At 31.7% G+C, this 72089-nt stretch overlaps 6 protein-coding genes across 13 annotated transcripts in view; 1 reads left to right on the top strand and 5 right to left on the bottom strand.

Moving 5' to 3' along the window:
• The window catches only part of LOC106771990, a 4559-nt gene extending 3136 nt beyond the window's left edge, over positions 1-1423 (bottom strand). Inside the window, exons 1-2 of the mRNA XM_014658088.2 lie at positions 1391-1423; positions 1082-1288 (exon numbers count right to left, since the gene is read on the bottom strand). Of these exons, the coding sequence (XP_014513574.1) occupies positions 1082-1288; positions 1391-1400 (217 nt within the window). The 5' untranslated portion in view covers positions 1401-1423. The remainder of the gene's footprint in view (positions 1-1081; positions 1289-1390) is intronic.
• Positions 1424-4854: 3431 nt separating this feature from the next.
• Positions 4855-10064, bottom strand: LOC106769596. Of its 2 annotated transcripts, XM_014655278.2 has the most exons (9): positions 9893-10058; positions 9631-9804; positions 8362-8579; positions 7001-7062; positions 6653-6862; positions 6186-6315; positions 5636-5949; positions 5408-5552; positions 4855-5297 (listed from the first exon to the last, which is right to left on the bottom strand). In XM_014655278.2, the coding sequence occupies exons 1-9, from the start codon at positions 9903-9905 to the stop codon at positions 5055-5057; spliced, it is 1509 nt and encodes a 502-aa protein (XP_014510764.1). In that variant the 5' UTR covers positions 9906-10058; the 3' UTR covers positions 4855-5054. The 2 variants fall into 2 exon arrangements, with proteins under 2 accessions (XP_014510764.1, XP_022641023.1); XM_022785302.1 differs by lacking the exon at positions 6653-6862 and having other exon boundaries at positions 9893-10064.
• A 9739-nt stretch (positions 10065-19803) lies between these two features.
• LOC106772072 lies at positions 19804-24747 on the bottom strand. Of its 5 annotated transcripts, none has more exons than XM_014658226.2 (4): positions 24587-24747; positions 22621-23171; positions 22309-22497; positions 19804-21778 (listed from the first exon to the last, which is right to left on the bottom strand). In XM_014658226.2, the coding sequence occupies exons 2-4, from the start codon at positions 23150-23152 to the stop codon at positions 20163-20165; spliced, it is 2337 nt and encodes a 778-aa protein (XP_014513712.1). In that variant the 5' UTR covers positions 23153-23171; positions 24587-24747; the 3' UTR covers positions 19804-20162. The 5 variants fall into 5 exon arrangements, with proteins under 5 accessions (XP_014513712.1, XP_014513714.1, XP_014513715.1 ...); XM_014658228.2 differs by having other exon boundaries at positions 22309-22476; XM_014658229.2 differs by having other exon boundaries at positions 22681-23171.
• Positions 24748-40348: 15601 nt separating this feature from the next.
• LOC106769673 (protein WVD2-like 3) lies at positions 40349-44992 on the bottom strand. 3 transcript variants are annotated; one of them, XM_014655391.2, is made up of 7 exons: positions 44862-44992; positions 42121-42688; positions 41662-41741; positions 41447-41540; positions 41295-41366; positions 41064-41174; positions 40349-40857 (listed from the first exon to the last, which is right to left on the bottom strand). In XM_014655391.2, the coding sequence occupies exons 2-7, from the start codon at positions 42682-42684 to the stop codon at positions 40618-40620; spliced, it is 1161 nt and encodes a 386-aa protein (XP_014510877.1). In that variant the 5' UTR covers positions 42685-42688; positions 44862-44992; the 3' UTR covers positions 40349-40617. The 3 variants fall into 3 exon arrangements, with proteins under 3 accessions (XP_014510877.1, XP_022641022.1, XP_014510879.1); XM_022785301.1 differs by having other exon boundaries at positions 44820-44932; XM_014655393.2 differs by having other exon boundaries at positions 40748-40879.
• Positions 44993-50679: 5687 nt separating this feature from the next.
• Positions 50680-55510, bottom strand: LOC106772682 (ureidoglycolate hydrolase). The gene is made up of 12 exons (XM_014659224.2): positions 55328-55510; positions 55149-55234; positions 54802-54876; positions 54522-54650; positions 53835-53921; positions 53464-53666; positions 53284-53386; positions 52904-52995; positions 52771-52833; positions 52328-52568; positions 51492-51532; positions 50680-50979 (listed from the first exon to the last, which is right to left on the bottom strand). Exons 1-12 carry the CDS (start codon positions 55508-55510, stop codon positions 50867-50869), a joined length of 1416 nt encoding a protein of 471 aa, XP_014514710.1. The 3' UTR covers positions 50680-50866.
• A 7334-nt stretch (positions 55511-62844) lies between these two features.
• LOC106771189 (DNA repair protein XRCC4) lies at positions 62845-68148 on the top strand. Its single transcript, XM_014657114.2, has 5 exons — positions 62845-63070; positions 63174-63316; positions 63424-63552; positions 65277-65399; positions 67645-68148. The coding sequence occupies exons 1-5, from the start codon at positions 62917-62919 to the stop codon at positions 67879-67881; spliced, it is 786 nt and encodes a 261-aa protein (XP_014512600.1). The 5' UTR covers positions 62845-62916; the 3' UTR covers positions 67882-68148.
• Positions 68149-72089: the final 3941 nt, after the last annotated feature.

Here is a 72089-nt window from a genome sequence, read left to right as displayed (position 1 = left end):
AGTTTGTTTTTTAATTTGAAATCGTCCAACCATATTTTGACACGTGTGCAATGTCAAAATGGTGTCAAAAAATGGTTTTAAAATTTTATTTTCCTATTTTATAATTATTGAAATTTAATTAATAAAAAGACGATTAAGAAAATTAGATATATGTCTACAAATGAAATAAACTATCTTTTATTATAACTAAGAAAAAATATTTTAGAAGCTATAAATGTCTTGTTTGGATATCATTGTTGCTTAATCATCATCGTCACATATATTATATTCATTTCGCACACATGTTGGAATATATAAATATATATATTTGTGTACAATATTATTTGGTGGAGTTAGCATCTAAGACTAATAACGATATATAATGAACTTTAATAGTTATTGATTTAGACGTGATTAGAACTGACTCATCGTTTGAAATCTTTTCGTATCACAGACGAAACTGAGATGGTCTAATTTTCTTTTTTTAATTCTAAATAATTATCTATTTTAATTTTAAATAAATAAAAACTCAATTTTCCAATATATTTTATTTTTTAAAAATGAAAATAAGAGCAAATCAAAAATAGATTTCAATTTTTTTTTAAAAATGATTTTTTATTCAAATGTCCGAGGAAAAATGTGTTACTCATTGATTGACTTTCTCAACATAAATAGCATAATGTGTTATTTTAAGTCAAAAAATGGTTATTGTAGTAATTATTATTTTAAAATTATTAAAAGAAGTTTCATTAAAAGGTGGCTTACTTTTCTTTTGGACTCAGTTTTGAAAACTATTTTATTAAATAATTAAACATTTCGGAAGTTTCTAAAATATTTACAGAAGAGGTTTTTAAAAAAAGAAAAAAAAATAGAAAGAGGTCTTGTCCGATTTTTTCTTCCATGTTAAATGCGTGGACTATCTGCTGTGAACTTGGTTTCTCATTATACTAATTTGAGAGGATTTATTTTAAAAAATTTAAAAAATAAAAATCAACCACAATCGAAAAATTCTAGCTTGGGAAAAAGTGTGGATTTGAACTTACTGCATAAGAGTGGTAGAGAGAGTAGAGAGGAATCGAAACCCCCAAAGCAAACATCTTACCAAAATAGTGGGAGAATTTTTCGATCTCTCCTAGACGACCAGATTCGGTCCTTCGGAGTAGTGGAATCACCTTTTTGTTCTTCTTGTTCTTCCGTTCTCCTATCACCGTCGACCTGTGGCTGAAGGCCGCGGCAGTGACGGCGGCAATTAAACCGGCCGAAACAACAAGAACATGAGACAACTTCACTACTTTTCCAATAGAACTGTCTGAAAAATTTAGTTCTAATATTAATGTCATAAAAAAATGATATAGATGTGCATGAATGAAATGAAAAAATCGAAAAGGAGAACAGCAGAGAGACCACTGACCTTGCTCCATCTTTCCTGGGAAATCAGAATCAGAAATGACTGCTTCTTGGTCATCACATGCTTAAATACTGACTTAAATGGATAAAACAGTAAAAAAAATAAAAATAAAACTGTCAAGAAAAGAAACGTGGATCATATCCAAACCTAATTTTTTTAACATCCTGTTTGTGTGATTGGATTTAGAAAATGATAAAAATAAAATATTAAAGAAGTTAACAAATCTAAATATTTAAATTTAGCGTAGTACTAAAATGTTGGATTAAGTATTTCTTTCATCTTTCTAAAACATATAGGGTTGACTTTAAAATTAGAGAAACTAAGAACAACATTTTAAAAAAATATTTTCTAATGTACAATTAAAAAAATAAAATTGAATTTAAATACTTTAAAGTAAGAGAATATACTGGTCAACACTCATCATTTTTTAAAATAATCTACTATCACCATAAAAGTTTAACATTCTCAGTTTCTTTTTTAAATGTTCAGCACTTTCTAAGAGAATGTGCTGTTTAATATTTTATTACATCATAAAATATTGAGTTTGTAATATCTTAAATATTTTATTTTCTACTAAAGACTTTCTTTATTTTTCATTTAGTTAAAGCAGTGAAGAAAACAATTTTATTTAATAATTTATATACACAATAAGAACTTAAGAAAAGAGGTATAATTTATTTTAATTTAATCAAATGGACATTGGACACGTTTTTTTTTTTTTTTTAAATTTCAAATTTTAACCATTGGTAACTTTAGTAGGTTTAGGTTTACCAAATGCTGGAGCGGATGGAGACAAAACCGACAGAATGCAGCTTTAATAGTTATAGCTTGTGGCAGTTAAATCCAACGGCAGGTGTTTTTCTTGATTTTCTTTTTTATAATATTCTAAATTTTAACAACCAACGATTTCCAGATTTCAATTCTTCACTTTCAAGCCACAATATATAATAAAATCATAAAAGAGGTGTAGGTGTATTTTTAAATATTATTTTGTTTGATTTCAAAAAGTACTTTAATAATTTATTTATTTTTATAATAAACAGTAACACCAATGAAAATCATGATTGATTTTAATATGCCATGTGGAGTTTTTTAAACAAAAACGTGAAGCATGACAACAATGATGAGTTGGAATTTATAATAGAATTAATAATTTAATAGTTTTCGTTCACACATACGACGACGCTCATTTTCTACCCAGTGCAACTTCACCTTTAATTTCTTATCAAAATGTGAAAATTTTAAAACCTTTATAAAAAATCCGTAAACTATGTTTAGAACCACGGTTTCAAATTGATCAATAAATTTTTATTTTAAACATGACTTTCAAATTATTATATTGAAGCCGTGTTCTAAAGTGCGGTTTCTACAATGTACTTATTTTTATGAGAGTCGTGTTTAGATGTATGAGTTTAATTTCTTTATTTTTGTCAAAGTTGTACATATTAGTATGAATTTGGTTTGTGATTTTTATTTTTTCAAAATTGTGGGTATGATGGGAAGACATTATGAACCTACAATAATATGTTCGTAATTAATAATGATGATGTCGAAGATAACGTTCAAACTTAAATTAATATACAACTTGATCAACAGTAACAAAAATTTAGAGCATAAATTAGAAAACCACCTCTTAGAATTAAACACTTATCATATAATTGTCTGGTATGGTCAATTATAGTTTGGATAGTCAATTAGTGAGTTCAGTCAATCGTATGTCAATTAGGAATTTAAATTAGTGAATTCGATTGAAATATCAAACAGATTGACTGATCATACACCAGCTTCGATGAGAGTACCAAAGTTCGAAGTCCACATGGGCAGTTCAGAACACACTCTGCCAAGACTGACCGGTCACCAAATAGGATGGTCGACCATGTATCAACTTGAATAGTTAATCACCAGCTCGATGAGCATGACATTGAATCTGACCGACCACCAAAGAGTTTGGTCAGTTATGGATTGAAATGATGACCGACCACCAAAGAGTTTGGTCAGTTATGGATTGAATTGATCGGGATGAATTATTCTAGAGTATATTAGTCTTAAAACTTATCAACTTAAGAGTAAAATATAATTATTCACAATTGGACTCTAATTAAGCTAACATTAACTAAAATCCCACCAGGAAACCTATAAATAAATGTTTGATGTAAGAAAGTAGGTTACGTGTATTTACTATTGCATTAATTGCATTAATTGTTATCCGTTAAACTTTGACATCAAAATATCTTTTACAATTATCATTTGAACAGTTTGGAATATGAGAGCTTACTTTCTGGATAACATTTAGACTTTAGATGACACAACACAATTTGAACAGTTGACTTTGATTTGACACCTGAATCACTTATCATTCTTAATTTCACAAAATACAAAATATTAATTTAAAATTAAAACAATATATTTATTTTAAAATAAAAAATAATAAAACATTTAAGGTAAAAAAACAAACATTAAATAAAAAAATATAAAAAAGGTCTAAAACAATTGCTAAAAAGTTAAAATTTAAAATGTGCTTCACAATTCCTCTAGCTTGGCTATTAAAGAAGATTGAAGTTTCGATTGCATCTATTATTCTCTATTATCATTCTATAATTTGTGAATTGGTGTTTGTACTAAGTTCAATCATTTTGAAAGTATCTAAAAGAGTCATCTAACTTCATCTTTAGACTTCATCAAATATTGCAAATTTGAGTCAAATTATTTGAGTAAAATGAGACCTACATATGTAGCTATCAGAAAATACACGTTAGAAAATTCTCATAGCTAAAGGATGTACAAGAGTTTTGTCTTTTTGTTATCATCAAAAACTTTTTTGAAGAATATTAATTTACTAAAGTTATACCATATGAAAATACTTTATAAAGATTATTACACCATAGGATTTCAACACTTCTATCCGTCATTACTCATTTTTGTATACATATTTGGTTACTCTTTTTAATTTGTTTAATTTGTTGTTCATTCAAGACCCTTTTGAATCTAACAAATTTGAACTTTTGTCCTCTTTTCTTTTTGAAATAAATACTTTGCATATGTATATTTTTTTACTTTTTAACTTAAAAGAATAATATCACAATTTTAAAATAAGTTATAAAGTGTTTTTTTTTTCTGTAGCCTATTAAATTCGAGGTGCAAGTTAATGTTCGAGTGAGATCATAATATTTTACCAACATACCTTCATATTACAAATGTAACAATGTTTTGTAACTCCTCTCTGTTTTAGTTCCATTTTGTGATGCAACAAGTTATTTATATACAAATGATAGAGTCTTCGACATGTCCTTGAACCCTCGATTGAACCTTCTTCTAGTGGCTCCTGCACGCAGGCAACCTCTGGATTCATGAACATATTTCTTAAGAACATCGTGCTTTGTTCAATTTTGTTTAGGTTACAACGCCAAACTTTGATTTAATCAGAGAGTATTATATACAACTAAAAAGGCTCCAATGAAGCCAGCATGTTTCAAAAGTTTACACACACACACCACATATGTACATTAAGAAACTTTAATGATCACATTGATGCCGAGAAAACGATTTCTGTGCAGAACTCATTTTTCTCACTCATTTTCTTTGCTCGCTAAACCATAGGAATGACAATTAAAGATAACTTGATACCTCAAACTTAGTTAGATACTCCAAAATTATGCAACAATATTAGTTATTGTTTTCTGATGGATTTTTCTATTTTCTGAATGGATTTCCTTAATTTCTTTTGATCATTAGACCTTGAAGGCGAAAGAACAATGTCTTTCCAAACAGAACCTGGTTTCATTATAAGACTTGGTTCCTTGTAAAGTTCGTAGATGGAATCAGCTTCAACATTGACTCTGTCCATCATTTTCAAGCAATCTATTTCTTTGAGATCTGGCATATTATGATCAATCTCCTTCCACCATATGAGCTGTAATGTGTTACTAGGTTGTTAGCCTTTTGACATTACATTAATTGGACTGAAGTATATAATTAATCATTTATTTCATCACAAGAGTTTTCAAAAATGTTTGAATTTACCTTTGGTGGACCACCAATAGCATTTGTGCAATAAAGCCTGCCATCATCAACAAGTTTGCAATAGTTAGGAAATGCATTGGCAAATCTTTGGTGAGATTGCAACTGTGAATTGACCCTCACCGCTCTCCTTGTCATAATAGCTCTCCTGTCAAAATAATAGCAAATGTTGTTAATGGTCATATCCAGACAACTAATTCCAAATTATTAATATGTTAGAAACATATATACCTAATCCCTCTAACAACAGCAAGATATCCATCACACACCACACCAACTAGCTCAATTCTATAAGGCTTTCGTGTCTGTGGTTGATGTCCCTCGTTTACTTGCTCCCAGTAATTTTCAGTAACTATTGTGCTATCTTCTGATACTTTATACCCTACTCCCATTCTATATTTATATTTGTGAACATTTCTTGCCATAGCAATAGTTTGTTGCACAAATGGTTCCCATGATAAAGTACCATCCATAATAACATCTCGACCCTCATTTAAAGCTGTCACTAGCAGAGACGAGGCAGCATCAGTGGACGATTGATGCACCTATTCAAATTTCAAAACAAAAATGTTAGTTAAAAGTAGCTTGTAAGGGTCTAGGATATGTAATCTTTTGTCATAACTAAATTAGGAAAGAAACTTTGGATGAATCCACCATTTTTCTAGTCTATTTTGGATTTGTATATATGTAGTTTCAACATGCGTACTTCATATAAAATTGTGAAATTTGAAGAAAAAATTAGAGTAATATAGTAGAAGGAGGTTTTCAAACAAAAGCATACAAGTTCGGCAGTTTGCAGCATGTCATCATGGTGACCTCTAGAGCTAAGGGCTTTAAATATGACATCACGCTCCTTAAACGCATCTGCCTCGACAACCACAGGATTTGAAGCTGTTCCCGACCAAAATGATCTGCGAAACCAGTTGATACATATAAATTAAATGAATGTAAATTTGCAAAGTTAGGCCAATTCAATCATGTTTGTAACCTTGAATTATCTTATCTAGAGACATTCATACATTTAGGACATTGTTATCGACATATACATCTTTCTGTAGATCTTATCGTACTTGAACTTATATAGGCAACGATATTAGCTTTGTATTTGTATAACTTACAAAACCATAAATTTGATGAGAAATATCCTTCAATTATTCATTTTTGATATTGTGAGTATTTTTTCCTAAGACATGTTATAAATTTGAATAATGATAATACTGGCATAGTGGAGTTAAAGATGTTCATTACTCTTTAAGAATGTTTTTAAGAACTGTGCTTTTTCCAGCTCCCATGCCACCTCCCATGAATAAAAGCACCGGACTTCTCTCATTTTGAACACCGGAGGTCGTCTCGTTCGTCTTTTGTGAATCACCATTTATTGCTTTCATTTCTTCCACTAAAGTAGCAAACACTCTTGTCACTTTCAGATTTTTGCTCACTCTCTCAAACCTCTGTTCTCTGTACACGAACAGCCACCACACTATTATTTTTAGTCTATATAATTCATTAATATTCCAATTTATACATTTCAGTGTTATTATTATTAACAACTTTTTCTGTCGCTAAATAGGTTATATATAAGTCTTCTAAATTTACCTTGTTGCTGCCAATAGAAACTTTTTTAGCTCTTTTTTCTCCGGTGACTCGGCACTCAATACCTGCAATTGAGACCAGGAAATTAAACGTAAGTACTTTTCACAAAAGAATGTTATAATATTGCATTATATACCTATGGCTATACACTCTATAACTCTGTCACTGAGTTCCGACCACTGCCTCCTCAGTCAGGGGACGCAACACCACGCTCACGTTTCACCCTTCTCCCTCTCATTTTCATGATGTAGATTTCAATTAGATGAGTGATACTTTGACACTCCATTAAATTAATACTCCCTCGTCACAACTCTTCACAGTAATTTTTTATTCAACAATTTAATTTATATTTTACTATTTAATACAATTATGAAATGCGTATATTTTCAAACGCGGGTGTTAAATAACATTTTCATTTCAATAATGTCTTACATGTTGAGATTTGTATATAATATTTCTTTTACTTAAATAGAATACACAGTATAAAAGTTGAAACTCTAATGAGTATGAAAACTAAAGTACTATTGACATCATAAAATGTATGAATTGGGGTACTTTTCTGCCCCAATATGTAAATACAAGTAAGGCCAACTTAGTAAACTATTGCCTTATGCCCAAAAACAACATTTTTATTTGCTCAATATACTTTGAAAATTCAATAAAAAATTTAAAATAAAGAATTTAATTTCCTAAAAATAATATTAAATTATTGGGAGTTAAATGTTTTCCCTTAGAAGCTCAATAACAATAACTTGTTAATCCCTTTATAACTACTCCCTCAATTTTGTTATTTAAGATTATTTTGGAGAAGTAAAAAAAAACAATAATTTTCTTATAGAGTAGCTAAAATTGTTGAACTTTTGAAAATAATAATCCTTTACAAACCTGACGGTTAAAAAGAAACAAGTATTATTTTAGTTTAGTCTTTTACCGTATTAATTCTCCACTTGTAACACTTTTCTTCTATTTCCTTTATTATTTGTGCTCCAATATAAGACGTGTAAGAATTAAGAAACTATTTACTGATAATGAGAGTCAAAATTTCCTCAATATATAGTCTATTAAGAAAACTGATGAGACGTTTTGAAAATTAAAATTAACAAAATATTACCTAAGATCAGTATATAATATCTCAGTAAAAAAAGTTTAAATAAACAAAAATTATTTTTAACTAAAATTTTAAACAAGTACAGTCATAAAAAAAAAAATCAAGAGTTTGCATTTGAGAAATCATTTATCTTTATATTTAATTAGATATATTGAATATATGGATTGTAATAAATACCTTTAAATCCTATTCGATAGATCTTACATTACATATAGTAAATAATGAGATAAGAAAAGTAGAGATAATGAAAATATACCTGACTAATGACATAAGAAGCGTGATTCCAATGAAATGCAAAATAACTGAGGATGCATCGCTCAAACTCATCAATCAATTTTCCTGATAAGGTAGGGTCCTTTTGGTCGGAAAAATATTCAACGACACTTTCCTCGCATTCCTTCCATTTTATCAAATATTCATCTGCCAATCTGCACAGTGCTGGAACCTCGCCCTCTTCCAATCCCATTTGCCTAGCTGAAAAATACAAATTCAACCTTCAACAAACTCATCATCTATGTTTTCTGTTTTTTTATTATTATTATATTATTATTATACTTGTTTTTCTTTCCTTTTCTTAATTATAATCAACAAAATCACATGGTTTGAATTCTATTAAGAATAATTCTTCACAGAAAGAAAATGTCAAAACATGATATAGAATTTCAAACGGGGTGTGCATACACGACAAATTCAGCTGCACTTCCTTCTTTTAATATTGTAAAAATTATGACCGCATGGAACATCAATGTCCCGTTGAAAACAATATATACTGTAGTAATAAATAGTTCGTGACCGCCCTAAGCTTACGTCTCATTCTTTTCTCTCTTTTTTCCGGAAAAGAAGGAAAATTAAAACTTATTTTAGTGGTTATGTATGTGTATAAATTAGATTACTCCAACCAGTTTGATGCTAATTTTCCTTTTTAGTAAAAGAAAAAAAAAATGGACCAAATAAATTTAAAGAAAAAAGTCTTTTTAATTTGTACTCTTCCTTTCTTTTTAATTATCTTTTAAGTTTAAGCTCTAAAACTGTAGCGTGAATCGCTTTATTTGTGCAATAAAGTTGATGTAATCTTTGCCGATAAAGTTTATGTAATAATGAGAAACAGACAAGAGCAGTCTGCTGCTAACCCCTGAAAAACAATCAATGAATGTCAGCGAGAGTGGGTGTAAATTTCTTCGTAACGTGAGTTTGATTAACGTCCTTGACTCGCTTAATTTGGAACTTTTCCATATCCAACCAATTCAAAAATATTAAAAGTATGTATAGTAGCTTTCAATTGAACGTGGGTGTAATGTTTTAGAGAATGAAATCAAAACGCGCTTGGTTATTATTTCTGGGTTGGAAAACGATATTTTCACACACACTATTTCTGGATAATACATATAATCCTATCAAAATTAATCTTAAAGAAAAGCTAAAAACTTAGGAAACACGAGTTATTGTAAAAACCTTTATTTTGGAAGAGATTACTGGCTAAATGAAACGACGCATGCTGCCGAGAAATTGAAGGAGTAGTAATTACCGACATAGTGAGAGAACTTCTCAATCTTGATGAGACGGCCAGAGCCTGATGTGCGTAGGTGGGGAATGATGTTGTGATCTACGACCTCCCTTGACTGCTCAGAAATTATTCCGGCGAAGGAGGCAGTGACAACATGTGAGGCTATGAAGTTAATCATTTTACCGACAGAAGCATCTGAAACAGAGACAAAGCGAGGTTTATTAATTTGTATGTCTTTAACGATTGAAGCATAGGTAGGTTTACTATGATAAGACATACATACCTTGGAGCTGCATGTGGAAGATTGATTTTGGATGGTTGAAGCAGAGTGAATGGAAGTGGAGCGAAGGGACCAATGATGGCGAGGCTGCCCAACCTTATTTTATTCTTTCTATCAATCTCTCCTTATACTGAATTTAAATGAAATGCCAAAGGATAAACAAAAGTCATTGCACTCATAACGTGCTTATTGCGAGCGTGTTTTTGGTCTTTGCCATAACTTTTCAAAAGTAAACCAAACACGTACTTCCGACTTTTTCTATTATTTTAGCGGGGTGCGACTGTGTTAATGTTAAGAATTTATATTTCCTTAAAAAAAAAATTTAGATGACGTAAACAAGTTTTTGTCGTATTAATATGGTCTAGAAACAGGTCTTCAAAATTATACTAAATTTGACGGATTAAGATGAGTTGATAACTTATACGATTTTAATGAGTTTATATTTGATGGATTTTTAAGTTTCAATGTTAAACTAGTTGGAGAATTTAAAGTATTCATTTAAATTACCACTTGTTATTTTTTTATAAAACATTTTGGATCAATTATATCTTGACATTTTAATCTTGTTAGAACATGCTGAGTACAAAATATTTAAAATTGAATGTTTTTGATCTTGAGATTGTATGTTGAGATACATAATAGTGCTTTTGAGGGAATATTTAGGTTAAAATACTATAAATTTCATTTTCAACCTTTTAATAAATGTCAAATTTAATTCTTCCTTTCTCTTAATATTTGATATTTTTTAAAAATATTACAAACATACATAAATATTTAATTTTATTAAAAGTCAATAGATTTTGTATCCACAAAGTCTTGTTTTATTATAAAATTTGATTAAGATTCATAATGTTTATAAAAATCAATTAAGTGTTGAGTCATTTTTCATGTTTGGTAGTCTAGAAAAGAACATTATGAGTGCGAGATTCTCGCTCAACAGAAACAAACCCAAAAATGGTTAAAAAAAAGAGAGAGTAACATAGTCATAAAACAAATAACACTCAATCATGTGCAAAATGTTCCATGGTTTGGTTTTCTTCAAAATGAAGAATTTTTCCTTTTATATGAGAATGTAAAAGGAAAGTATTCCAAAAATAATGATCAGAGCATGAAAATAACTGGAAAAAAAATAATAAGAAAATAAGAAGAAAGATATTTTTAAATAGAATGATCAAATGATATTTTTTAAAAGATTACAACTAATTATTTATTTTTAAAGATGCGTTAGATATAGACGGATATGTCTCTTATTTATTTCATCTCAAAGAATTCATTCTAATACTCATATATTTTTCTTTTGTATTTAGAATTCATACCCTAGATATTTTTTAAATTTTATTTTTTTAAATTTTAAATAAAATATTTTAAAAAAAGTCTTAATAAATATAAATTTAGATAAAAAAGATTAATTTTTAAGTATCATTCAAATCAAATTACTGAATAAAATATTGATGTAAATAAATTAATCTTTTTTAAACATAAATTTAAATGAGTTCCATTAAAATAAAAATTTAATTTTTTTCATCGAAAACTTCAATTTCATGAATTTAAATAAAAAAAATAAAAAAACATGAAATCAAATTTATAAAAATTATTTCATTATTAATATTTTTTTTACCACTAGTGTTATTATAATGAATTTAATTAAAAAGTATTAAATAAAATTCACTTATGATGATTTAGATAATAAATAAATATTTATAAGTCGGATACTATAACATCCATCATTATTTCATTAACAAATAATTAAATATACATATCTCACGAATTTTATTTACAAATATTCACCATTTTTTTTCTTCATCGGTATTTTTTTTGTTCGTATTCCATTTGTAGACTAAAATTATGTGTAACTAGTATGTTACTGGGTATTGTTTTGAGATCACAATCACTTTATACCTATAGAGAAATTTATGATATTTTATTTCTCTCAAAAATTATAAAAAAAGCATTTGCAGATTAGGTGCGAGATGATGTGATTGGTGACGATATAAGATGATGTTGGTGGGGATTGAGGGTAAGTGGGTGTCTACATTCTCCTTTATAAGTTGCAATGCACAGAGGCATAAATTTGGTAATGGTATCACTTTCTTTATTAACTTTTATTTTTTTTAGAGCTAAACACTACAATAGATGCAACATAATTTCCATAAATTCTTGGGAAGATTAAACAAACAAAAGGAGAAGTTTCAAACTTTCAAAGTGTTTCTTTATTTATAAATTTCAAACCAAAAGTAATATTACTTTTATAAAATTTAATCGATAACTCACTTTATATTACTTATTTTTATTCTAAGATAATATATTAATTAAATGAGAGAAAAATTATACTAGAAACAATTAGAAAATATAAGAAACTGTAATGACACAAATAATTAAAAAAATTAGGATAAAATTATTTTCACTAACTAAACTAATTGATTTTTAATATTGTATTTTTCAGACGGCATGATCAAGGTCAATGTCTAATGTTTAAAAAGTAATCCAACGAATCTTAAAAATGTATTTTAGGTCTTTTATAGTCTTTTGGCTAACCTACTATAAACATTACAGAATATTTCAATGTTAAAGTTTCTTTAAGATATCACAGTTTAAATATTAATAGTGTAATAAATGTGATAGTATATTTTTTTACTTCAAATCTATATTTATAGATTTTAGAGTGAGCTTCTGATTAACAATTGTCTGATTATAACTCAATTGGTGGTAATCACATTTTTAACATAAGTTGTTCAATATTAGAACTAATTGTTCTGAGAGTTGAAGTTGATCAATTGATAAGATTCTACAATCATTCTCATTCTACCGTTAAGTTATACCCTTTCCTTGTCTCTATTGAGAAATAAAATTGACTAATTCTAAGACAAAGAGTCAAGAAACTCAATGTCATTATTTTTAAACAACTTTTTGGAATTAGGCTTTCTTTTCATACTATTAGAAACACAAAAATTTAAAAAAAAAATTGTATTCAGTTGCTCATAAAAAAAATAAGATTATTAGTCAATAGCACATAATTTCATAAAATTATATAATTTTTTCAATCTAAATAAAACATGTTTTCTATGAAAAATATTTGTCTAAAAATATTCTATATATTCGATAGGATAGGAGAAAAATCAGATTCGATTTTCTTAAAAAATAGAAAAATCATAACTAAATCAAAATGATACAGATTAATCCTTTCTCTTACGTTTTTCACCAAAAATCTTATCATCCGAAATAACTACAGCTCTATATATTTTTCTATTTCAATTCAAAAGTTATATCTATTCTACTATGTGACTGATAGACCATTATATGATACATTGTGTATTAATTAATTGGATCTCATAAATATAAACGGTGAAGTATAAACATTAAAACAGAAAAGATGAGACAGAAAGATCCCGAGATTAAATAATATATGATCATGGAATACTGACACTTTTTTTACAATGAAAATTGACTTCTTAATTGTTACTTATAAAATATTTAACAGAAAAATAATTTCATTATAATACTTTTATATTGTTATCATCAGCGTACATTTACTGATATTTTAAATTTTAATAAATTATAGAAATATTAATTTTAGATTTTATCAATTTTTATTTTCATTGTTAAAGGGAGCTGAATTAATTATTTTAGTCTCTAGCATCATAAAGCACTCGTTAATTGCTCATGGAAGGTTGTTATAATCCTAAAATACTTTCTGTATTAATTTTTAGGTGTCTACAACAAATATGATTTATAAAAAATAAAAAATAGTTAGAATCAAATTTCAATGGGATGAAAATTAGTTTTTTTTTTTATAAGAATCGAAACTAATATTTCTTCATTTTATAGGAAAATGATTATAACACTTTATTAATATTTCAGAGTTTATAACAACCAAGTACTTCTATGGAAGTTCCCTATGAAAAAAACCATTGGATGCAAGTCACTTTAAGAAAAAAAAAACACTTTAGGAATTAGAGGAGTCAAACTAATAAATAATTTAAAAGGACTTCACTATAGTTTCAGAGAAGTTGCCTCCAAGTATAGAAGCAACAACTCATAGCAAAAAGAATTTACGAAGCAAGTTTGAGTTTATATTTTATGAGTCCATGACAAGATAGAAGAAAGCACGTGAAAGTGTCTTATTCAGAAGCAACGTAGAAAGTTGTAAATTTGAGCTGAAAGTAAGGTACATTTGCACTGCTACCAATTTCTTGTTTCATTATGCATGTTGGGTGGTGGGGTTAAACGCCTTTAACTTTAAGCGTCTTCCTTTCACATTCAACTAATTATAACAAAAACTCCACCTTTTAACTTTAATGCTATATAATTCTCCTTCAAATCGGATATCTATCATTTCCTTTTTTCTTACTGGATCTTCTTCAGTCGGAATCTCAGCAAAGTAAGCTGAATTAACTGTTCATGTAATTCATGATATGATTGACTAACTTTTATAATCAAATAGTGGAAAACAAAGGAACGCAAGAAGCTCCTCGTAATTGATTCTCAATAAAAGCAACAGCACTAGGTGGTAAACTTTCTGAGACACGACCATTGACAGAATGTGCCCAGAAAAAAAGCAAAAGTTAACTTTACTGTTGTTCTCATCCACTCATACCCACACATGATACTGTTGGAGAACAAAAAGTTTCACATTAAACATTAAGGTTTTCTTACGAATTCTTAGGCATCACCAGCTCTTAAAATATTATTAAATTATTATTGACTTGACCAAGGAATTGTTTTAATGTATCTGCTCGTTATTTTTTTTACTTCGATTATTTTGCTCACGTGACACAATATTTCAATTGAAGAAATTGAGTTTACCAAGGATACGTTGCTTAAAAAGTTCCTTTGCCATATCTAGAATCCACAGAGACAAAAAAATTATTCCCTTGCACATGATCAAATACAGTCACTGTGATTATTCTTCCAATGCTTTATAACTTAACTATTTTATAAATTATTTATTATTAAAAAATTAGTTCATAACGATTTAAAGTTAAAATCTAATACTTTAATTATTTTGTTATCTTATCTTCAATATATTACTAGTATTACACGGGTCGGTTTTTCTTCTTCTTTCCTGTGTTAAGAGAAATAATTATATATATTTATAAAGATAATAATAAATTTAGTTTTTGATATTATGGAACATATGAAATTATTAACACTATATCAGTAATCTAAGATAGATGATTGTGCAGCTAAAAGCATGAAAGAATTGTGTATATTTATACAATTAATGCTCCCTTGGTTACTACCATTAACACCACTTGACACTTCTCTTCAGGTTAGATAATGAATAGTGAGTGAAAATGTTAAACCCATTTTTTCTTTGGATCAACCAATGCCAGTATCATATTGCTCAGAAAACTAATGAAAAAGCATTGTTTGAATTGTTCATCAGACTATCTGATTTCACAAATCTTTTCTTTATGGGTACAAACTTAACTGACTCTATTAACAGAGCATGAAAAGGACTATTTTACCAATTGGAATTTCTCAAATATCACTGATTTGAAGACTATCACCTCCCTGGCAAGCAATGGTCACTCTTGATTCTTACTTGGCCTATTCTATCATGCTTCCCTTGATTCAGCTGCAGAGAATCACTACAATGAATTTTTTTGTTAAGTGTTTTTTATTCAATGTAATGATTATGCACCATTTCTTAGTTTTATTAACTTCAATGTTTGATTGAAATAGATTCAAACTGTGCAGAATCCACAACATACTTACTGTAAATGGGCAATTTCCTGGCCCAACTGTGGAGGCAAGAGATGAAGATTCTCTTGCAATCAAAGTAGTAATGTTGGACCATATAACATCTCCATCCATTGGTAAATAGCATCATCATTTTTTCCCACATAAAAGACTTTTTTTTTTTTTGTTTTACTCTTCAGACAGAACAATTTCTCTGTTGGAAGTAACCACTTAATTCATTATGCTAATGATACAATCATGAATATTGAAATGCATCATGCTGACAATGTTATGTGTACTTTACATCAGGCATGGGTTAAGGATGTTGAGAAATCCATGGGCAGATGGTCCTAGTTATGTGACTCAGTGTCCCATTACCGCTTTACAATGCAAAACGAAGAGGGGACATTATGGTGGCATGCTCACACTGTCTATGGAGACCTCATCGTATATCCAAAATTAGGTTCTCCTTATCCATTCTCCATGCCTAAGAAAGAATTTCCCCTCCTTCTTGGTACTTATATCTAAAACCATCACTTATTCTTTTCAATTCAGTTCTATAATTTACCTTTGCACCATAATAAAACGTTTCTTCTATTGCAGAAGATGCTAAAATCTTCATTTCTCTGAAACAATGACAGAACCATCACCAATTATATTATGACAATGCACAGGGGAATGGTTTGATAGGGATCCAATGGCTCTCTTAAGGCAGGCACAATTCACAGGAGCACCTCCAAATGTATCTGTTGCATACACAATCAATGGTCAACCTGGAGATCTCTACAGATGTTCAAGTCAAAAGGTTTGGAATTATTATAGAGCCATAGCTTCCTTATGATTTACACATGGCTGCAAAAGGACATGGCTGTTGGACATGGCTTCCCACTTTTATTATGCATTTGGGAGTGTTAATTTTTAAGACAAAAATAACAAATACCAAAACATATTCACAATAAATACAACGGCAGAAGCACTGTTAATATATACACAAATAGTCCTAGCAATGAATATGCATAACCGAAAAGTAAAGGCATGTTTGACCTATATTTAGGTTTGTTCGCTGCAGCTTGTGGCTACTCTGGGAAGATCATCCTGTTGCTGAAGCACCACTCTCCAGAGCAGCCTTGGCAGTCTGATACTCCTGAAGCTTCAGGCATTCAATAATTTTCATTATATAGGAAAATCTATATTATCTGAATATAAGATTCTTTATAATAAGAACACATCCCATGTGGTTGAGACCCAAATTAGTCAATTATGAAGTTCCTCATTAAGTAAAAACTGGAAAAACAATTGGCATTGGCAATGCAATCTTACACAACTGAGCCTTAAGGTACCGCCATAAAAGTGTTTTGAAAGCTTTCACAATATAATAGAATGATTTTAAATTACCGTCTCCCAACCATCAAGCAAATGCACTAGAGTGATTATATTGATAACGAATCTCTCTTCAAACACACATATAACAAAAAAAAAAGAGGTAAAGTGTGAAAGGATCCAATGACAGAAGAAACTTCAACCTCTATCTTATTTAGTTCAACTTAGCTCATTTCTTGACAGTAATTTATACATAGTTAAATCACTTGATCAACTTTTGCATGCTTGCTAGAACAACTTTCACTGGTTGGGTTATAAAAATTCTTGTTGCACTCGCTGTTCCCCTCCTGCAGCAAGCACCATTGATTATTTTGAGGTATTTGTTCGTGTGACGAGATTAGATACTATTCATATTATTTTCTCTCTATCATCTTAAAAAAAATTGAAAAATTCATCAAATGGATGTTAAATCTGTTTTCCTATATGGTATTTTGAAAGAAGAATTGTATGTTAAACAACTTGCAGGAAATGAGATTGAAGGCAAACAAGATAAATTTAAAACAGGCACCCAAGGTGTGGTATAAGAAGATAGATTCTTAATTTGTGCAAAATTATTTTTAAAGATGCCCGTTTGAACCTACTTATACCAAATATGTTAATCTTGGTAATATTCTTATTATGTGTCTTTTATGTTGATAATCTGATTTTTACCGATAATAATATAAAGATAATTACAAATTTCAGGGAGGCCACCATTAAATGTTTTGGGATGACAGATTTGAATCTCATGTCATATTTTCTTGTTCTTGGCATTGAGATCATTCAGCAGAAAGATGGAATTTTCATATCTCAAAAAATGTATGCTATTGATGTTTGAAGAAATTAAAGATGGAAAATTCAAAGTCAATCTCAAACACTAGAGTAAGAAAAGTTGAAATAAAAAATGATAGTACCGAAAGAAGAATTAATTCAACATGTTTGAAAGTCTTAGATATTTAACTCCTACTATCCATACATTGTCTTTAGAGTAGAATTGTTGAGCAGATTCATAAAAGAGTTACATGCATGTCATTTACAAAGAGTAAAAGAATTCTCACATATATCAAAGATATTCTGACTCCCGAATTTTTTATGCAAACAGAGATGATATGAAACTTGATATATAGATAGTGATTGACCATGAGATGTTGAAACAAGAAAAAACACATCAAGGAATACATTTCATCTAAGAATAAGGTCAATATCGTGGTCTTCAAAGAAGGAACATGTTGTTACTCTTTTAACCGCTAATGTAGAATACATGACATCAATTAGTTGTGCAACTTAGACAATATGATTAATAAGAATTCTTGAAGTGATGTATCAAAAATAAAATACTTCCACAATGATATTTTGTGATAACAAGTTAACAATTACATTATGTAAAAATCTAATATTTCATAGATGGTCAAAACATATAGACATTTTGTTTCACAAAATTTAAGAACTAGTAATCGAAAAAGAAGTGATGATACAATATTATCCTATTACAAAACAAGTTGTTGATATTTTTATAAAGTTATTAAAAATTGAGTTATTCTACAAGACGAAGAAAATACTTTGAAATAATAAAGACTTGATTTAAGGGAGAGAAACTTAGAATTAAATGAATCAAGAGCATAATGACAAAGGATGAAAATAAATTTGTTTGCAGTTAAAAATTTAACACCAATTAAAACATGGGAATGCACCACCAACGCTTGTGTTTTGTTTTATGCACCTTCTTTCTTTCATAAATAAGTAACCAAGAAATGCATAATGTATGTGTGATCATTTGAAAAACAAAACGTGAATTCTTTGATAATTTCTTATATATGTCTCACTGATATCACTCACTGTCTTCTACTTGACCCTCGTCACCTTCATTTGATACATACCAGTGAACCTTCATTTATACATATAAAAAAAAAATACATACCAACTTCAAAACTTAAACACGATATACAACAAAATAAATAATACAACTTGAAGCGTAGTATTATTACACAGTAAGCTCGCAATAACACTGTCTCTTCGTGAATCATAATCGCAAAATTCAATCCCCAAAGATAGAAATGCATACAGATTGTCTCATCAGCTCAATCATACACAACACGAAACAAGCAAATAAGACTACTCCAATCATCAGATTAAACAAACAAAATACCACTTTTAGACAAATCATCAATCAAATACACAAGACATATGTCTGAAGCAATTAAAGATAATTTTCCAAAGGGACCAAGGGTGTCATTATACTGTAATCACCACCGCAGGGAAGCATCAACCTCAACTTCTCCATTTAGGGAGAAATAGAGGGAGGAGGTAAAGGTTTTGCTTTTTGGTACAAAAGCTCTTTTATATAGAAGTTATGTCCATATCTTGTTTTATTGTTAACACTAGCTTGAGCAGTGGCTGGAGCAGAATCTGGCGGCGACACCGGAGGAGAGTGGAGGTGACATTGAAGGAGTCCCAGTCCGGCGAAGGTCTGGTAGTGGGCGATTTTGGGGGATGAAGTCGACATGCAACGGGTGAGTGAACAGGTGACCGTGTGGTGAAGTCGTCGACTCTGCTGACCGTCGAGGCTAGTGGGAATCTCGCCGGTGTCTGAGTAAAGTGATGGGTGAAAGGATCGAGAGGAGGTTTGTGAGTGAAGAAATGGTAAAGATTGGTTTGGGGGAGAAAAATAGATGAAAGGTGAGGGATGTATAGAAGAGACTGTTGGTGGGTTCTGTCCGTGAAGAATGAGAGTGGTTATTCAGTGAATGAGTTTTTCAGAATTGGTTTTTTGTGTGAAAAAGGAAACTTTGTATTTTGTGCCTTCTCTGACTGCATGAAGAAGAAGAAAAAATGTTGAAGCCTTCATCTGCAGAAGGTCAATCATACACAGTGTCTATGGGGGAGATGCCGGTAGATTTGATTACAATATCACAATATCACGTAAGTTGTTATACAATTATCCAAATGTTGTTTGGAGTTGCTAAGTATGAATTTTTACATAGTCAAACGTTTCAGACCCTATACAGGGATTCTAATTAATGTTGCATTCATCACACTTGCCACCAAAGGAAAGAAACAAGAGAATAGGAATATTGAAACAACAATACATAGAAATTTATAGACAATGAGATACTCCAATTCTCCTAAATGTATTTCTATTTTATAAGTTCATGAATTATTTCCTGTAACCTTTAGTAATCACAAGTCAGTGATCTCTAGTAACCTTAAGCAAGAGATGTTTATCTGTGGCAGACTACTCTTTACGGTATTGTTTGATGGCACCTAATGTTCTTGCAAACATGGACACCATTGGCCTTGAATCTCTCAATCCTGGGAAAGGTGTAATGGAGTTGAACTTATGCTTTACAAACTGATATTGACTTCCCGTATCCTTAAGGACAGTGGGATCCTCTTCATTGATACAACACTTATGTAAATTTTGAGCCTCGCTGAACAGTTGGTCATCGTCAGATTGTTCTCTGGCCTTTTCAATCTTGTAGTTGGTCAGAGAAATGTGTTTATGGGATTGTGCATTCTTTGAGAAAGACGTGGAATGGTCTCCAGAATCACCTCTCTCGTTCAGGTGATCAAAAACTATCGATGGTGAACTTGACTTTGGTAAAAAACGATTTATCCAGAGTCCTTCCACAGTTTCACTTTTATGACAGATTTCCCTTCTCTCATGCTGTGCATTCGATTCAGCATTCTCATTATTATTTCTATTTTGTCCAATTGAGGGTGAATGCAGTGGCAGTGATGTCGTTCCTTCCTTCTCCTTAGTTATCCCCACCTTGTAATAATTTTCATTCTCCAATGAGTTATTTACCCAGTGTTCATGACTGTTGAGAGAATTTATAGGACTAGTCCGAAGTCTCCCTTCAGATACTTCAAGTTTATTATTTGATGGGAAATACCGTCTGTAAAGGCTATTGTTCTCTGCATAAAAGGTGATTGGAGCAACATCTGTTCCATGTACCTTATTTCGTAGCTCAAAATCTTTAGAAGCATCTCCTACTTGAAATTTTCTTGCTCCAACATTCTTAAATTTTGCACCTGCCACTGACTGAAAATTGGATCTGAACCCTGCATTTTTTAGCTTCGGATCTTGACTCATGTTGCATGTGAGAAGTTTCTGATCAGGCTGTTGAAGATGGTGATTAGGATTTTCAAGGTTAAGATCCAATGACTTGCTCTCATCTTCAGTTGATTGTGAACATATTTTCAGCATGTTTGAAACCAAGTTCATGAATGAGCTATCCGGTTGAACATAGGATTTAGAACATGAAGTTTCTTGAATATGCTTTTTTAATTTTTTACTCCCAATTATCACTTGCTGAAAGTTGCTTCTCTTCTTACCTGCCAAAATTAACCCAGAACTACGGCAACTTTCACCACTTAAATGGAAGTCATTCTCCTTTGGTAAACTGACATTGGAATCTCCACCTGATAATGACTTCTCCTTACCTTCATTTGTTGTCGTACGAATCCTTTTATTACATGGAGAAGTAATGATTGTAGGGTTCTTACTACGTAGTAGCATCATTTCATTTCCCGTGGATTTGGTTTTCTTCTCATTGGATTTTGACTCACAGTTGAAAGTTTGCAAATCATTCTCTGTCGTTGATTCTAGTTTTGGTAAAGGGTTGACGCCAGAAGATATTAAATTTGTTCCGTGAGCAGCGGAACCATTACATTCGATTACATGCTCAACCCTAGTACATAATCCATCTTCTATTTCAACTACCTTGTTGAGAACATCACTTTCTGTGCCTGCATTGCAATGTTTCGTAGAAGGATTTCCTTCCAAGCTACATTTAGGTTCATCTGCTTGAAGTAATAAATTACTTATTGGCCTTTTGCCAATCTGACCTGTAGGAAAATCATGATGCAGGTGATATTTCAGGGATACACAAAAGAAAGAACTTGCATTTTCTTTAACAAAAAGTTTCAGCGTGTACCCTTTAAACATGAAGAAATTGTGTTAAATCTAGAACCTATGTTATGAAAAAAGAAACTAAAAACTGCCCGAATGATGAGAATTGTTTTATATGATCTAGGGATATTGATGTAATCTGTTTACAAAGAACAATAATGCAGAACATGTACTGCTAGTACCATAGAAAAGATGATTAGAGTGTTGCAATAAACTTAAATTTGGGAATTTATTTGTAATTTCATTTTAGTTTTATTTTATTTGTTTTCTGTTGCCCTTTTTGTGGTAACTTGTTTCTGTTTTTGTTGTAATGAATTTTGTTTTTATTTTCATTAAGCTCGTTAATATTGTTTTGTACTCAGGTATGTTACAATTTGCGGCTATTAAAAGGCATGTTTCATTGGATGAGTTACACAAAATACAATACAGAGGGGTGTGTATAGTATATTTTACATACAGCACATACCTGAAATAGTAGATTTCTTTCCCTTTCTATCAGATATTATAGCTGTTCCAATGTCAGCTTGAGCACAAAGATTATTCTCCCAATCATTCATCACAATCTCCTTCCCACCATTTGGCAAATGAAGTGTTTCTGTTGCAATGTTAATTTTCTCCGTGTTATCACTGGATCCTGCCAGATCAGAACAATGAACTGGCAAAAGTAGTTTACAGGGAAAAGTGACAATAAGTAAACCAAACAAATTGACAAGTTCCAATAAATCAACTATTTAAATAATTACGATAACAAGATTTTTCACCCTTCATTAAAGCTTACTTGAAATCAAAGACGTGTCGTAAGTCCACTTTTCCCTACATCTACAGCTGTTACTTTTACCTGTACCATTATCATCTTGACATGTTTTATGGTCGGGAATGACGACAACTGAATCACTTGATGGGTGCCCAGAGGGAGTATCTGTGGAGGAAACATCATTCTTTGAGCATATGACTGCAATAGGTTCTACAAAAACGTCATTTTCTGGTTTGTCCCTTGCAGAACTTCCATCAGTAACGCTTTGGAGCACAGCAAGAACCATACTGCTTGGTTCAAAATCCCGGAACAGGGAGGACTTTTTATTATAACTTGAATCAACACATTTGAGACTGAAACCTTTATCTGGAGACCAAACTATTTCAGACAGTGGATCAGTAGCAGAAAATGTCTTGTCTATTTTACAAGCTGCATTTGCACCTGCACAGGAGTCATTATTCAAATTTTTCCAAATGCATGGGTTAGAATAATTTAGAACGAGTTCGATATCAGCCTTTGGTTTTATTTTCTTGTTCTCTGAACTCATCTTCACCATTCAGTAGAAGCAGAAGGTCCTGCAATATTACAACAATCAAAGTTGGCATTTAAAAGTCATCTGAATAAAAATTCTAATGTAGAAATGAACAGCAACGCAGCTAGCTCCTTAACACTAAGGGAGCCATCAATTACTTGATTTATAAGTTACTCAAGTCATTTTTGAGATGCATCTTACAAAGCATGTTGAATGCATGCGTATGATTTTGTTGCATTTTTCATCTCATATAAATCATAAACTATTCAAATGGCTTGCATGAACAATTTTATAGGAGACAAAAAACACCACAATTAGTGAAAGAACAATTTAACATGATTCAATACCTTTTGCCTTAATGTTTGGAAATTTGGTGGATTAACATGCTGGATGAAAATAAGTGGCAATATGTATTTCAAGTAATTAGGCTAAATTATCTCTAATTCAAATATCTTGTCATGAGAATTCCTTCTACTTTAATGAGTTTTACCATAACATGTCTTTACAGGTTTTGTTTCAGTGCAAGCATCTTAAAAATTCTGCATATTTTATAACTTTATATTTATATACTTCAATTTTTACAACATAAAGAATTGATTTATTACATTATATTAAAATTGGAAAAATTTACTTTCACTAAATCCAGACATAAAACTTGACTTCCTTTCATACAACATGATATTTCCAAAAATTTTGTGCATGTGCTTGAAACCACAAACAAAAAACTGTTTAAAAAACATAACGGGCATTGCCCAAAGTGATTCATCAAATATTTATGCAAAATTTAATCCTCCCAAATAAAATATTATACAATTGGCTCTTCTTACTGTCAACTCTTGATGTTTGCAATCTTCAATATAATAAATTCGCATATATTCCTTTTTTATTCTCTTAACTTCAACTTATTATCTATGTGATATGAACAAATCAAAACAGTGCATAATTAATCAACACGATTTCATGCACTCTAAGACATAGTTTTGAGTGAACTTACTATTTATAATGCTTAAAATCCAGGAACAGCAAAGACAGCTACAAACTCGAATCTAAAATTGGTAGTTTGGTGTTGTCTTCTCTTAGTTACAGTTGGACATAAGGAAATCAATAAGCTCAGGGAAGAAGTAAATAATTAGATCTGATCAAGTTTAAAGCCTCAAAGCTCATTAAGAGTCAATTCTATATACATATTATTACAAACTTATAGTTATAAAATAAAAAATGAACGTGATGCACATGCACACCCTATAATCACGTGAAAAGAAGCAATAAAAAAAAAATAGATAAGATATACACTTCCAAAAAAGGAAATTGATATGTCTTGTATCATATAAAGCTGAACATAACTATGGCATATGAGAAGAGCATTATCTTGTACATATGAACGTAATAGAACACAACAAGATAAACATTGAACAAGGTCCTATAAGAAAATGAAGAAAGAATTGAAAAGAAACATACCTCTTGTAGATTACAAAACAGAAAAAGAAAATTTGGTTTGGTGGTGTGTGTGGCCGTGAGAGAAAGAGGAGAATCCACTTGAAGTTGCCAAACATCCTAGAATGGCATTAGCTGGCACCAGACGCTGTTCGTGTGAGGTCTATGATCTGCCACGTAAAACATGCCATTCCACTCACACCCCTACGTTATTCTACACTATAGAATAGGTGTAGTGTACCTTCACCTACTTTCCATTATTTGCTTTTAGTCCTTTTTTTTCTTGAAAAATGTGATCCATCTCATAAGAGCTTGTTTTATCCTACTTATCATATGTACAAGGTCTTTGGGATGGTCAGTCTTATTCTACTTATCAATATTTACTGGTATAATTTTATATAACTTGAATTTTTTTTTACTCTACTTTTCTCTTTTAAACATTATTTTCAGACTATCTCCTAAACTATTGTTGTTTATCAACCATTTAAAAATTAGCATTATTTTTTAATTTGTACATTGATAAATGCTTTAGGTACCCGTATTATGAGGGTGGGTGTGACATCAGGGACCACTTTGCAATTCCAGTGAATTCAAATGCCTGATTGACCCGTTTTACAAGTTGCAGACAACGATATCAACCCTACATTCATTATGCATTACATCAAACAACAAATAGGGATGGTGTTTGGCCACTCGGAAGGAAGATTTTAGCTAGAATTAGGATATGACAATGAGTATTTATTGATTAGGTCAACCATCACCCTTTCAAAATTCTTATCATTGATATTCATCTAACTTTTCTTCATCAATTAATTCTCTCTGAGGCTGCCCATTTAGTTATCATTAAAATGAATGAAGTATTAATCACACAAAATTGGGAAAAAAATATTAATACATTTTTAAAATTTGATACTAACTTTTTTTACAAGCTCTTTTGTAAAAATATAAATCTAAACATTTTTGTAATTTTAAAACATCTTAGTAGTCATAAATTCATATTTACATACATATAAACTATAGGAACTAAGAAAATTTTTCGATTCCCTATTGAAGAAAAAAGAAGTAAATATCTATTTTATTTGGAGAAAAAACTATTTCATTTATAATGATAAAAAAGAAACTAATCTTATTAAAAGAAAATATATATATATATATATATATATATATATATATATTTATTTATATTTATCAAAAGTTTTGAACGTAGATTTCTAAATGAATTTTTTCATTCGAGTACTTGTTGAATCTATAAGTTTATATTTCCAAATTTTCAGCAGAAGGAGTTAAATCTCCAACTTTTTCATTATTCCTTTTAACTTTATTATATCTCCCACATATCTCTTCTCATAATAAATAAAACATTGAATTGAAATGAAAATTCTAATATTCTTTTAAAAGAAAAAATATTCATCTTGCCATAACTATAACTATGTAGATTAGAACAGACTTTTACAATTTACAGACAATTTCTTTCATAAATGAAAAATACCTGAACCTTGTTCACACAGATTGGCTTCTTCACTTTAGTTCAAAATGATGAATTCTTATCATAATAAATATATTAATGCATAATACCATGTTCGAAAAAAAAAATTAACCAGTAAAAAGAATGAAATCTTAATATACATAAATGAAAAACATGTCTACCTTCATCATCAAAATCTCGGAACAAATGTTTGTGTTATTTTTCACATTTGAATCATCATACATTAAAAACCCATTCATTTAAGATGACATGATAATTAATAAAAAGAATTGAAGACCATGGTTTCATTAAAAAAAATATCATTGTATGATAAGTCAGTTAAACTTTTTCCGAATTCAGAGCAACAGAGAAATCTGAGAGCTCCTTGCTTTCAAAGGAATAAATGTGATAAATTTTCTTCAAAGAGATAAACGTGGTAATTCTTCATATTATAGTTACATATTTAAAATAATTGCAGTAACTCTTCACATTGCATGGACTCTTCCTATATATTCATCATACATCATGTTAACATTTCCATAACTGGATAATCATCAAAACCAACATTAACATTCTTAATCAAATCATATTTCTAAGTCACTTTTACGAAAAAAAATCTCATAAATTTAAATAATTAACATGTAATAAATAAATTCATGACAAAATTATTAGTCATTATCTTTTTTTTGACATCCCAAAATATCATATACACATATAATATAATAGGATTCATCTATTATAATAGGTTAAAGCAGTTAAGAAATAGAGATAATCGTATTTAAATAAATATACAGTCATCCAAAATATAGAGGAAATTAAAACGAAACATGACTTGAATACACGTTTTCAATGTTCCTCAAATTACAAGGTTACTAAACTTTAAAGAAGCCTAAGGAGTGTGTTCCAAAAGTACCGAACTATTTAAAATAAAAGCTAGAAGTTTTTCAAAACAACAATCTATTCAACTAAGAGCTAGTAGAAGTCCTAAGTACTAAACGACTGCACCTTCTTCATTATTCAATGCTTGCTCCAAGGGCACATCATTAGCTACTGCTCACATCCAAAGGATTGGATGATCATCGCAAGGGGGAAGACAAGCACATACAACAAACAATGCAAGGGTAAGCTAGGTATAAAAAGCATGTTATCAATCAAGTATTTCAAGCATACAAGGACCATAAACAATACCAACTATGACCAAACGCATTTTATTGATACCAAAGACCGACCACGTGAGTTGACCATCCAGACTAGTATGAAATGTCGAGTTCCAGGGGTTTGTGCACTTGTAGTGGCCCTACTGCTTTGCAAAGCCATTGCTGAGGGGTTTCACCCGACCACACACAAGTGTAAGCCCTTTACAGCGGTATAGGCCTACAGTGAAAGCGCCTATCCTAGGACCTCCTGCTATTCTCACCACATGACTCATCACTCTCTACTTGAGCTTGGATGATCATTAGAATGTCAGGATAAACCCCATCGGGAACTCCGACCATTCATACGGTCAATCATAACAAACTACAGGGCACCACCATGTAACCTCCCTTGAGGATCATTGAATTACGTCCATCAACCATACTTTGTACATACATGCTTTCAAACTATAATTCCCAACGCAATGCATCATACTCTTAATCATGTTGCACAATCATCCTTTAGTCATGTTATAAAAACAACTCATACAACAACCACCATTCTTGCTTTACAATAAAATCATTACACCCTTAATTTACCAAAAGCAATTAACTAGACAGTTTGAACCGAACGTTTTAAGCATGAGCCGAGCACTTAGTGCACTGGCCGACCACTGGAAAAATGGACTGAGTGTTAGTGTAGACCGAGCATCTTTTGATAAACCGAACGTTCATGAACTGGCGTGGCTCAAGTGAGACAAACCCATCTATGAACGAGAGTCTTCACAAGACCGAACGACCATGAGAAGAACCCATCCTACTCTGACCGAGAGCACAAGACTGAACGGCCATGAGAAGAACCCATTCTTCTCTGACCGAGAACACACAAGACCGAAAGCAATACAAAGTTGAGGACAATACAAGGCCGAGAGCACCTAAGACCGAGAGCAATACATGGCCGAGAGCAATACAAGGCCGAGAGCATTTAAGACCGAGAGCACTACATGACCGAGAACCACAAGACCGAACGACCATGAGAAGAACCAATCCCTCCCTGACCAAGACACACCAGACCGAACGGTCATGAGAAGAACTAATCCNTCTCTGACCAAGACACACCAGACCGAACGGTCATGAGAAGAACTAATCCTTCTCTGACCAAGTCCCACAAGACCGAACGGTCAAATTCTGCAAAATCCTGCAGAATTTTGCAAAATTATGCAGAACCTGGACAACACCTTATATAACCATTTCTCACGACTTTTACCAACTTCTAACACCTTTAATTCTTATTTTAGATACAATTACACTTATCTTAATGATTCTAAACATCTCTATTACCTTTCTAAAGTGATTTACACTCCATTCTAACTCTAAAACACCAATTTCTCCAACTTAGAGACCCAAAACCCAATCTTACCTCTTTGCACCTATTTTGACCAATTTAGTGACTCAAAAAAGTCACAACACAGTGGATAAAACTGCCCCAACAGTCCTAAAACGTGACCGACCTCATTTGCTCAAAATCATTACATCACTTCCTCTAAAATGACCTAAAATTGACCCTAAAGACACTTGATTTCCTTTCTAACAGTACCACAGTAGAATTTTCATACAAAACAGTCCCAACATACACAATCTCAACATTCCAAATCATTCCAAAATAGCATACGGTCATCACACACCAAATTTGCATATTAAACACCTCCATACATGCATTTCAAGTTAGGTTGAATAGATCCACTGGTCCCTATTTTTGTTGGTTTTCTTCAATTAGGTCCCTGTTTTTTTAAAAATGATCAATTTGGTCCCTGAATTGGAAAAAGTAAACCAATCAAGGACATTCCGTTAACTTTTCTAAACGGCGTTAAAAATCTTCTTTATTGACAATAGTAGTTGTCATTTTATAAACAGGTGGCACATAATGTATATAACACGTGGACTTAAATTATTTTATGCATAATTTTTCTTCATTCTTTCAGCATTATTTCAGCATTATGAAACAATCATTTGGTGGATCAATGTACATAATGAGAAATTAGTAATAAAAAAATTACATGATTTCCCAATTGAATTTCAAAAATTAGCATCCTTTGTAACAGATTAAACACAACGAGGATATCTCCAAAGAAACCACTCACACCAGACAACCACAACAGCAATAGAGTAAAAACCATTCACATTCCATTAATAAATCATACAAAACCAGAACAAGCAAAAATGCAGAGATAAAATTCATACACTATAACCCTAAACCACAACAAGAAATTACTCACACCAAACAAAATTGTCAGCTGTGAAGTTCAAAACTCCCTAGATCTGGCCAACATCATATTCAACACTCACAATTACACCTTCTCCTCTGGCGGCTTTGATTTAGAAACAAGACTGAAAGGGGAGAGACACGGTGTTGTAGCTGTCGTGTCGGTGATGGCGAGCGAGCTGGCGATGGAAAGAGGTAAGGAAACGGCTTGGCGACGCAGCAGCGAGGAGGCAGCGAGCTCAAGAGGAGGAGGTCTGGTGGAGATTGAAGTTGCTGGGCTGTGATGGTTGACGAAGGAGAAGAAAAATTGTGGAATACTGACTATGTTGATGGAGCACGACCAATTTCCCCAAACCTAAAACCTTTTTAATTAGGTCAGGTCACTTTTTCCAATTTCCCCAATTTATCTTTACTTAAACTTAAACCACAGTATTTTTTAATTTTAATCTTTAACAAATAAAAATAGTAACCATGTCATAAAATGGTTAAGTGCCACCTGTTTACAAATGACAGCTATTATTGCCAACAAAGAAGATTTTTAACACCGTTCACGATAATTAACGGAATGTCCTTGATTGAGTTACTTTTTCCAATTCAGGGACCAAATTGATCATTTTTAAAAAACGGGGACCTAATTGAAGAAAACCAACAAAAATAGGGACCACTGGATCTATTTAACCTTCAAGTTAACTAAAATCAAAATCATGCTTCCAACAACATACCACTACAAAATTATCATGCATTCACATCACACAACCAACATGACAAGTAAAACTAGTTCCCCTTACCTCTAGTGTGGACCAAACTCAAGAAATAACCCTAACCCACTCCCTTGCAACCCCAAAGTGTGAGAATCACCTATAAATCATCAATTGATGATGGAAAACAAATTTTAGAACCAAATAGAAGGTAGATAATGGAAGAAAACGAAATAGGCTGCATGCAACAAGGAATCACATGCTTACAACCCTAGGGCAAACGAGAAAAGGGGGTTTTCTTACAGGTTGGAGGAAACGGAGATTCAATCGGTAGAAACGCTCCTCTTGAAGTCCTAAAGGTCTAGGTAGCTTCAATTTGAGAAACCAACGGTTAGAATTTGAGTTGAAATGGAAAGAGTGCCAAGGCAAAGAAAGAGAGAAACATAAAAGGAGATGAGTGCTGTTTTAAAAAAATGACTAAAATTTAGAATGCTAAGTGTATTTTACTTTACCAATAGTGTTCAACCTATCCTATGTTGTCACGTATACACACTTTTAGCTTTATTTTACAAGGCCTTACACTTTTCATATCCTAAAAAACTTTTAAATGTGAAACAAAACCATTAGTAATTATTTAAATGTATTATTCAATAAAATTATTACAGAACTATAAAATCAATCAACTAAACATATATACATATAATATAATAAAATTCAACATAATCTAATATAACATAATATAATTTCACTCAAATCATATGATATCACGTATTACATAATTTACGATTATGTTGCTTAAATTATAGAAATGTATACTTTTATAGAATTTTACAATATATATATATATATATATATATATATATATATATATATATATATATATATATATATATATATATATATATATGTTTCAAAAAACTGAATTAAACTAGTTCACAGATTAATTATCTTTAAAAAAGTAAATTAAAATAATGATTTGATGTACTATTCAAATTATTATAAACATTTAAAAACAATTTATTCACATTATAATTTTCTATTATTTGTTCTTGAAGTCACTGATTTTTCATGTAAGTTTTCAAATAATTTTTATCAACTTAATTATAATTTAAATTGTTAAATTCGATCCCTGAATTTTGTTTTAATTTAAGAAAATGGTGGCATTTTCTTTACAGAACTGGAAACGCTACGTTTTGTAATAGTTTATTTCTTCTTTGTTAAGATTTCCATTTACATTGTTTTATTATAAATGATTTCACTAACAAAAATGAGACCGTGTATTTTTTTTTTAATAAACGAATGTATGTCTAAATTTAAATCAATTGAAAACAAAAACTATTTCTATGTCACTTTACATAGTAAATAAAAGAATTAAATACATTTTTATCCAAAAATATTTTTAAAAAATATATTTTATTTTTATTCTAAACTAAATATATATTTAACAGTAAAATGTTGGTCATCATATGTTAAAGAGATGTTTTATATGACTTTAATAGAGTACAGAGTATATATATATATATATATATATATATATATATATATATATATATATATATATATATATATATATATATATATATATAATTTAAGAACTAAACACAGCTATTAAAAATACTATGACAATTAAAAATATGTTTAACCCTACATAAAATAATAATTTAGATCATTAATTAGTTTAATTTAAAAAAGGAAATCCATTAATAAATAAAAAGTATGGTTAATTAAAGTAAAAAGTGGTTAAGTTTAATTAATTTGAATGACGTGTTTGATGTAATTCTAAGAAAAGCAATTAGAAATATTTGATATATATTAAGGTAAGAGTGTAATAGTGAATGGAGGATTTTGAGTGTGGGAAAAGATGTGTGACAGTGATTGGGAAGAAAATGTGTGTTTGAGTTAGGTTTTGAAAGTTGTTGGAGAGTTTGTGTTGAATGCTTTATGTTAGTATGTTAATGGGCTTTATCGAGCATAGGGATAAACTTTATCTTTGAGTATGTGATCACATACTCAATGTGTCTCTTATCTTTTGACTCCTCTTCTCTCAAATCCCAACTATACACTTATTTGTGTGCCAATATTCATCTTATTTTCCTTCTTCATCATTGCATCCATCAAAAAGCCTATGCTTCCTGCACTTTTATTTTTCCCATCAACGTCATCTTTTCAATATTACCGTATAATTTACATCTTCCAGCCATCAAGACTTCTTATAATTACACAAAATAATAAATAGAAGCTAGTCGTCCTCAAATAAATTTAAAAAAAAAAAATAACTTAAATAGTAATTGCTATGCATGTGTTATATATCGTCATTATTAAAATTTTACTAACATTCATAATTTCCTTTCCAAATTGTGGTGATCACTATATATGGTGTGCCTTGGTTTCACTGGAGTGATGTCATTGATATTAGCTTCCGAAAGTCAAAGAAACATTTATTTATAACACTCATCATGGTTATACGAGGTATCTCTTCAATGAAGACACTAATTATAGCAAAAGAAATCTGAGTTGCATATCTATGTCTGATTATGTGTATAAAAATAAAAATAGCTGCATAATGCAGTTTGTCGTAGATTGTCAGACATTTGAGATCATTTTTGTATTTTAAAAGTCATTAAATAATAAAAAAAATATCTGAAAAGATGTACTGTAGTGATATATGAGTATTTGAGGTAATTTAATGCTATCGTCTTTAGCAGATTTGTGCAGTATGAGTGTATGAGGAAAGGTGGAATGAATAAATTGACGTGGGGATAGAGGATTACGTTAGGGCTGAGATGAAGTTGAACGGACCCATATGGTATTATGAGAGTTTGATGAATCATGCATAGTAGTCTGACCCATATGGTATTATGAGGTTTTCATGCACAATCTATGACCCACACGGCATTAAAAAGTTAGGAATGGTTATGATGGCAGTCTTAAGCTTCAAAAAAAGACTAAAATTCAAAGCTTCACTCTAAAACAACTTCTACCCTACAATTGCAACAAATAAAGTGAAAGGTCTAAATCTTATATTCTTTGCAACTCTCCACAAGCAAACCCAATCGACAAAAATTCAACTTTAAAAAGATAAGCCTCAACTTTTTTACATATCTATTGCATTTTCCCTTTTCAGTCTTCATTTCATACCAACAACTCTGTTTTTCAACGAATTTGGTGAAAACAACACAAGGGTCGCCAATCAGGACCGTGTTTCACATACCAATTCCAAACAAAACTCAATGATCAGCTTTTTGTTCTATTTAACCACATTCTCATTTTCCCCATTACTATATACATATAAATAGTAATAAAAGCAGATTGGATATAGCATTTAAGAACTAAACATAAACAGAAGGACTATAATGACTATTCGAAACATAGAATAGAAATTTCATGTTTGACCAAGGAAATTACGAAATATGATGGACAAACATATTTTAAAGAGAATTAAAACGAAGCCAATCAAGTAATCTTTGAGTACCCAGCAGATTATGTCATAATCCATGTCATTTTTTTCTGCAAATTTTAAGAAAGAAACACTTGAACTTCCGATGAAAAAAATTAAAGAAAAGAGATTTGAACTTACACGTTCCTAGGCAATTGAATTCTGTTGGAGATGAAAGAATCAATATTAAATGGTTAGTGGCTGGATCATGGGAAAAAGAATGAATTACATTGTTAATGGGAAGACGAGGACAGATACTTTGAGCTAGGGGGAATGAAGCCTGGTCCGAGATCATTCTCTGGGATGATCTGGGATGATGGATGAACTTTTCTTTAGAATGAATGGTCTCGAACCAGACACCATTCCCCTCAACTCCTTCATACGTCTGTGTGGAACAAATTGTGGGAGAGAAAGACTTGGTTTGAGACAGAAGCAGTGACGACTGTTTGATTTTGATTTGGCCATGCATTGTTTTTCATGGGCCCTTATATACGTGAAGATGGGGAATGTGTGGGTCAGAAAACGGTGTGTCCCACATGCCATGGCTCCCCCATCTTGTCAAGCTTTTCACACAGATTTTAAGTGTGTATTATACAATATTTTACCCTGGTTTTTAGTTCAAATGATCTATGTAAGTACTATAACCTCCTTTGGGGAAAAGATTTTTACTTCTTTCCTTCTGTTTTAATATCTGTTCTTCTTCGTGTTCTAACTACCTAAACGACTGTTCACTTTCGTTGTTATTATTCATTCCATATGTATATTAGTGCCAGTGTTAAACATCTGACGTAGACCTCAACTGTTATCTTTGAAAATTCAAACATACTGATTATGTCTTGGAAAATGAAAAAAGGAGTTAAATAAGGTCTATTTTCCTTATTTTGATGGTAAATGGTTTCAAATCAATAAAGGTATTAGTGATGCAAAAGTAAACAGATCTTTTAGCATCTGTTAAAGGCTCAGTAGCAAAGTTCCCTTTAAGTCCTACCTGCCTTGCCAATCTCTTACCAAACAACACCGCCAAGTCCTATCACAGACGTGGCCAGCAATAGTATAATCCTATTGCTTGGAAGACTTAATATACAATCTACACAAGTCTTGCTGTTGCATTTGACTTTAATAGCTCCGTCTAAGTTCATAAGATTACCTTAAACTGTTCCTTGCAAAAAACTTAGGTAGAATTACTTGTACATTTTGTAAAATCATGTCAGCAGGGTCTCTGATGGAGCCAGTTGTGTATTGTGATCAATAGTGACTTTGGTTCTGTACGTATCATTGCTTTCTTTTTATGCATATTGTAAAATAAATAATAAGACGTAGTTTCTTTCTTGCTTACGGGGTTGATGTTGTCAGAATGACTTAAGCAATGAGTAAAAGTGATACAACACAAATTATTGTGTAACATGGTATTGAGATGAGTGTTTAAAGGGATTCTCTTTTGCTTTCCACTTAGAAAAAGGGGTAAATGAAGAGTGAATAGGTTCTTTCATTGATGAAGAATGAAAGAAATACTGTTATTGCCAGACCTATGTAATCTTAAGAGTAGGTAGTGGCAAGTGGAAAGTGGACAGTGGACAGTAAAACAGAACGTGTTTTGAAGAAAAAAAAAATTATTACTGAAAAGTGAGGGCAAAAAGTGTTGGTATTTGACACTCACAAATATATAATGTCTATAGTATGTTGTGATTTGAATTTCTTGATATGTTTTGAGCTTATAATTCCATGAAGGTCTAAACATGCAGAAAGTATAGTTGTGGTCCTAATGGGGAAAAAGGGAAAGAAAAATGCAGTTAGGCAAAGTAAGGATGATGAGATTGAGCGAAAGAAGCCCAAAATTGATTAGGGATGAGGAGCATGGAAGCGAGAGTTTGACCTAGTAGTTAAGCAGAAGTAGAAGTTGTTCCTACGTTGACTATTAACGTTTAGAGATTATAGAATGGCGAGCGAAAACGAAAAACTGGTCCAAGAAAGAATTTCGGAAGGAAAGTGAGGAAAGTTGTGAAGTAAGGGAATGTAATGATAGAAGCAATGAGTAGAAAAAAAGAAAGAAAGAATAAAAAAATAAAGAGCATGCGGGTGATTGATTTAGAATGAAGGATAGGATTGAAGTGTGTGGGACAGTTAAATTGGAGAATAACAAACGATAAAAACAGGGAGAAGGAAACAAATTGAGTAACTGATGATGCGGGGGAAGATGGAAGGAAATAAAACTCACATGCAAAAAGTAAGATTTAAAGGACGATAGCAACATGTCATGGAACTTGAGAAGGACGATGGCCCCTCTAACCCCAACACCATCAGCTTTCTTTCTTCTTCTTCCTTCACATTTTCATTCTCTGCAATCTGCATTCTCAGTTACCAAAGAAGGATCACTCTCTCACTCTCATCCATCCTTTTCTTGTAGATACTCGAGATTATGCCCACTCATCATTGTAGACTCCACACATAATCACACCCTCTGCATCTAACCTAACACTTCACTATGCCAATCAAACAAACTTCATCGTTGTATTTTCTGTTTCTTCTAAACTAAACCCTTTCAATGTGTCGGTGAAAAAAATTAACTATACATTCAATGGAATTTTCTTATTCTTTTCTCTTACTAGTGCAGAAACGTTGTTTAACATCGGTTAATTTGAACTTTTAACGTCACTTACACAACAGACGTCTATAAGGGTGATGTCTATGGGACGTCGGAAATTCTCTTAACCGACGTCAATATAAACATCGGTTAACGATATACACCGACGTCCATATAGACGTTTACTTATACCCACACCGACGTCTAATTTCTCTATATAGACGTCCACCTATGCATAAAACCGACGTTTACATGAATATATAGAGGTTTAAAATGACACTAACCTACGTCTATGTTCCTTATAGACTCGGACCTGGCACTATCTGACGTCTAACAAAGGCATTGTGTTTTAGTGCAGTTTTGATCCAGACTTTCGGTAGCATAGTGCAACACTCTCCTCTCGCTAGTTTCCCCACAAAAAAAGCTTGCATCTTTTGAATCTTCTATGACACTTCAACCCAAAACCGAACCTTGTTCCATGACTACTTCCCATTATTCAACCGCAAAAGAAAAAAATTACGGTGACACGAGAACTAGACAAGGACCCAAGTTCCATTTTTGGCCGAGAAGCCATAGAAAACTCAAAAGATCGTCACTCTTCTTGTGAGGAAACCAGCAAAGGGAGAATGTTGTACTATGTTACCCAAAGAGAGGATCAAAAATGCACTAAAACACAACACAAAGAAAGCAAATTTTAATCAGTTCAACCACAAGATAATAGATGAAAGACTAAATAAAGTTTAAACTATAAGCAAAAAAAAAAAACCACGCACCTGGGAAGCAAGAGAGAAAAAGGAGAGGAGGAAGATGAGAAACAACAATAGAATGCCGAAAAGAGAGAAAAAGAAGAGGTGTAGCAAGAGAAAAAGGAGAAGAGGAAGACGATCAATATCAGAAACTGAATGCCGCGAAGAGTTGTGGTGTATTTAAAATGGAATTGGGTGTCGGTTATTCTCCAGAAACCGATGTCTATAGACGTCGGTTTTCGTACTAATGTGACGTCCAAGTGAACATTTAAAACTGACTTTTTGAATACCCATTAGACGTCGGTTTCTGTCAGGGGGAACCGACGTCTAGGAAGCTGAATCGATTGACGTTTGATATCCTGTCAGGGATGTTCACGACTGTTGGTATGGGCCACCGACGTCTATAATAACATACACGTCAGGGCCTTAAATAGCCGACGTCTCAGGCCCGCGAGTTTTGTAAACATAATCATTACATGTATTATAGACGTCGCGTAGCCCGAAACGTCGACGTCAAAATTGAAGATTTTTTTGTCTTTCCCGCCTTCTAGACATGTCTTAGACGTCGGATTTGGACTACGTGACGTCTAAGCGCTTGAGAATTAGGTGAAAAGCATTAAATGCAGCCCAGTAGACGTCGGGGTGCTGCAGTGCTGACATCTTGAAATTAGTAGGCATCTGTTTTTGGATAAAACCGACGTCTAGTTTACCAGGCTATTTACGATAATGTCACCGTCCGCTCCTATACGTCGGATTACACGCAAACCGACGTCTTATGAGTGATGTTAAAAAGCATTTTTGCACTAGTGTCTAACACTTTTATTTCATTTTCTAAAATAACAAAACCATCTTTTAATATCACTCAAGATTTTAGTTCTCAATAATTTAGTCATGTGAAGTGTAGTTAAACCCGGCTGATTAAGTATTCACATGATATTCATCGATATGGATACATATCTTAACATTTTCACACGAATTTCAGATAATATGCCGTGATATCCTTCACTTAAAAATATCACACCCAGCATACAAAGGTTAGGTTGAGAGACTCAGAACTATAATTCACAAAGGTCTAACCAATAAATGGTATATCTTTAAAGAGCTGAAAAACATTTTTAATTTAATAAAATTATATATAGTCCTTTTTTTAGTTTATATTGTAATTTCTTTTGGTTTATATTTGTTTTTATAAATAACAGAGAGCCTTGAAAGTTAAAATATTTAATTTTTCTTTTCATAGTTATACTATTTGGTCACACAACTATAGACCACCAAGAAAAATAACAAGTCACATAGATCTAAATTGAAGAAATCCAAATAGATAGTGTGAAGACGGCCTAGTCAAATATGGTTAGAGACCGAATGGATACTCCTATCAATAAACATCTCTATACATCACCTCAAATCAAGATCATTAGTAAGTGTTACTTAGTAGGTAACGAGCTATGATTGAACCGTGATTAAGTTTTCACTAATCTCAGACTCATCTAAAAAACTATAAATGTAAGGAGATAAGTGATTGTATTTAGTGAATTTAAAATTGTGCTGTAATCTCGATCAAATTAATTATTGACTTAAACATCAAAATATCTTTAATAGATACACTCGAATGGGTTGGAATGCAAGCCAGGAAGCATTTAAACTAAGTCATATGAAAATATTCGACCCTACACCCCAAAAAATAATGTAGAAAGTTATTTATAAACCTGGAAATAATTAATGTTACTTTCCTTTTAAGGGTGAATCTTGAGTATTAAGACATCCCTATAACTTGGGTTCAGTTTTAAATTATCTATTTGAGAATTAGTTTACCAAAGTATACTAATATTCCAAGAAAGATGATATCCGAATTATCTTGTATTTAAACTTATTTACTGTAATATAATTAATTTATCTAAGACATCTTTCAATGTCTGAGTTAAAGAAAATCCTCACAATAAAATATTAAAGAAATTTTTCTTCAATTAATTTTTATATATTTATGTGTAACATGCCCATGAAGCATTAATATTAGCATTACACTAGAAAGTTAAGTAAAATTTACTATTTAAAATAATTATTGTGATACTAAAAGTTAAAAGAAAAATTGATTATTAGAAAACTTTATTAGTTTTCAGAAAAATAATTGCAGAAAACAAAAAAAAAATATAAGTGAATATATCGAATTAGAAGTATTTAGGATAACTGATTTTAAATGTTATAGTAAAATGATATAAAAGGAAAAATTTATATATTTTATAGATAAATTTTATCTTTTTATGAATAAAAATGCTTTTTACTGGTGAATTCTCATATTTTTTATTTATAGATAAAATGTTTTATTACATATTAAAATAAATAGTATAAATAATGTAATAATTAAAATAAATAAATAATACACTAGTTACAAATAGCTCAATGGTTATTATACTCTAATTGAAAATAAATATTTAGGATTAAGGTGATGATGAATGGTTGTATCATATAGGTTAAGGATGACAATCTCAGTTGTCTCATTCTGTTTTAATCTATCTCACATTTGGCTTGTAAAAAGTGAGCTAAGATGGTTCATTCCATTACATACTAATTTTATTGGTCCACGGCGTATAATGATTGATCTTGGCCAACTCGTATAAAAGAAATTCTTAAGAAAAAAACTTTATACAAATGTTGAAACAAAATCTTGTTTTAATGTTTTACATTTTTGTTATATCCTATGAACCTGCCATTGACAATAAAATAAAAATAAACTATGTAAATATAAGATTGAGACATTCTTTTGGTCACATGTTACTTCGACATTTACGTCATTTAGATTTAACTCTATCAGGCGAATAAAATTTCGTGCTTAATTCATACTTAAATAATAATTTAAACTCTGTATTTTACCAGTTCTACTCATTATGACAGTATACAATAATTGTACCAATATCAAACACAAATCTGTTTGACTCTAAGAAAACTTTTCTTGATCAGAAAATCCTACAACGAAACAAGGTTTTAGAATATGCTTCCACAAACTAAACTACATCGATATGAAAGCAGCATCCCTTAGACCAGAAGTGCTGCTTTTACAAATGGGGTATCCTTTGTTCAAAAGGGTTTCTCTTTTGCCGTGCAAAAACAAAACCATACAAGCAATAGACATAACATTTTTATTTCTGCTTTCTACCGTAACTACTAGACATTAATGTCCCACCTAAAGGCAGAAAGCACTTGACCCTTCAGCAAAGTTGCACGTTATTCCTCTGGCATCATGGCCACAGTATGCCAATGTCAGTGATGTCACTGAAAGAAAGGAAATGGTCATCTAAACGGATGATCATCTTAATTTTAAACAAGGTTCCTTTATGTTGCATGTAATATCCATATACTCCCATAAAGTTGGAGGTGAAAATCGTAGCTATGGCACTATCTTATCTTTCGTACACTACTACTAAAACCCCAAACAGCTTTGCTAATGCGAGAAAAAGTAGCAAAAGAAATGGCAACAATGAAGCATAATAATTACTGCTAATCGAACAGCATTATTTGATGATGACTTCAAACAATCTGATCCTGGACTTCAGGCAGACAAACAAATGCTGAAATTGCTCTTATGAGCAATAGGATTTAATTTTACAAATAATTTGAAATAAATTACAAATAAACATTTTACTACTTACGCAATGCACACAGCAACAAGTGCCTTATAAGTTAAAGGAAAAACATGTTTGTTGGGAGAAACAAGACCACAGTCCCCAATACATATAAATTAGAAAATTGATTGTCCAGTTACTTTGGCCATATCAATTTCTTCAATATGATTGGCCTTGTTTTTTGGGTCACATAAGTCATTCACACCACTCTTAACATCATAGTTGTTGGTCTTCAGTGTTTGATGCTTTCTCCTTATACCAGCTCCTTTCTCCTTACCCCCTTCAGATAAATTAACTGCACCATTGTTGCTCTTTTGCCGGCCCAGCTTTGGAGATTTTGCTCGCGTGGCTGGTAGCTGACCCAGACATAATACTCAACTTTTGTCAAGCACAGAAGTTGAAAATATGTCTATGTAATTAGATCTTTCACAATTATAATGAGCAGTTTTTCAGTTACTGTTGAACTTTAGTTCTAGAGCTTAAGATGAATACAACATTGTTTTTCTTTTTTTAACCTGCGCCCCATACATGATATTATAACAAGTACAAGAACATTACATACCTTCTTCAGTTCAACCTTGGGAGGAGGCCCCTCATGGTAAAAGCTAGGCATAGGGCTTGCTTTAAAAGTTAAACTCTTCCTTAGCTGCTTGATAGCTTCCTCCATCTCTTCCTTAAATGTTTAGAAATTGATGAAGGAATTGGAATGAGAAAACAAACTTATGTTGTTAAAGAAAGTAACAAGTTGGCAATGTATTCCTAAGTTTTGAATATACAGGATAAAGTGTTGCACCTTGGTCCTTGCTTCACTTTGATTCTTCTCAGCTTCCATTGCTTGGTGCTTTTCCTCCAATTTTGTATAAAACTATGGAAGGGACCATGAACAAATCAATTTGAGGTAGGAAAACCTATTCAAACAAAGCTAACTAATACACAGGTTGTTACCTCCTTCCTTTTTTCTGCACGTTCAGTGGACCGAAACACAGGAGCAGAAGAAACAGTTGCCCTGGATTTGATGGACCGAACAGAAGTTCCGGTTCTTTACATTGTCAAGTAGTAATAGAAATTTCAAATTCTAAAAGCAAGGAGACCCATTGCCAAAATAAGAAAAAACATGACATGAGAATTTTGATAGTACTTAAACATTTTTAAGAGGATACATTGAAGCTAAGGAGCAAGTATCATCCTCATCAGGATGCTTCTTGTTATCAGGTTGCAATGGCTTTCTTGAAGCTAACAACTGCAAGTGAAAGCAGAGAAAATAAAAGATTTAAGACTAACTGTGAATAAATAGTAACAAGAGAAAAGCTAACCATAGTCAAATAAAATTTAATTTCATTTAATCGCGATGTTGTAGCAATCCTTATAAGTTATAAGATAACTATTTTACCATTCTGTAGAACCGCTTAATGGGATAGACATAAAAAGCTTAAGCTGTCTGGTTCTGAACTTTGTATGAATATACAAGAGATAATTTATAAACTTAAAAAGTTTTTTCTTCCCTGATGATATACTTAAGAAAGCACAGTGATAGAAGGGTTTATTTTTAAAACCTTCCACAAATGTAAAGATATCAGAACGATTAAAGATGGAAATAAATTTAAAACATTAGCATATACCTGATTCTGTTTAAACATATTGGGAGATAGCACGCTTTTTTTATTTAAAGATTTCCTCTCACTGTTGCCCTTGTCTTCTTCAAAAGCAGGACGAGTTCCAACCGAAGCACGCTTCTCGGTTGCTAAGGAAAATGGCTGTGGAACTGTGGGCTTGATTTGGGCACTGCCTGTACACCTGCTATGAATATTTCCAGCAGGAGGTCGTGATCCATTCTTCACAGTGTCTCGTGGCTTGTGTTTACCCCTTATTTTGTGGGATTTAAAACTTTTCTCACTGACAACATCCTCAGAATCTGAGGTTAACTTTTCCTCGCATTTTTTAAGATTATTGACATCAGAGACCTTAACAGAAACTTCTGTGGTGCATTCCTTCACTTCATACTCCTTTGCACTCTCCTCTGAACTATGATGTTCAGTTGTCTCGTTGATTTGTTCATAAGACTCTGTAATATTGTGATGCTCTCCTCCTGCTTCATGACCTGAATCATGGGAAACGCCATCCGAATATACTACGACATGATCTGGCTCCTTGATGATACAAATATCTGTATCTTCTATTCCCATTGCTCTATAGCAAAGAAATGTAAAAAGTATATAAATTAAATTGGCTGAAATGTCACAAATAATAAGGATAGTTTGTTTTAAAGTTCTCTATTACCATTGACATACATAACAGAAAAATAAGTACATGCATAATTGAGAAGGGGCGAAATCGGGATGTCCTTATTCAGTGGTAGCCCAAGGCCCCAATTTCATAAGCCCCAAAAAAAGACAATAGTCTTGTAGGATTCATTATTTTTTATATAATATAGATCAAACAATTGACTCATTTAAAAGAAAATTTGAGCAATATAATACATATAATAATATTTTTGGATTTCGTTTAGTATTGAAAGACTCGGTTCATTCTCAGATCAATACCTGAAATTACATTACAAACATCTATAAACTTCATCTAAAATATGATAATTCTTATGTTGATGGTGAAATTGAGTTTGAAGAATTAAAGTTCATTTGAGAGATTCTAACAATTAAATCAAAATCAAGTTTTATGATATTGAATTCTTTGAAGACATTTAGTTGTTTCAATAATGCATGGCATACCTTGTAAAATAATATTAACTATTCCTATTATTCTTGCACGCACTGAAAGAAGTTTTTTGAAATTAAAATTGTTTAAATCTTATTTGCAATCTGCTAAAGTAGATTGAATAGTGCTGCTCTAACTTCTATTGAGATATTTTAAAAATAATTAATATGAAAGAATTATTGGTGTTTTCGCAACAAAAAGAAAATACAAAAAGAACAATATTTATCAGTTTTCTCCAAGACACCAAAAATTTGAGGTCAACCCTGAACCTATTTTGGGTAGAAAGATGAGAAAAATTAACCCACAAAAGGTATGCGCCAAACCCTTTCAGAAGAACTTATCTGTAAAACAACCAAATAAAGAAGTCTTATAAAGAACACGATATTTTCTAAAAGTTCCTTCATGAAATCTATAATTACACATTTCTCTGACTTTGTTCGGAGAATTATCTAGATATTATCCTTGAAACTATTGTTCTCTCCGGGAAACATTCATTAGATTAGAACTATCTTCTCCTCACTACAACCACAATTGATTCTGACACTCACAATTTAAGCACTGTTACTACTAACATGCCTAAATGTAGTTATAAATTTAATAAACACAAGGCAAGATGAGAATATTCTCTAAAATCCTTAGTCGTTGCGTTCAACTACAAAAGGTGAAACCAAGGGGCAAAAGATTATTTTAAAACTCAAGAAATGAGCATCAGAAGTCTTTATGTAGGAAAGCATATGTGCATTATTTAACATAAATCATATGGAATAGAATTAATGGTCTGCCTAATTCCAGGCTTAAAAGCACTCAGATAAGCTAAAACATGTAAAAGGAAAGCCATCAAATTGGTTGGTGGTGTCTCCAATCAATGATTAAGACTCTAATAATTAAAAAATAAACAAGACATTATATGTGCAAGAAAAAAGATGGGTGTTAGCAAGGAGAATAAGAATAGCCCGGAATATTTTCTTTTTAAGTGTAACCAGGAAGATCATCCCAAGGAAAACATGTTGTGGTTTAGAGAAATTAAAATACATTGAATTTTCTCAAACTCCAAAATGAACGAAGAGAATATCTTACATAAACGGTGTCCACCGACAAATTCAATATAAACATAGATCACACGTGAAGAGCGTTTATAGTATATATTTTAAGTTACAGCAGAAATGGTAAAGTTTAAATCTCGATGGATTCATTATTTTTCCAAAACTGGATCAAAACATGCAAAGATTTAGGTGCAAAATGCTTCCCAGGAAAAGAACCAAAACCCAAAAAAGAGGGGAAAAAACTCAAACTTTGAATTATCTATACTTTGCAATAGAGAAACAATAAAGAAAAAGCGAATTCCAAAATTCAACATGTAAACAGATTTGCCTTCTTCTTCCTCAACCACATTAGACATTTTCTCAACAATTAAGTAAACCTTCACTTAAATCTTTTTCCTATCAACCAAACAGAGCAGGATTTCAAAAGAAAATCAACCCAAAGGGTCAATGAACCAGAAAACTATAAAAGAAATAATTGAACAACCCATTAAAGTAAGCAATAAAATAAAATAAAGAAGACACAGAAACAGGGAGTAGGAGGATCTCAGAAAGAAAAGAAAATGTACATTTTGAAGAATAGGAATGGAGAAGAGAGCAGAATGACTCACATTCTTAGTTGGATCTGGAAAGAAATAATGCAACTGTATTGATGCGTTGTGTTTTGAGTTTGAGTTTATGTCTGAGTTTTGTCCTGTACTGTGTATGTTGTGTTGTCGCGCGTTTATATCAGCCTCGTCGGTCACTCGCCGTTTCTTAACGGTGTTAAATTTCGTCTTTCCAATTTTGAATTTGGATTCTTCCACTTTTGTTGTGGTGAACAATTGTAAATAATTCTTTTCTTAAGCCACCCTTAATTTAAATTTAAATATTCTACCAAATACTTTTTGTCTTCATCTCTCTTTTTCTTTATAATAATTCATAGTGCAATGTTTAATCCCTCTCGTTTTTGTCTTTACAATTTGATATTTATGTACTTTTCTTTTCTCTTTCATTACCACAAAACCTCATAATTCATGCACTTTTTTGGCATACCCCTTTTCCAAGTCATTAGTTACCAAAATTACTGAATGCTACGTTAAAGTTCACAACTTTAATTTGAATTTAAATCAAATTTCGTAGAATTCAGTTTGAAAAAGTATTCTTTTTTTTTATGTCAAATTGAATTTTCAAGATAAAATTAAGGGTTAAATATGTTTTTCGTCCCACAACTATTGGTCGTTTTTGTGTTTAGTCCCTCTTTCAAACTATAATACAATTTAGTCCTTCAACTTTAGAAAACTCTTGGTTTTAGTCATTTTTACCAAATGTTTTTAACTTTATTTGCTGTTTCAAACGCATTTCTCAGTTAACCTTGAAGCAAAAATGTGTCAAACAGTATAAACAATCCAAATGCTATAATGTAACGTGCTTGAAACAGCAAATAAAGTTTAAAAAATTTGGTAAAAAAAGACTAAAACCATAGTTTTTTAAAGTTGAAAGACTAAATTGTACTATAATTTGAAAGAGGAACTAAACATAAAAACGGTTGGACGACGAAAATCATATTTAACCCTAAAATTAAATATTCGGTCTACTTGTGCGTTGTTATCCCAATCATTTTATTCATTTAAGAATTATTGGAATAATAAAAATTCCGTCATTTAACACCTGAAATTAGAAAATAAGTGGATCCTTCATTTATTTTATTTTTTTACTTAAAGAGAATAAAGCCGAAAACCAAATAAAAATAATCTATACCTATTCATTTTTCTTTTTTCAATTTTAGTTTTTAAATAACCATAATTTTAAACTAAAATAATTATATTTCTGTTTTTATTCTTTAAACAATCGTTAATTTAAATTTAACTGTTTTTAAATTAAAATAATTATTTTATCATTTGATTTTTTTAATTAATATTTATTTAAATTCAGTTTTTTTAATTAAATCAATTATCTATAATAAAAAAAGGACACACATACATCATGTATTTCCCGTGTTTCCAGTAACACTTTTTTGAACTAGCACTGAATCACCCAACTAAAAACCGAACACAACCTTAGGATTTAAGTTTTTTTTTTTTCCAATGAGTTTAGGTTCATTGCTAAAATCAAGATTAGGAGTATAAATCAAACAATAAATTGGAAAGTTGAAAAACACGTTTGACAGGTGCTTGATAAAATTCGTCAATAATCAACAGATGGTCCCCTCGTATATAAAAATATTAATTTCTATTATGTTTTATTTTTCCAAAAAAAAAATGTTGAAATCCGATATAAACATCATGCACAACTCACTTATATATAGAATTGCATCATAACGTGTATAAGAGTGGCAAAGTTTTATTCATTATACTAAATGAGTATATTCTACTAAAGAATGACGTCATGAATCCTAGAATCACCACTATAAAAAGTGTTCTATTTAGTTATTATTTGCACTTAAGGATTGTTCTCACGGTTGAATTTGTGGTTTTTAATACTAAAAATGGAAGGTATAAAATTTACCTAACTAGAGAAATCACATCAAATTGCCTAATAAGATAATCAATCCATCATTGGAAATATTTGTATCAAAATGTTTATTAATCGAAATTTAAATATAAATAACTTCTTAGATTTTGAGTGTGTAACTCAACTCTCGGTGAAAGTGGTGTATCATTATTAGTCAAATACTAATTACTAATAAGGGTAAGATTTTCAACAATGCCCCTTGTGCTAAAGTTTGGAAATTTTAAAAATATGACTAAACATTTATAGCTATGGTTTGATTTGTATCTTAGAATTTATATTAAAATCAAACTCAATTCGAAAAACTAGTTTAAAGAGAGACATTTCTGGTGTTTGTATACACTTATTGAATGAGGTTTCTATAATTTGAACGTGGTATCTCCATCATAAATAAATAATAGTAGTTATGATCTGGTTGATGACATAAAACACTAATTAATTTTGCCAGTGAGGATCACTAAATCATGAAGGTAATGTCTTTGCAGAAAAGCAATTAGGGAAAAGACATCCCATCTAATGCATTGCTTAGATCCTATCCATGACTGTTCCTGCGTAACCCCTCGAAAAATGCTCATCACCCTCCCATCATTTATTAAATTCTTAATAATTCATTCAAGTTTTGAACTTTAAGACGTTACTCTTTGAATTTGAGTTCAACCACTTGAATTGTCTTTAGCCCTAAATCATTTGCAAATTAATATTTTTTAACATCCAGTGCAAATAACGGACACAAAATTTGAATTTCGTGGCTAGGGTTTTTTTCAAACCAAAGTTTGAAGCTTTCATCAAAGAATATGCATGAAAAAGTAGCAAAGCTTTCCTGGGATGTGCATGCTTGTTGTTCGGTTTGCATTGATTCTCATTAGGGAAGTGCGTGCATTACATTCTTTAAATATTAATAATGCACTTCACATACAATTTCATCATCACGTAGAAAATTATGGATATTGAAAAAACCACCAATGTTGGTTGAAATAATAGCTGGATTTTCATGAGAAAAAGTTTGCATTCATTTGTTCGGCAAGAAACTTAACAAGACAAATAATGAGCAAGTGTAAATTTCACCATTCACATGTAATTTGTGAGTTAAAATTATTAGAATAAACTTCAATTCTGAGAGGTTTATTTATAATTTTGTTTGAATTTTATTTATTAATTTGGATTTAGTAATATTTAGTTTGATTTTGATAGAGATAAAATAAAAAAAATAGTTTTGATTTTCCATTCATTTAAATTCAATGTTATTTTATTTTTTTTATATAAGATAGAGATAGATTAAATAATTGTTTTTATTTTGTTTTTAGTTTTTATTATTTATACTTAATTCAAACTCTATTTGTATTTATTTAAAAGTAACCAAAATTTAATAAAAATTACCCCAATAAATTGAAGAGTCCTATTATAGTGTGTGTCATAGGAGAGTCAAATTATGAGTATTTGAGTGTTTTGTGAGAGAGATAACAAAGATGATTAATAGATGTTGATGAAACAAAACCAATTATGATAATTGGTGCTTAATTGGTTTTTTTCGTCACTTGTGACACTTATTCTTCCGTTAACAACCTTTGTCATCTTTTTCACAAAACACTGAAGCATTCACTATTTCTTTCAAGGTGTTTGACTCTTTTATCTCTTTTTTTTTTCCCTCAACACTTAGAGCATAAAACTCTTGATACCATTTTGTAAAGAATAAACATGAGACACACTATAATAGGACTTTGACAACTTTTAAATAGGTGTAAATAAGGTTTTAGACCAAATACAAATAATAAAAATTAGGTTTAATCATTTCGGATGTCCCTGTTTATGCAGAGTTGTCTCAAATAGGTCTTCGTATTTTAATCGGTCTCGATTAGGTTCCTATTTTTGTAAATTTGACTCAATTAAAACCTTGACGTTAATTAGAGTGGACGGCATTAAAATTTTTATGTGTTGGCTTGCTGATTGTGGAATTTTTAATGACGTGTCATAGTGTGATCGTCTTACCTGGAATTTATTCCTTCTCCTCCGCGTGGTTCCTCACGAAGCACCGCCTCAGTGAGACCTCCGTGTAACAGCTTAGCTCCTGCGCATCAAGCAATGGAAAGTCCTTCGGCGACAGCATCCTCTGCACGCTCCTGATCAGCGCGAGTAGGTTGTTCTCTTCGGAGGCACATAACCTCGGGGCCTTCCACGACGGAAGGTAGGGCCATCGGTCTTGCACCATATATGAAAAAGATTAAGGTTGATGGAATTAGCAATATATGAAAAAGTTTCGTTTTTCAAACATTTGTTGTACTGGTATGCAGATTTTGAAGATTTTGTTTTTATTATATTTTCTTCTTTTTATTTTGGGGATTGTACTTGATTTCCAGGAGGTTGTTTAAGTTAAACTGACTTTTCTTTACTTCTCCAAAAACAAAGGACCTTTAAACATCCATCTTCAAATGTCTGTTCCTGGTTTTTAATTCACGAATGTTGGTCAGTTTCTGGACTGCATAAAACATCCTTCCTTTTTGGGTGATGATAGAGAAAATTGAGGAAAATATAATGTACTGTGGAGTGTTTTTCCATTCCAGGTATCTGTCACATCTCCTGTCTTAGTGAGTTATTTATAATTAATCCCTGAAACTAGCCTGAGCATCACCATTTTTGTTTTCATTGGATTTGTTAAATCTAATGCTCCCAATTTTTAAAGTTCTCTTTTTCTTTTCTTTTTTTGTTGTTATTTCTTATGGTGTTGTGGGGATTCGAAGGTGACAAAGGCCTTTATCTTGGAAGATGAGTGCAAGGTAGAGGCAGGCAGAGTCGATCATGGTCCACAGTCTTCTCGTCGACAACCACAAGATAGGTTAACTAACAGAGATAACATTTTTGAAATATTACGACTTTGAATTGTGCATAATGAAAAACGGGTTTCAGATCCGTGAGTTTTATATTTGGAAAGTTGGAATCGAAACGAAGAAGATAAAGATTCATTTTCTAATATCTGAAAGAATGGAAAATGTTTTGTACAGTGAAGAAAGAGGAAACGACGTCGTGCCCTTTTTGACGCCATCTAGTCAACAAACCACAGTGTCACGTCATTAAAAATTGCAATGTCGTCCACTTTAATTAACGGCAAGGTTTTAATTGAGTTAAATTTACAAAAATAAAGATCTAATCGAGACCAATTAAAATACAAAGACCTATTTGAGACAATCCGAAATGATTAAACCTAAAAATTATAATGAATTGAAGAGTCCTATTATAATGTGTGAAGTTTATTTTCTACAAAAATTGCTTTACCCTGTTTGGTCTGTTGAAAAGTCATTATTAGTTTAACAGTAGAAAGTTAAGAATAAAAAGGCTACATTAAAAAACAATGGTTTAGAGGTCAAATAAATCACAATCTAAGTCAATTGAAGTACAAAATAGTAGGTACAAACCTTCCCACGTCAAGGTCGAGTTTGAGTCATAATTTGAGAGTGAAGAATGAGCGGTTTCTTCTTTTGAATCTCTCCATAGTTTAAGCAATAAACATAGGCATGGGCGAAACTACCCACCTGGAGCACGACAACTAAAATTCATCCTTACTTTACTAACTTCTTCTTAAGGAAGATCTTACAACCCACAATATCATTTTCTCACTCAAAGGATCCATGAAGGGCTATTCCAACTACCAAACTAAAAATATGTATTTTTGCCACTTATATTCTAATCACTTTTATTTATTGAATCCAGCTGTTTTGACTATTTTAATCAGGTGGGATTTTAAAATGCAATATGGACAATAGAGAAAAGTAAGATGTCTTTTGTCTCCATACAAAGTGATCCAACTATTTAAGATTTAAAAAGGCTATTCTGGTTGGGGTGTGTATGCAACTGGGTTCTACAATATCAGTAGTTTCTTTGTCTTTTGAGCAGTTTGGTGAAGTAAAAATCACTCTTGTGAGTCCTTCCACAGGCAGGCAATTATCATTTTACAACAGTAAAAAGTGTTTCTAATAAATCTTCTAGTCATATTGAATAGTTCAACCCCTCATCTTGATAGAATAAAGGGGAATTAAGTTTTAAATTATTTAATCAGTAAGCTGTAACAGTCAACTGTCTAACAGAAATAAATTACGTTTTTTCAATTTTTTCAATAATGATAGTCCACATGAACTCACTTCAGAAGATGTAACTGACTGGACAATTTAGCTAGAGTGAGCGCCAATACTTTTACACCATTAGACATATCTTGAATGCTGGCAAACTCTTCAGGCTTATGGCTGTACCCTGCAAAAGCAAGAAAAAGAATATTGACAAATTCTTCTTTATGAAGCTCTTAGAAACTTTTTTTTTTCATATCCCTACTTAGCTCCATCACTGCCCCCCTAACTATTAACAAGATAAGGTCAAATTTGAGTTTGAGACAGACATCGAATCTTCAAACCCACTTGGCACCCTCCATTTACTAGTTGGGGAAAACCCAATCCTCAACCAGTTAAATTCGGTTTTCCAGTCAAAAGTTGGGTATAGTAGGATGGGGATGGGGATCAAAGGCTATATGACTGAGTGTTTTTGTCAAACTTAACATGAAAAAAGTTATATGAAATGTTCCTGAATTCTAAGTTCATTCATTAGATGTTTATTTACACAGGATTACAGCTCTACTTTTCAATCACTATAGGTGCTTTAAAATAATTATAAGAGGAGCACAAACTACATTTTGTTCCCTTTCTTTTTAGCTATGGATTGCACAAGAAATGCTGAAAGTGCAGGTGGTTCGCAATAAGAAAAGTAAATACCTTTGTAACAAGGAATGAAAATCATGCCCATCGGAGACAGCCTGCAATTAAAAAATGGGCATGCATAAGCAGCAGATATTTAATTCATATAATAGCAAACCCTTTGTTGTGTTCTTGTAACATAATACAATTGATTAAATTATGCCAATGGAGGTCTTTCAACTGCTGTCAGAATGTTTGCAAGCATTAAACTTGTACATGGCAATAGGATGAAAAGAGAGACAGAAGGCTCTCAATAATATTCTTCTGAATGTATGAAATTATATTAGATTCATACAATAAGCATTGAAACAAGAAAAAAAAAAAAAAAAAAACTATGCATCAAACTATAGCAATAATTAGGACAAGTACCAGCGTAACGCTACTACTAGTACGAGACCACCCCGACAAGTCTAAAAACATGACAGGACTCCAAACATAATAAGAATCCCCATATTCAACAAAATTAAAATGTATGCAGTTTCTGAGCAGGTAAAAATTATGAGAAAATGTTTTGTGGGTCCAAATAACTTATCCAATCCATTCACTAGCATGCTCAAAACAAGACTTCTTCTCCTTATTTTTATATTTCCTCCCATTTGGTCTCCATTCTGATTACCATTATGGTCAAGGTTTAGTCCTTGTATAAAGAGAAAGAAATTAAATGTATTAGAATAGAGCAGTATTCCCCCAGCTCATGGAAATCACGGAACCTTTGAATGAACATTTTTCTTAGTTAGATCTTACGTCTTTTCAACATTTGAAAATTTAATAATGGATATTTTGGGGCACTTCATACAAAAATAATATCTGCTCTAGCAAAACAAACTGTCATCTTTCTCTCTCTCCAGCATTACCTGGCCATAAACAATGAATCATGATAGGCTCTACTGATCATCAATTTGCTTGTCAAGTTTAGTTCTTTTGTTGCAATTTCAACTGCCTTTATGACAGCTTCATCAGAAAGAGCCGGTGGATCCTGATTAATGACTCGAAAGTCAGAGAGCTTGACACCACGGGTTTTGGTTATTTTAATTGCTGATTGATGAATTTTCTCCACCACTTTGTTTCTTCTTTCCTCATCAATGTCTCTTGTGTCTATGGCAAGACAGAACAATTACAATCTAAATATTTGTATGAATGATTATAATACATTAGTAACTGAAATTATCCATACGTGGTGAAAGAAAAAGTAAACAATTATCTGTAACAAGCACAAAGAAACAGTATGGTAAAACCAGTTGTAATTTAACATTGAGAGAATGCCTGGTACAACTGAAGTTGTCCCGTAAATACACACCAATTTCTAGGTGAGATTTGCTAGGGATGCTGTTGATTGCTCCAGGATGCAGTTCCAGGATACCTTGTAAAATAAAAGAGATTAGTTTAAATGAAAGTCCTAGATTAACCGAGGCACTTCAATAATAACTTACCAACAGTGCCAACGGTATCAATTGACCCAGACTCCAGCACATGCCTCTCCACAGCCAGGGCTAGTTCAGAAGCAGCAAGACCAGCATCATTTCTGCTCAAAAGGATATATAAAGTGTAATTAAAGCATTAGAGTTTGTCCATTAAGAAGTTTCAATTTCAAAAGGGATCAAAATAGTGGACTAGAAAATGTAATGGATTCAAAAGATAGAATGTTACTATTTGGTCTCTCAAAAATCATGGAAAGATATTGAACAACATAAAAAATTCTGCAAACTATAGAGGAAAGATATCTGCATTTTCAGTTCAAGTTACTGCGATAATAGAAAAGGATAAGTGTCTAATGTCACAAAAATAATATCTAATTTAAGACGGAAGACACCTGTTAGGCATGAGGACCGCGCCTGCATGGCCCCCATTTCCTTCAAATTCAACCTTTAGACTTGCTGGAGCTGCAATGGCAGTAACTATGCCTATAGATATACCTGGGTCAAGAAACATATTACGTCTGATCATTGAAGTTATGGCTATTTTAAGGTTATGTTAGCTCCAAGATGCGTACCTTCATCTTCCAGAATAGGCCCTTGCTCTATATGCAGTTCTATAAAAGCAGAATACGTTCCTTTCTTTAAAAATACACTGGATAAGTCGTCTCCATTTTTCCCATACCCAGCAGATCTTGCAGCATCTAGGAAGGATATGTTTTGAATATCAGTTGTTGTCTTTAGAGCATTTGCAAGATCCTCACTCCCGGACAATAAGCGGCTGCACAAAAGTAACAAATGACGAAGCTAGAAGTAGAATATGGATGTAGCTTTGTTATCATGTCAGTGAGACAACACGAGAGGATAAAAACGAATTATGGATTTGTTGATAAATATAACCACAAAGAGGAATCCTATTCGAAGACAGTACATAAACGCAGTTCCTGACCTTCCCAAGCAACCTATCCCAAAGCGTGTTGGTTCTTCTGATGTGAATGATATGACTTCCAATGATCTTCTAGGTTTAAAACCAGACCTGTGAAGGTTTACAATCAATATCACAAACATCACTACTCGCAAAAAAAGTGGATAATGAATTATTGTACATTGTAAGTCTCGTCTTGGCAATTTGGATCTTTCATGCATATAAGCAAATGCAAGGAATTAGTTAATGTGTGGAACATCTCATTTCTCTCCAGTTGTATGAGTTGATATTTCGGTATTTGCCAGAGCATAACTTGTTACTGTCTTTAAAGAGTTTAGAGACATGGTATGTTGTTTAACATCGAGTCATCCACAACACAACAAATCCATTGATACTGTTCTGGTAGCATCAACTCAACAAACCACAGAAAACTAAAGTCATAAAGATTTTAGTAACTTATTGAATAGAAAATACAAGTTAGCTTTATCTTGATTCAATGTCTCTAAGGAAAATGTTTGAACTTTGAAATTATTGTACTGAAAGAGATGAGTGTCTATTTGAACTAACTTCTGCAGAGGCTAATGCAGAACACCAGAACAATGAAAATGCATTAGGAATTAAATGTGCTGATAGACAAGAATTAAACATTTTTGTTTTCTGAACTATTAATTAAGTTCTACAAATAATAAGGAAAACAAAATAAAATGAAACCTTTTTAGGACTCTGATGGCTTCGATAGCGCCTAAAACACCAACAACTCCATCATACTTTCCAGAGTATGGTATGGCATCAATGTGCGAACCTGTTGCAACTGCAGCAAGCTCAGGCTCGAGGCCCTCCCTGAAGAATGCGATAAAGCGAAATAGAAGGTTACGAGGTTCACATGTGCTTGACGACCCAGTTAAATATCAGAGAGAATATTATAAAAATATAATTTTGGAATTAGATGTTATTTTATTTTGAAAGCTTTTAGGAACAATCGAACACTCACCAACGGCCAAATATGTTACCAACAGCATCCTCTCTCACAGATAGACCAGCAAGTTCCATCTGGGTTTTTACATACCTACAGATAAAAAGACGAGAGTAAAAGTCTATAAAGGCAGATTATGGTCAAGGCATATCTTCATAAGATTGAATAGTTTATTCGTGCGTAAACTTAGGAGAAGAAAAAAAAAAAACACTTGCACCTCCTTTCTGCACTGATGTAAATTCACCTTTGCATCAGTCTATGCAGTGTTACATCAACACGGTTCTTTTACTCAATACCACAACCAAAATATACAGCCCAGCCATGGTAATAAAATTAAAAAGAAAAATGGAACTTGATTCACGTACTTGCGACCCAAAACATCCTTGTCAGTGAACAAGACTCTGGTCACTGATGGAGAAGGTGAGTCAGAAAAAGCTGCAAGCTCGTCAATCTAAGAACAAGACACGGTTAATAAGACTGTAAACAATCATCACTGCCAAAAAACCAAAAACCAAAAACCCCAGTTGCGTAAGTAGAGTATTACCTTGTTCTGCAGAGCTTGAGCATCAACGGAGAGTGAAGTGAGTTGGAAAGAGTGAGGTTCGTTGATTGCGTAGCCAGAAAATTTCTCCATGGTGGCTGTGATAGAAGGGTCATCATACTGATGTTGCTGAGCAGAGACAGCAGTGAGAGTGAGAACTAGAAATAGGAGCACAGAGTGAACCATTTTTTGAGGTATTAATTGATTGGCGTTGCTATCAGCAGCCACACCTGCCTCATCGGCGGTAATAAAGGATTCCTCTGCACGTGTTCTGTCTATTCACGTGCAGATAGCACTCTTGATTCGTGAAAGTGAACGACATAAGCCCCACAAACCTAATATCCCATTATACTCAAATAAGGTTTTCAGAAAATAAAAATATAACAGTTTTCAAATAAAACCAAATAACATTTTACTTTTTATATATTTTATACATGTTTAGAAAGGGAGGATATGGTTTAATTTCTTTATTTTAATTTTCTTTTAAGTAGGGAGGACAAAAAATAAGCATGGCAACTAATATAACAAGTTCTTTCATTTTCATCAATCCGTTTATTTCATCAATACGTGTATATGTCAATCTGGTCATCCAATTCATTAAGATTGACTAGTTTGTTTATCTCAACAATTAGTCATTTGATCCATTTTAATTATTATGTAAATATGTTCTTCGTGTTTATCTCGATTATCTATTTAGTTTCTATTTTGATTATTTAGTAAGGTTGGTTCATTCTGTTTATCTCAATCAATATGTCTATTTTTATCTAGTTCTACCATCTCATTCATTTTGTTCTATCAGTCTCTCCATCTTATCCAACTCACTCATCTTGTCAGTCTATCCTTCCAATCTATACGAGTCATCACATTCCTTGTAACCAACTCGATCATCCCATTCATCTTAGTCAGACTGTCTCATCCTGACCATCTTGTAAACTCATTCATCTCGTTCATCCCAACCATCCAGTTGATATGGAATCATAATAAGTCAGAGCAAAAGTAATAATAAAAGAACATAAAAAAAAGGCTCTTGAATCGGTTTCGATTGGCTTGGTTTCTTCATACAGTTGGGAAAAAAGACAGATCCTTCACTCTTTCTTTTGGACTTGATCCTCCCCGATTGAAAGCTACTTGATGGGAAAAAAGACAGATCCTTCACTCTTTCTTTTGGACTTGATCCTCCCCGATTGAAAGCTACTTGAGCTTGCCTATTGGTCAAGTGGCCTGAAGCTCATCTAAGGATGTCAGTCATAGTTGCTTTCGCCCTTGGCCTGAAACTTCAACCTGCCATAAAAAAGTGGCATGATTCTAATTGCCCGATCCTATGGTTTAGAGGTGGAACGCGGATCCTGCTCCCATGTGGTACGATCCGGCTTATACTTGTATTGATAGCACGGGTACTTTGCTTCCTTGTTGGCTTGGGGCAAATCCCTTCCCTACACTGAACGGAAGGTCNGTACTANGAATCTATCAAAAATATNTGGTCCGGGGAGCTATCTCACGAACTGAACTTCTGAATATTAGCTTTGCAACTACGTGCTTCGAACCTTTCCTGGGATTGTTGTGCCTTCTTGTCCTCATCAAATCACAACTAGTTCATTCATTTATCTTATCGAGAATCTAAGTGTGAGTCTAAGTCTTACATTAGATAAAAATGATAAAATAAAACATTATATAAAAATAAATAACCAATCAACCAATTATCTTAAAGTTTTGAATAGCGAATATATAAATGAAAAAAATTGAAATAACTAAAGAAAAATTATAACTATATCATGAAATCAAACTCATTTATTTTCAATATTTGTTAGTATAGAAAGTTATTGAATATCGATTTCTTATCATAATTGAGATATTAATGATTTTATATATAAAATCATGTACCTAACAAACTAATAATTATTAACGGTAAAAAATTGTAACTTTTGTAGCAGTAAATTTGCCACCACATTATTTATAAAAACGGTAGAGCATCAAAGAAATAATGTTAAATTTCAAAAGTTTAGAAACAATAAATAACTAATTACTAATTATTAACAACCTTTCGTTTTAAGTCTTGAAAAAAAAAAGGATAAAAGTGCTAATCTGATTACAAAAACTTTTCAAAATACTCAAAATCTCAATTCATTGAATAGTGGGATTTTTCTTAAGATGGTTGATATTTCGTGTTAGACATGATTTATTTATATAATAGCAGAAATAAAATTTCAGAATAATGAGGAATGAAAATGTTTATGATTAAGTTTAAACTAATTTATTATTCTTTTTACTAAAATTCCATAATTTAAACTTTTTTAGTTGATCACACATTTTTAACAATAAATTATATTTATAAGGAGACATTGGTCATTAACTTATATGACATGTCAATAATAAAGAAATAATTATGAAAACAACAAAAAAATAATTCATCTTTAACTTTTGTAAGGTTGTAACTAGAATATGTTGCGTGATAATATATTTCAGACGAAGGACGTTATTAGACAGAAAAATATAATATATTATATTTCTAAAATAAGAAGATTATATACATTTCTAAAATATATATATATATCTCTAATATATATATATGTATATGTTTCTCACAGTAAAGTTAAGTTCTAAGGCAATCTTAAGATATAAAGCGCAATCAATGAACTATGATAACCAAATAACAGTAATAAAAGAGTAATGAATATGAATTCAATGTCGAGCTACTTGACAGTACTGCCTACTAGCAACTGTCCAATATTCTTTATTCATAGGAGACAAATTATTTATGAAGAGAGAAATTCGATAAAGTACAGTGAATAAAACGAAAAACTTAATATAATAATTAAGGTTGAAAATATTATTGTATCCTATATTTTTTATCCATTGGATTTCAATCATTAATTGAGCTTTTTACTTGTACGAAAAAAAAAATTGCTCGTAGTCTTTAGAATATTTCATCTAAAAATACTGAAGATAATTATCATTCACATTAACACAAAAACAATTAACTTTATAAATAATCAAACTCAAAGAGCTGTATAATTTCTCCATTCACAAAAACAAAAATTAGTTAGTAAAAACTGAAAACAAAGAAATCAAAGTTTGTCAAACTTAACCATTTTTTTAACAGCAATCAGAAAAAAAATTTAGATACTTTTTTTCTTTTTACTAAAACTGAATTTTATAATTTTTAATGTTTATCAAAAATTACAAAAATTCATCGATAAAAATATTGTTGATGAAATTTATCAACAAATATATATATTTTAATTATCGATGGATGATATCTGTAAGTAATATCATGACTCAAAAATAAATTATTTAAGCTGTCGAGTTCTGAAACTCATCTTATAAAATTGTCGAATTCATTCCCAACTAAACTCTTCTATCTAATGTACACACAATTAACAAATTTAATTCAACCATATTTTAAAATATGAAATTGTTCTTGAATTAAGAATATGCAACAATTTTAAAAACTCAGAATTGTTAGTAATTAATATTTATCAATAAATTCTTTTTATCGATAAAATTCTATCGATAATTTTAAGAATTTTTGTAATGAAAATAAACAACTTCTTTTAAATAAATTAGTTAGTTTCAAAATGTTTATCTAATAAAAACAATTAATTACTTTGTTTTTGTACTAAAAGAAAGATTGTGTAATGGTTAGATAATAAGAGATTAATGGAATAGTTATTAGGGTAATTATCACGATTTAGAATATGAGAAATTATAATGAATTTGTTATATTTGTATTTTTAAATTTATCTTTTAATATTATTAATTATTGTAACTATTGTAATAATCAATTAATGATTGTAAAATTACTTGTTTTTCAAATTCTTACAACAATAATAAAATTAGGATCATGCAAATATATATATATATATATATATATATATATATATATATATATATATATATATATAGATATAGATATAGATAGATAGATATTATCTACTACATATTAATACATTATTCTCTTAATTTCAACCCTTTTTTAATTGACTTGTCTTGATTTAAGTACGTGTTTCGGTATTTTTAGAAGGAATTAAAGTAAATATATTTGTAATTTTCAACTTTTGTTAAAAATATAGATTCCTATTTATACTAAATTTGGATTTATGTAAATTTACTTTTGTTGTGGAACTTGTTTTAAGTAATGTAGTTTAACTTTTTTTTTTCATAACTAATAATATAAATAATTTTGTATTTTATTTTTATATATTTATTTAGATTTTTTTTATAATCTATATAATTTGATTATATTTTTTAAATTTTGATTCTTTATCATGAATTTGATGTAATTGTTATGTTTTGTATTATTTTTTAATAATATTTTATTTGATGATAAATAATTAACGAGTTTTTGGCATGTCAGCTTATATGATAAATTTGGTCTAAGATAAAGTTATTTGAAACTTTAAATTAGTTATCCTTAATTGATCACATTAATTAATATGTTCTTGGTTAAATCAAGAAGTTACAAGTTAAATTGTACAATTAAATGCGATAAATGTGTTAAATTATAACATATGTAATGTAAATAATTGTATTAAACTATGAACCGATTTGATAAGTTGATTTTTGTGGTTTTAAACACTAGAAATGTTCAAATTTCTCATAATAGTATTTTTTTTTTTCATTTACATTTTCGTCCACAAGACTGAGTTTCTTAGGCAGTTGAAAAACATTATATATAACAAGTTTAATATTTTTTTATTAAAATATATTTTTAATTTGATCAAACTATTTTAAATGGTATTCCGTTAATCCCATTTTTTTAAAATTATTTAACTCAAATTTAGAGTGACAATGTTACTATGATAATTATTTTTAAAAGAAATGAAATCAAATGGAAAAGATAAAAAAAAAAAAAAGTGAAAGTTATCATATTAAAAAAAAAACTATTAAACATACGTAACTTTTAAGTTTTGTTTGTTTTTAATATTTCAGCATTTGTTTTTATCTTTTAAGGAGAAAAAACAGAATAAGTAAGAAATGAAATGAACTTTTTTTGTAAACTATTATTAACGTAATATCTCATTTTTAATAGTGAAATACTAGTAAAAGGAATATTACATATATGATAAATTAGCTATTACAAGAAAACAAATCTACTAAAGACGAAATATCTTTCTAAACTCATATCAATCAGGTGATCATCGCAAAAGAGAAAACATACAAAGACTGACAATAGAAAAGTAAGAATAAGCTAGGTAAACAAAATTTATTTATATGACACAATTATTTAACACAATTAGATTACATTATAAACATCAAAATGTACACAGATTTCTCATGCATTAACCACTCAACACGACTCATCCAGATTTGTATAAAATGTCGAACTATTGGTAGTCTTTGCACTTGTATAGTTCAGCTAACACTTCCCAACACTACACAAGGTTAGTCCTTATACCAGTTTATGGCTAAACTCTAAGCCTAGACAAGAACCTCCTTCTACTCTCACCACTCACATCGTTCTTCTCTATTTGAGTATGAACGGTGCTTGGAGTGTAGGGATAGACTTACCATTTCAAAGCTCTATACATTTATACAAACAACAACAAAATCCTCCACAATCACTTCCAATAATCTCATCTTGAGATTTCCAAATCATACTCAATTATATCATTCTAATTCACAATCATATTCTTTCCAACCACATAAGCCATATATATAAACATTCAAGACACTCTTTCAATCAAACAACATCGATCAATCCATGGTATAAGGATACTCTTATTTTGGTAAGGAAAACAACTCTGGAACCCTCACCAACAGCTCCAGAAGGGTCTAACCCCCCCCCCCCCAAATGATGTAAAGAACGTCCAAAACGAACATTTAGAACCCTAAAAACTCCCCAAAAATGTTGCAGAGCTGTTAGGCGGCGCCCAACACCCCACACGGGCGCCCAGCGCCATGGCAGTCGCAAAACCACATCAAATTGGACCTTGGAGACCCCACCATCAACTTCTAAAGATCTCTAGGACCCTTCAAAACTTGAGAAAACTTAGAGAACCTTGTTGTCACTCAATTTGACACTTGAAAACTCACTTTTCACTCCTACAAGCTACCTAATTTCATTTCCATCCTTTAAAACTCTCAAACCAGTTTGCAACCTGCATAAACAAGTCCAATTACACTTGCTAGGACTCTCTAAAACCACATAATACTCTCAGTAGTCTTACTTCTCATTTTCACCCCTTAGAACCCCTAAAATGGGCTAAAAACTCAACCTATGAAGCCATTTTCCATTTCAGAACATATTTTACTGGTTTAGTCATCTAGACAAGTTCTGATAGGTGTGATAACATACCCCTAACCTTCCAAAACAGTACAGACCTCTTACCTCACCATTTCACTACTCAACACCCTCTTTTTGACTAAAAATCATGCACATACACCCTCACAAGACCTCCACTCCAATATATATTAGATTGTACTGTTTTAAGAGTTCAAACAAGTCTAAAATACCTCAAAAACAGTCTCTAAATTGCTAATGCTATCAAACCATCATCCCCTCTAAAATTCACCTTTCAAAACCCCTAAATTTCACTCTAAAATGGTATAGAATACACTCAAGTGTTACTTCTCAATTTCAACTTCATAGTATAACTATTTTAGGATTTAAACCAAATATAATAGACCTAAAGACCTTTATCAAACTACAGAATTCCCTTTAAACTCACTAATCCAAAATTTGACATGCTAACACCTATCACTTTAAATCTCCAATTTATACATCAAATCCTCAATTCTTCCAACTATCAATAATAACACAGTTTTATATCAACAACATCTCCATTTCATCATACATTCACAATTTTCAAAAACACATCATAAAAGGGTAATTACTCATATTTTTCCAAATTTCACACCATTAATAATCATATAATCACATGCACACCAAATGACAGATTACAAACATCTTATTACAATTACTAAAAGCAAACCAGCTTCCCTTATCTGAAAACTCTTCTCTTTCACTATAATTCTCAAGATCGCAAGACGTCGAACAAAAACCCTCTTTCAAAACCCTAACCCCCAAATATGAACCCTAAACTATCGTGAATTCAATCCAAGTCTCTGCATTTGCTAAGAGACTTGAGAATGAGATCTCCATGCCATAAAATGTTATTGCCGTAGTATCCGTGAGTAGAGGTTGTCCAGTTGCAGAGAAGAAGTCACGTCTACTGCCGAAGTCGCCTCCTTACCATATGTGCAACAAATCCCAACTTCACAGTGAAAAAAAAAATCTTCTTCTACCGTTTTCCTTTTCTTACACCCATAACCTTAAGGTTTCATAAAAGAAAGAAGAAAGAGAGAAGATAAAGGGGAAAGAAGAAGAAGGGAAGAAGAAAGAGAAAAAAAAAAAATTCTTACAATTAACTTATTTACAAGTTAATTTATAATATTTTATTAATTTATTTGAATCTGATTTTTAATTATATATTAGTTAAAACTATTTTTTATGTATAATATTTTTCCCTTTGAGAAACAGTTCAAAGATGTATAAATTTTGGTTTGTTATTTATGTGAAAGTCAAACCTGAAAGATGAAATTGACAAAAGAAGATAGACAGAGGGAGGTGGAAGTGCAGGGCAAAGGCATCCATGGCGGAGGAAACAGAGAGGTACACCTGCTCCAAGCTTCTCATCCCAAACGCTCACACTGCAAAAGAACAACCCATTTTCGTGAAGGCCACTTGGTTTCCCTCCCACTTCCACCTTGCCGTCACCGACGGCCTCACCGCCTGGCATTGCCACCGTACATCCCTTTTCGCTCTTTTCTCATTTTCAGCTACCCATTTCCGATTTCTTGCAAAAATAATCTTCTAAGTTCTGATTTTTCTTTTCTTTTTAATTTCAAGCATCGGAGAAGGAGGTGAAACAGCGCGCCGCTCAGTGGGACCTCGCAGTTTCAGAATACCTGGACTTGTCTGGGCGCTATTTGGGGCTTCAACAACAGGGCTCTGTCTACGCCTTTGACGATGCTGGTGATGGCCATAAGAGGGTTATTATTACTCACTCACTCACTCTTATCCATGTTAATGCTCTGAAAACTGGTGTTTTAATATCTGTTTGCTACTTTTGCTATTGGTTTTGGTATGAATGTTGCAGTTGTCGTGGACGTTTGAAAAGCAAGGAATTACTATGCTTTGGAGATGGAAATGCTTGCTGTCTCCTGATTCTAAGAAAAGTAATGTAGAAATATTGGACTTTCTCACGGGCTCGAACAATAAAATAAGTGTAAATTCTGCTTAACTTGTGCAATCTCTTTGCCTTAATGTGTTCTTTATACAAGTAATTTATGGTTCGCTGTGTATGTGTGTGACATTCACTTGTCTGTTTTATGTTTGTCTGTTTGGGCATTATGTCAGTGATGTTTTGAATATCCTCTGTTTATTTCAGACCAAAGGAAATGAAGGAGGGGATACAATTTTGAAATTTTAATAGAAGAGAAGATGAAAGATTTTTTTTTTTTTGAACTGTTGTTTCTAGAAGTTTTTTTTTTTTCGTTCACTTTTTTAGAGAGAGCAGTGTATCACCATTTACATTTCCTTTCCTGTTTTTTTTTTTTTTTTTCTTTCCTCTCATCCAAACAAACCATTCAGTAAAAGTTATAGTTTCCGCTTGACCAGGAAAGTAAGTTTCTCAGAAACTGTCTTTCTGGTATTCGTCAGTAAGTGAAGACGGCAGCATATTTTTAGTTAACTAGCTTCTATATGCTGGTGAACTTTTAATAGAACTTATGCATCACACTTTTAGCAACTTGTAGAAAATCTAAACACTCGAGATGCTTTGAGAGGTAACAGATAGGACTCTTCAAAGGGGTGAAATATGGGGGTAAAAGGCTGCCTTGTCATTATAATATTCTTTATTTTAGGAAAGACAGGATGAAATTGCAAAAGACTGCATGCCATTGTTCCCTTGTCATTGATTCAAGTTACATTTTCTGTCTGCGTGAGGAATCTTTGTTTATAGAAAGACTGATAAGCATAATTGTTTGTAGAAAAACTTGGTTCTAATCTTGAGAAGGTGCAAAACAGATAAAGTATCTAGAACTGAATCAGGAAGGATATAAACTCTTATTCAGTCTTATTTTGCTCAGATTTCTATCATCTGCATGACTGTATGAGGGATAGTCTTGTACATACAACAATTGATTTCTTCTTGAATCATCATGGGAGGTTAAAATATCACCTTTCCTAAAGAACAAAATGGGCAACAGTCTTTCTTATGTATTCAAACCCTGAATATATTTGTCAATAATAGTTGAATAGTATAGGAATAGTGTAGGTACTCAATCGTGGCCCTGAGCATACTCAAGGTGGGCGACCTACCACAGCCCAATTTTTGGTGGGCAAAAAAAGGTCTACTAAAGAGGATTTAATATTGTAGATAATTAATTGACTTAAAAGAAGATTTGAGCAATATAATACCTGAGGATATTTTTGGATTGCTTTTAGTATTGAAAGACAAATAATTTTTCTAATCAAGATTTGAAATTACGTTGCAAACATCTAAAAGTTGTCTAAAACATGATTACTCTTATGATCTTGATGGTGAAACTTTGTTTGAAGAATTAAAAGTTATTAGACATATTATAACAATTGAATGAAAATCAAGTTTTAAGATATTTACTTCTTTGAAGATATTTAGTTGTTTCCCTAATGCATGTATAACTTACATATTGACTATTCCTATTGCACCTGTTGGAAGAAGTTTTTCAAAATTAACTATTCCTAAATAATGTTGATTTTTTTTTTTAAATCTTGATTATAAAACTATTATGGATTATTTTGAAACAAAAAATACAAGAGCAGTACTTAAATGACTAGAAGGACATTGTTTTGCCAGTTTGTGCTGGACACCAAAGTTCTCAGGACCAGCTGTAGATACCTAAGACCTTCCTCCCTTTTCATTAATTTTGAACATCACAATTAGTCATGTTTGTTTACATCCATGTACAGGGCAAAGTTGTTGGAGAAAATGAATTGTTTGAGAAGATGAAAGTGGAAGCTGAGAAGTGCTTAGCCCAGAGTGAGAGAATTGCCAATGAGAGGCTGGAATTTGAATCTGAAATTTATGCAAAGGTAACTTCTTAACTGTTAGATTTTAGTTGTTTTATTTTATATCCGCATAGCATGACTCAGCCTTGTGTCAAGAAGGCAGGTTGGTCCCAGAAGATGGGTGAGACTGTTAACTGATTTGAAAATCTTGCTATTTTAGCCATTCTTAACTATATGTTCAATTCCCATAACAAGTTCATCGTAACCATTTTCTGCTTGAAATGTTAAAGATTTATAGTTCACTAGAGGCATGGTGTAACTTGTGTTGTCTTGTTGGTTCTTTTGCTGACCGTTTTATATGGCTTTGTGCATGAGAGCCTTTCTGTGTTCTTGTAAAACTTATTGCTATAAATATTTTTAATTACTTGTTCTCTTCTTTACCTCTTTTAATATTTATAAATTTATAAAAGTGAGGTGATTGACTTAGCAAGCGAGTTTGGGTTGTTGGTTAGGAAGCTAAAAGTTTATGAGAGAAAGAATAAAAGAGGAAGTAGTGAAAGGCCGAACGGTATGAATAGTGTAGTATCGAACGGTAGCTGAAGAGGAGAAGGGAGTTCAAGTCGAATGGTATGAATAGTGTAGTACCGAACGGTAACTGAAGAGGAGAAGGGAGTTCGAGCCGAACAGTATGAATAGTGTAATACCGAACGGTAGCTGAAGAGAAGGGAGTTCAAGCCAAACGGTATGAATAGTGTAGTACCGAATGGTAACTGAAGAAGAGAAGGGAGTTCAAGCCGAACGGTATGAATAGTGTAATACCGAATGGTAGAGAGTTAGAAGTTGAATGGTTTTTTCCTGTTAGAAAAGGGCGTGTGTAGGAGATACTATAAATAGTTTTACAAAAATTCTATTCATTAGGTTATTATCTTTTGGGTAAAGATTGGACATTCTTGCCTGTGGAGGAAGGAAGGCTTCTTTCGAATACTTACTTGTAATTCTGTTTTTCATACTTTACAGAGTTAATTATATACATACTCATACATTTATCTTCTGTTAATCGAGTGTTGGGGGAGAGAAGAGGGAATAGATTAGGTTATCGTCATAAAGTAACCTAACAGTGTTCCCTCGAGTTATTCTAGACCAAGAATTTTACCATTAACTTACGAGGTTTTGAATAAGTTTTACTTATTAGAGTTTTCTACTGTTTAATAGACAAAAGAACTCTGTAGCTTTTTCTAGTGTACAATCATGAAATGAAGCAAAGTATCTGAGTAAGACAGTACCTGGATGCCAGGTCTGCAAACTCATTTGAATCTCAATGCTAAAAAAACTCTAGCTGTTTTTTATTATATTATGATAGAAAAAAAAAAATCGGAGTAAGGCAATACTCGTTGGATGCAAGGTCTGAAAACTTATTTGAGATTACTATATCTCTTTCCATGCTAACCTTTTTGTTTCCCTTAAAATTTCCTTTCCTTTCTTTTCAACAATGATATATTTTTTGTTCAGATATACTTGGAGTTCCTCTATTTTTGTGCAACCACATTTTTACTTAAATGGTTTTTCCTTTAGTATAATTTAGATACTAGGTGATGTCACAATAAATATACTAGCATAGTTTACGACCTTTCTGCCAATATTATTTCCGGCTATGGAAAGGGTCAAATGTAACAATGTAATTATAAAATTAGTGTTGTGACCACCACACATTGGTTATAAATGATATAGATGTAATTAGTTTTCTCTGAAAATACTCTTATACTCAAGTATTTTGGTAACTTTTTCTTGATTAGGTTGTATATGATTTCATTAAGTTTCTAGAAATACTTACCTAAAAGTATTTGCTTTATGACGTTGTCCTTTACGATGACAAAAACTTGAACATTGAGACTAAAGATTAATGTACTTCTACTGAATAGGGTCACTTCCTAAACCAAAACTTTCTCTTTTTCTTTTCATATTTTTCTGTGGCAATGCCTAAATCACTGGCTGATGGCCATTCTCTCAAGATAGTAAAATAGTTTACCAAGGACAAGTCTGTACCAAGTTCTTGACAACTTGTATTATTTTGTTGTGTTCGAATAGTCATGAGTGGAAACACAATTAATAAATAAATGCGTTGAGGAATTTAATTTGAGTAGATCACCTCTTTCACCAATACCTGGTTATTGAGGCCAACTTAACTAGTCGAAGGATGATGCTGTGTTAATATTGAAATTTCTTCATTGTCTTTGGATGGTTTTCATTACATGCAGTGTTACTAATTTTGCATTCCCTTTTTTCTAAGTTTCAACCATCAAGGATGACCTCCCGTTTTGTTTTGTTTTAGTTTCTGAGGGTTTTAAATTCCAAGAAATCAAAACTGAGAGAGCTTCGAGATAAGCTTTCAAAACAAGAGAATACTGAGAAATATCCTCAAGAGGAAGACACAGACAAAACTGAGAGTTTTGGTGAAGAAAGTGATTTTGACAGAAGTGATGAAGATCCTCAAAAGGACATTACTAGTTCTTCAACGGATGTCATTGCAAATAAGCCTTCTCGTACAAAAAGAACTAAACGGACGTGACAATATCTGCAGCAAGCAAGAGTTTTTTTACATCTGGGAATTGACATCATTACAGAAATTAGTTAACTGATAAGCACGATGTGCTCCCTTGTCAACCTTTGTCTTGTCCTGTGTACAGCTTTGTGTACTTCTCAGATTCTATGTACAATGTTTACACTGGCTTCAAGGTTGCATGCCACTGCTAACTATAAGCTTCTTACTAATTTTTCTTTTTTACGCTAGAAATATTTTGATCTTTTGTTAATTTAATCGTAACATTGATACTAATTGTTTATAAGTTTAGTTATAATAACTAATTTCTTAAGAAAATTGGTTCGTTACTTTTTTGGTATATTTCTTCCTATTTGTTATTTTTAGAATTCAAATACAGATTTACTTGGAAACATGCATTATTGATTTTGTTTATATTGAAAGATATCTTGACAACCAACCACCCAAAAAATTCAAATTTTAAATTCAAAACTTATTTAAGGTACTCTGTTAATTTCATCTGTACCAGTAACATGTGGAAGTGTATCAACAATTTGGGTTGACGTACCTATGCTCTAGGAAGATGTTTTCTAATTTCAGCAACCTATTCAAGATGATTTTGTAATAATTTTGTTGTTGTTTTCTGATTTCACCAATTATAAATGCTTGACCTTGCATAAGTCTATTTTTTTAACGTTTTGTGTGTGTAATAAATATTATTGTGACATGAGATTTAAAACGGATCTTTAATAAGGTCATGTACTATAAGAATACGGTTTAATTTTAAAATTTTGAGAAATCAAATTGAAAATAATCTTTTTAGAGTGTAGATTTTATAATTTTTATATTAAAATAAAATTACAAAAAGGTTTTAAAACGATAAGAACTAAGTGATTAATAAAGTTGTTTCTTATACAAATAGAGTGGAATGATGGAAAAATCAGAGTCCATGGTGTCGATATCTTACATTTTCATGCATGCAACTGCACTTCTAAAACGTGTCTTCAACTATAAATCCTCTTCGAATTCGTACACATTGATATGGATTTTTAGAATTGGTAAAACCTTTGACACCGACTCTGACTTTTATATTATTATAGATTCACACTTGTGATATTGAAATAGCTAGTTGGTGTCAATCTATGTATGTATTTATGTCAAAACTTTGAACTGCAATTCAACTTCTCGATCACGTTACAGGTTGTTGTTATCTTTGGACATTAAGATGTGAAATGGAGCCAATAGAAACTAGCAGCATATATTGAATTGTGGTAGTGTCATATTATTTATAACTTTTGGCAAAGACGTGTTTAACTAGAGGAATGACGTCCTTCAACGGTGAGCTAACCACGTAATAAAAACTACAAATAGCCTGAGTTAGACCCAAGAAGTCTGATTATTTATGACTATTTATGGGGAGAATGCAAACTTATTAAATGAGTTAGACTTATGGAAAGTTGTAATTTTTGAATTAGAACAAACCAGAGTATCTGTACGTATTGAATTGTAGGAGGTTGTGTAGTGTNGTCTAAAGCCTGATTGTTGTTCAGAGGTTCAAGAAATGTATCAAACCGTTCTGTTTCGGTAACATTTGTCTGGGGTTGGTCGTCCTTTCTTGTTGTGCTCCGATCGTCCTTTCTTGTTGTGCTCCGATCGTCCAATTCTTCATGTAATCCTTCCCGATTAGGGGTTGACCTGTAGAAGACACTCTGACGCTCAAGTCAGATATATTTCATAGATAGGTCAATATTTTTATTAGGATATACCTGGACATCAGTTGTATACTTATAAGGCTTGAGACAGCCAACTCCATTGATTAACCATTAATACAATATATTTTAGATAATCAAACTCAATAATTAATCATTAATATCGTATATTTGTAAATTAATACCTGATAATTGTCCATGAATGACCATTAACTCTGACCGGTATATTTCATATGCAAGGATTATTACGAGCTTTAAAAGGAGTTACTCATGTTGTATTTAGGGATTCTATCTTCGAAGCTATTATAAGTCTTTAATGCTCTCTGTGGATCTTTTTCCTGTGCAAAAGATTTTCACTCCAAAAAATATAAAATAAAGTAAACACTCGAATAGTTTGTAATTTTATAATGAAAAGGCGTTGGAACCTGACAAAGCTGAACATGTTGAGTAGTGGACTGATAGTTCTTTTTCGAACTTTCTGCGTTGAGCGGGGATTTCTGAAACCATTTTCCTCCAGGATTCTTCGAAGTCAGAACACTTCGTGCTTCCTCCCTTCATACCACCCGATCAGGAGTCAATTTTTTGACTTCCTGAGATTCTTCGAAATCAATTTTCTGACTTCACTCCTCCTTCCTTCATACCACCCGATCAATAGTCAATTTTCTGACATCCTGCATGTCTTCCTTATTCACCGATCAAGAGTCAATTTTCTGACATCCTGCATGCTTTCCTTATTCACTGATCAGGAGTCAATTTTTTGATCTACAAAACTATGAGTCATTTTTCTGACTTCTTCCCGAACGTCCTCAGCAAAATATTGTCTCCAAAAACATGCGTTAAAGCCGTCTTCACTAAACTTCAATATTATAATCAATTTTTTATTTGGAGATAGGAATATTCCCTTACTATTGAGGTTGCTTAAATCAAGAAACGCTGATCGATCGGTGTGCAGATTTCCAGCTATATGTAAATGGCCAAGTTTACCACCGTGACGTTTCCACATTAGATCTTTTCTAAAGAATTTTCCTTCAACGTAAGAAACTCCAACTGAGATGGTTGTCTAAGTATATTTGTTTATGAATTTTGCTTCACCACTTTCATTTGGATTGTTGTACGCCACCATAATTCCTGAAACAAGTGCATAAAGCAGTACAAGAATATAAAATGTTTTAAGGAAATAGGAAATAAGCACCCATTTTTTTTTTTGAAGTCAATGAGTAAATAAGAATATGGGCTAAAATTGCCGCTTTCGACGCTGTTATCCGAGCATGTGGCGGCGCTACACTCGCCGATTTTCAAAACCATCAGCTTCAACTCCATCAGGTTGTGAAGATAATTCCCCTTCTATTTCAGCGGAAGAAGAATCACTATCATCGCATTCTGAGTGCTAAACGCTGCAAATCAAAATGCCATCTTCTCATAAAAATATGATGGTATAAAATCATGATTTATTTTAAAGGTTTCAAGTTATTAGTAATATTTTGGTAGTCTTTCTCTCGAGAGCCTCTGTTCAGCCTTGCGTTGCCTTCGCCATTTGAGAAAGCAGTGTTGACGGCATCCGCGACTGGCTTCAGGATTAGGGCTACTGAGCGATGTGGTACGCTCATGGTTTGGTGATGAACCTATGTCACATTTGACTGATGAAACTATGTCACCTTTGACTGATGAAAAATTTTCAGCTTCAATTTTCAAGATTACTGCACTTGAAAATTCATTAGTAGGTAGAAGCTGCTGTCAAAGCAGCAATGTTAGTAAGAATATAGAAGTTGCCCAAGTTTGGGAAGCATTTACTGCTTTAAAAAAGCAAAACGATCTATCAATTAAACCTTGAGAATAGATGCAAAAGAAAATAAGGGCTGCGGAAGAGATCGCCTGTATTTGATTCTAATAATTTTATATATATATATATATATATATATATATATATATATATATATATATATATATATATATATATATATATATATATAAAGGAAATAAGATATTGCCGTGGAATAAATCAATCTTCAATCTAAATAAGTAAATGAAAACGGTTGAGATATATGTATAAATACGTGGAAGAAGACGTCAACGTTCTCGTCAACCTGAAATCACCTTGCCCTGATAAATCAATCTTGAATTAAATTATGCAGTGATAATAAGATAAATTTAGGATGGTTCTGGATGAAAGGGCACACAGAATAAATCTTGAATAATATACGTATGTTGGGTACGTTGGATTTTTCTCCTCGATAAGTTAATATTGAATTAATAAAACACCAAAACAAAAGACTAAGGGTGTGTTCTTTTAGATGAATTTGTGGGAGATGATTTGGGGGAGATGATTTGAATGGATTTGAAGATAATTTTTTGTTGTTGTTTTTTTGAATAGATTTATGGGTAATTGAGAGTGAATTTGAGGGTAAAGTTTGTGAGAATTAGTGTACGATTTGATTGATGTGACAAATTTTTAAAATTAGTTTAATTGGTAAAAATTGAAGATTACCAAAATACCCCTAGTTATTAAAGTAATATAAAATATTATTTTTG

Source organism: Vigna radiata, chromosome 8 (genome assembly GCF_000741045.1).
Source record: "Vigna radiata var. radiata cultivar VC1973A chromosome 8, Vradiata_ver6, whole genome shotgun sequence".
Lineage (NCBI taxonomy): Eukaryota > Viridiplantae > Streptophyta > Magnoliopsida > Fabales > Fabaceae > Vigna > Vigna radiata.
Note: the sequence above shows the minus strand (reverse complement) of the source record. Positions and strands in the feature narration are given on the sequence as shown.

What these genes read in the sequence shown, in the direction of transcription:
- LOC106772072 (XM_014658226.2), bottom strand. Translation starts at nt 23,152, where the DNA reads ATGGTGAAGATGAGTTCAGAGAACAAGAAAATAAAACCAAAGGCTGAT. An exon ending in CGACACGTCTTTGATTTCAA is followed by an intron (nt 22,498 to 22,620) that starts GTAAGCTTTAAT and finishes TACTTTTGCCAG; the next exon opens with TTCATTGTTCTGATCTGGCA. An exon ending in AAAGAAATCTACTATTTCAG is followed by an intron (nt 21,779 to 22,308) that starts GTATGTGCTGTA and finishes ATTTTCCTACAG; the next exon opens with GTCAGATTGGCAAAAGGCCA.
- LOC106772682 (XM_014659224.2), bottom strand. Translation starts at nt 55,510, where the DNA reads ATGGTTCACTCTGTGCTCCTATTTCTAGTTCTCACTCTCACTGCTGTC. An exon ending in TGATACCGTTGGCACTGTTG is followed by an intron (nt 52,834 to 52,903) that starts GTAAGTTATTAT and finishes TTATTTTACAAG; the next exon opens with GTATCCTGGAACTGCATCCT. An exon ending in GATTCATTGTTTATGGCCAG is followed by an intron (nt 51,533 to 52,327) that starts GTAATGCTGGAG and finishes TTTTAATTGCAG; the next exon opens with GCTGTCTCCGATGGGCATGA.
- LOC106771189 (XM_014657114.2), top strand. Translation starts at nt 62,917, where the DNA reads ATGGCGGAGGAAACAGAGAGGTACACCTGCTCCAAGCTTCTCATCCCA. An exon ending in CACCGCCTGGCATTGCCACC is followed by an intron (nt 63,071 to 63,173) that starts GTACATCCCTTT and finishes TTTAATTTCAAG; the next exon opens with CATCGGAGAAGGAGGTGAAA. An exon ending in CTGGTGATGGCCATAAGAGG is followed by an intron (nt 63,317 to 63,423) that starts GTTATTATTACT and finishes TGAATGTTGCAG; the next exon opens with TTGTCGTGGACGTTTGAAAA.
- LOC106769673 (XM_014655391.2), bottom strand. Translation starts at nt 42,684, where the DNA reads ATGGGAATAGAAGATACAGATATTTGTATCATCAAGGAGCCAGATCAT. An exon ending in ATATGTTTAAACAGAATCAG is followed by an intron (nt 41,742 to 42,120) that starts GTATATGCTAAT and finishes TTTCACTTGCAG; the next exon opens with TTGTTAGCTTCAAGAAAGCC. An exon ending in AAAGTGAAGCAAGGACCAAG is followed by an intron (nt 41,175 to 41,294) that starts GTGCAACACTTT and finishes TAAACATTTAAG; the next exon opens with GAAGAGATGGAGGAAGCTAT.
- LOC106769596 (XM_014655278.2), bottom strand. An exon ending in TGCTGCAAACTGCCGAACTT is followed by an intron (nt 5,950 to 6,185) that starts GTATGCTTTTGT and finishes AAATTTGAATAG; the next exon opens with GTGCATCAATCGTCCACTGA. An exon ending in CTATTGGTGGTCCACCAAAG is followed by an intron (nt 5,298 to 5,407) that starts GTAAATTCAAAC and finishes AACACATTACAG; the next exon opens with CTCATATGGTGGAAGGAGAT.